Source organism: Cenococcum geophilum (genome assembly GCF_001692895.1).
Source record: "Cenococcum geophilum 1.58 unplaced genomic scaffold K441scaffold_6, whole genome shotgun sequence".
NCBI classification, from domain to species: Eukaryota; Fungi; Ascomycota; class Dothideomycetes; order Gloniales; family Gloniaceae; genus Cenococcum; species Cenococcum geophilum.
Window position 1 is genome coordinate 999,867 of NW_027137564.1, and position 72,089 is coordinate 1,071,955.

General features: G+C 34.4%; 2 protein-coding genes across 2 annotated transcripts; both read left to right on the forward strand.

Moving 5' to 3' along the window:
* The first annotated feature begins 26,043 nt into the window (after positions 1-26,043).
* Positions 26,044-28,500, forward strand: K441DRAFT_653802 (MFS general substrate transporter). The gene is made up of 8 exons (XM_067647592.1): positions 26,044-26,569; positions 26,632-26,682; positions 26,743-26,888; positions 26,949-27,058; positions 27,105-27,253; positions 27,307-27,448; positions 27,500-27,802; positions 27,851-28,500. Exons 1-8 carry the CDS (start codon positions 26,261-26,263, stop codon positions 28,123-28,125), a joined length of 1,485 nt encoding a protein of 494 aa, XP_067508076.1. The 5' UTR covers positions 26,044-26,260; the 3' UTR covers positions 28,126-28,500.
* Positions 28,501-29,829: 1,329 nt separating this feature from the next.
* Positions 29,830-30,887, forward strand: K441DRAFT_603599 (HET-domain-containing protein; the record flags this gene model as incomplete). The annotated part of the gene is made up of 2 exons (XM_067645312.1): positions 29,830-30,330; positions 30,391-30,887. Coding segments are annotated over 2 exons (996 nt in total), but the record flags the coding sequence as incomplete, so codon positions are not given.
* Between the last annotated feature and the right edge of the window lie 41,202 nt (positions 30,888-72,089).

The window sequence follows — 72,089 nt, forward strand, 5'->3', positions numbered from 1 at the left end:
CAATACTAAAAATATATCAATTCCTTCTAAATAAAGCTTATAATTATCCTGTCTAGTTATTGTTTCCTTTATGCGTAGTATAGGTAAGGGCCTTTAGTATAAACGTTGTGGTTAACGACTTCTTCACAACATAGGAATTTATCTCGGCATCCTCCTACTATACCCACTTTGTGTACTTTTTTGCAGCCTCTTTAGCCTTCTTAGAAGCCCCTACAACCTCGTAGTTATTTAGAAAGCTTTAAGCCTTCTAAAATAGTGCTTAATTAGGTGTAAATCTAGACTATATAGCGAATAAGGTGCGAATTTAATGTTTAAATTACCTGCCTTCTGTTCTAACTTGGCACGAGCTGCCTAGCGTAGGCGTACGTTGTTCTTAATAAGGAATACCTTAGAATGCGGGTTGGTATTACAAACCATATTATTGGTCACACGGGGTAACTCACCAATAACGACTACTCGAGTAGGGTTACAGTGATATTGGTTAATAAAGCTTGTTAATTGGAATGAGAAAGGGCAAGGAGCCTAAGACTCCTCGCCACGCTAATGCCGCGGCGTCACGTGACGACCGCTTGCCTTATTCCCAATACTAGCAACTCTTCTTTTATAGTTGCCATCTATATATAAATACTGCTTAACTAGCATAACAAATATTAATCCTTTTTACTTACTATTACTATTGTAATATAAGTCTCGCTGTTCTAAAATTTGCCTCTTAGCATATGGTGCTTTCTTGCTTAAAGTTATAGGTGGATATCGTGTTAGGGCCGCTAAGGCGCTAGTTATAAGCAAGCTAATAGCAATTTTCTATATTAGGTATAGAAAATCCTAATTAGCTAGTTAAAATTAGGGTCTATAAAATATTATACTCTTACTCCCTTTTAACCTAACCCTTAACTTATATATATAGAGTATTTATATCAGGTGAAACCTAAGTAGATAGTTATATAGCCGCAAGGTATGGGCGACCCTAGGGCAACCTAGGGGTGACTCGCCCGTAAGGCACGTGCTCTACACATACCTAGGGAAAACCCTTCCTACCTCGCACACAGACTCCTCCTTTTCCCTTAAGGATTCGTCTCTGTCTATATAATATACCCATTATTCTATCATTAGACTCCCTATCTATATCCTTACCTTACATTCAAATCCTTACCAATCCCCTTAAGAGGATAGCCGGTTTAATTTTTCTATAATGCCTCTAAAAAGAAAACCAACGCCTATACCTGACGGTAATACGCTAGCGATGCGACCGCAGAACGCCTTAGGATCTAGTGTAGACGAAACCGCTAGAAGCACACTAGCAGCATCTAAGCTATTTTCCGAATCTTAAAACGATTAGATATTTACGAACGCTAGAGACTAGTTTAACCTATACACCTGGGCTTAATAGGAGCTTAGTAAGGTTACTAGCGTCCCACCTAATACCGCTGATATAAAGGAGCTAGATAAGCTAGCTAAGAAAATAGCCAACTTACGGAGTATTATTAATTCGATAAAGCCCTCCCGTTGCCTCTTTAGCGAAGAGTATAAGTTATGTGGCGAACGTATACGCCGAATAAATCTCGACGCCCTAGTTAAGAAGTCATTACCTAATATTAGCGGTACTACTTAATAGCATTTTAACTGGTGGATTGCCATAGTTAAGAACTAATTTAAGGTTAATAATGCTAACTACGACTATAAGCGACGCACGCGCTAGGCCATTAAAGGTCTTATAAAAAAGAAGATAATTACCTAACTAGTTTATTGCTAGTTAGGCACCAAGGACAAGGGTTCTTTACTATAGGACGAATTTAAGACTATGGTCTAAGACTAGATCAGGAACCCTATAGTAAAATGCTTTAATAACGCTATAACGTACTATATAGCTGTTATAAAGGAGAACTAGAGGTTTAACGTCTTCCTAGCCCGTATACGTAGCTTAGAGGACCTCTTCTTATATACCCCTTTTGTTAATCCTAAACAACAGGTAGACTTCTAGTTCTTATATCTCCTAGCCTACCTATAAGTAGAGCTCTTCCGCCAGAACTTCGCCTAATAGGTAAGAACCGCTAAAGACCTCTTTAACGAAATCCGCTGTGTAGAGCAATTACTTAATACTATAAAGCTCGCGGAAGATCGCGTAAGTAGTAGTGGTAAATTATCGTGTATAAAGCGCGGTCGCAGCATAGGCTCTATAGACTTAGGCTTAGGGAATAGAACCTAAAAAGGGCGACGCTTTTCTAAGCAAACTCCTAGGGAGACCACCTAAAAGCCGGATGGCTTAGGGGACCCCCTGGACGCCGGTGCTACGCAGGCGAGTTAAAGGACCGCAGGTAGCTACTATAAGGAACACTGGAAGCAGGCTAATAAAGAGAAGTTAGCTTAGGCTTTGGAAAACCTAAAGCCCTAGTAGCGCATCTCTCTTAACTGCAACTAGGGCCTAATATAGAGGGAGAGAAAAAACGCATTATGGTACACGTCGCGATAGATACGCCCTAGGGCGAAGTCCGCCTACGTGCTTTATACGACAATAGGTACCAAATTAACCTTATTAATTAAGATGTCGTCCGTAGATTTAACCTGCCTATACGCTATATACTACGTTTACGTAAACCTATTATACGTTTCCTTAATAGCAACCAGATGACAATCTGGGATGCTTATAATTTAACGGTTACCACTAGCGACTCCTAGGGTACTTCTTGCACTATTGGCCCGCAGACCTTTTAGGGCGGCTTATTTAATAATTATGATATAGTTCTTAGATAGGATTAGCTTGCGGAAGTAGATCTATTAATTAGCTTCCATTCTAAACAGTTTATCTAGGGTACTTTGGACCCCAGACGCCTCTAGATAGTCACCCTTAACGCTCTCCTGGTAGATATTAAGGCTGGTAAAACAGTCTATTTGCTATAGCTAGAAGACTCCTTCTTTACGCCGGTTGTGAACACAATAAAGGACCTATTGTTACTGGCAGCGAGTACCTATATAGACCCTCCGGACGTAGAGACACCGGTTATAAACATAGTAGAGGACCTACTGTTACTGGCAGCAAGTACCCATAGAGACCCTCCAGTGCTAGCACAGATTACCTATACGTAAGGGGGAGGTAATCAAAACCCCGAAACTATTAAGTATACTACAGTAGAGCTATATACACTCTCTATATAAGCATACCTATAAAACGCATATTAGCTGCACCCTTCTCTTTACTGGCTCCCGGAAGCACACTACCACATAATAGTTGCTTTAACCTCCGTGGCCCCTAGCCTACCAGATATATATAAGAAGGAAATTAATATCTTCTCTAATAAGCTAGCAAGTATGCTACCGTAGAACTCTAAGTATAACTATGCGATTAACTTAGAAAAAGGCAAAACGCTACCGTAAATGCCCCTCTACAACCTCTTATAGAAAGAGTTATAGATCTTACGAGAGTACCTAGACAGTGCTCTTAAAAAGGGCTAAATTAGGCCCAGCAAGTCGCCTACTAGAGCGCCTATCCTCTTTATACCGAAAGCAGACGGTATAATACGGCTATGCGTTAACTATAGACGCCTAAACAAGATCACGATCAAAAATCGGTACCCCCTACCGCTAGTCAGCGAGCTCTTTAATAGGCTTAGCTATGCGAAGATATTTATAAAGCTAGATCTTTGTAATACGTACCATAGGATTTATATTAAAAAGGGAGACGAATGGAAGACTATATTTAAGACACGCTACGGTTACTTTAAGTACCTAGTAATGCCCTTTAGTCTTACTAACGCCCCTATAACTTTCCAGAGCTATATTTATAAAGCTCTAGAAACCCTAGTGGATACTATCTACGTAGTTTACCTAGATAATATTCTTATCTACTTAAATAACGAGGATAAGCACGTTGAGCACGTTAAGTAGGTACTGCGACAGCTCCGCGCTTGGGGCCTATACGCTAAACTATTAAAATGCATCTTTTATACTAAGAACGTTGAGTTCCTAGGCTTTATTATTACCCCTAGGGGTATTATAATGGACCCTAACCGCGTAAAAGCTATTAAGGAATGGCCTAAGCCTAAGTCCTATAGAGATATCTAGGTCTTCCTTAGCTTTACCAACTTTTATAGGCGATTTATCTAGAACTACTTAGATACCGTATACCCCCTACACGCATATCTTGTATGGGCATATCGCGACCCGACGTCAGATGGGGAGAAGAAGAAGAAGCATAAGTTAAAAGGGCCTACTAAATGGTATCAACCCTGGTCCTGGCCTGATAACGCATAGTAGGCGTTCCGTAAGCTACGCGCTGCGTTTACATAGGCTCCTCTACTTCGCCACTTTAACCCTAATCTACCCCTAATGGTAATTACTGACGCTTCCGACTATGCCTATAGCGGTATACTTCTGCAGCCTTTGGGGTAGGGAAATTAACTCCACTAGCACCTAATTGCTTATTGCAGTTAGAAGCTTACTAGCTTAAAAGTATAGTATAATACGTATAATAAAGAACTACTCGCTATAGTATAATGTTTTAAGACGTGGCGCCATTACCTTAAATACGCCGCGTATATAACGCGCGTGCTCTGCAATTATAATAATCTTAGGTACTTTATAACTACTAAGAGCTTATTTACTTATTAGGCCTAGTACGCCAAGGAACTAGCTAAGTTTAATTTTAAGATTAAATATAAGCTAGGTAAGACAAATCCTACTAACGCACTATCCCGGCGCCCAGATTATGCTAAAGGCTTTAAAGATAGTAGTAAAAGGACAATCCTTAATACTATACTGCCTACATTACAGCAAAAGTTGCGGGTTATGGGCCTTATAGGCGGCCCTAGTGCTACTATACCAAACCAGCGAGTAGCATGCGTGTAGTATGCGAGTGACCCTCGTAAACTTGGCGCTAGCGGACTAAAGCGTCCTGCCATTCTCTTTAAGACCACCTCAACCAGCCTAATGGCGCTTAACCTTAGGGAAGACCCCTTAGCCTAGGCTATGGTCCCCTGCGACGACCCGGTAAGTCACCTACGCATTATATATTACTTCGCTAGCACCAACTTTACGTAAAGTCTTGTGCTACGGCAAGAGGTAGTAATAGCTGCCTTAGCTAAAACGGCGTTCATGGAATACCCCCCTAAGTCACTAGTTAATTTTATTTATAGAGTATAAAAAAGGGACGCCTTTATACGCTCTATATATAATTAGTTAACCTAGAAACGAGTTCCCGCCGGTAATAAGGACTATACCCTTAATAATTAAGGACTCTTAAGGTAAAATAATAAGGTTTAGGTGCCGAATTATACACTACTGCGACAGGAGATCCTTAAGCGAAATCATGACGATCTTATGGGCGGCTACTATGGTTTTAACCGTACCTTTAAGGTAATCGCGCGGAAGTACGCTTGGAATGGCCTTACCTAGGACCTCCGTAAATACCTGGATAATTATAATACCTACTAACGCTCTAAATCGCGCCGCTATAAACCCTATAGTAAGCTGCAGCCTCTCTAGGCCCCTACCCGAGCCTAGCGGCATTATTTACTTAACTTTATTACGGATCTCCTAGAGTCTAAGACTCCTAATAGCGTAGAGTATAACTCCATCCTTATCCTTATAGACCGTTTTATAAAGCTAGTACGCTACTATTTAGTGCGTAAGATAATTAATGCTACGTAACTCGCAGAACTCTTATTTAGAGTCTTTGTATAAATAGGGCTTCTAGATAATATCGTCTTTAATAAAGGTAGTGTATTTATAAGCAAGTACTAAAGCACCATATACTACCATCTCCGCGTTTAACGTAAACTTAGCACTATATTCTACCTGTAAATAGATAGTTAGACGGAGCGTTAGAACCAAGAGCTTAAGGTATACCTACGTATATTTACGAACTAGGAATAGTCTAATTAGGCCTCCCTACTTAAAGAAGTAGCCTTTGCCTATAACTCTAAGGTTTATGCTATAACAAAGCGTTCCCCTATTAAGCTCGCCTATGGCTAGCTACTAAACGTCCCAGACGGAGTCCTGGACAGCGTCTAAGACGCCTAGTAAAGTAGGGAGGGGTCCGAGTTGACGAATGTCTAACTCGTAGAGACGTATTTACAACGCCTACGCCTTATACGTAAGGCAGCGGCGGCGTTAATAATATACGCCTAAAAGCTTTAGGTAAAATACTACAATCGTTACTATCTGGCCAAGCATTTCGCCGTTAGTAAACAAGTCCTGCTCTCCTCTAAGAACATTTACACGAAACGCCCTTATAAAAAGCTTAACCATAAGTTTATAGGACCGTTTTAGATCCTAAAGCGCGTAAGGCAGCAAGCATATAAGCTAGAGCTCCTACCTACTATAGCATAGCTCCACCTAGTCTTTTATATCTCCCTACTAGAGCCTTACAGGTCACGCCCTGGGTTTTAACCCCTAGCAGTGGAAGAGCTTAAGGAAGGCAGCTAGGAAGTAGAAGCAATTGTCGCCTACTAGGATCGTGCTGGACAACCGCAGTACCTTATTAAATGGCTAGGATGGCTAAATAAGTATAATAAATGGAAATACGAGACAGAACTTAAGAATTGTTAATAACTGCTAGATGAGTACCGCAAGCGGGACACCCTAGCCTTACAGCCGAAGCGTAGGCGAAAAGTAAGCGCCGCTATTAAAACATAATCTGTATTAAAGCGGAGCAGAGGATGTCCTAAGGGATTAAAGAATAAGCAACGATTGCTATAAGAACTACAGCCTTAATTTAAAAAGCACTCTTTTTAGACCTAGTCCGTCACTTTATACTAGCTAAGCAGATTGTTTATATATTAGAGAATAGGCCTATTTATAACTAGGGTCCATTTAACTGGGGTCTACGACCTGCTAGTGACCCGCTAGTAGTAACCTATACTAATAACTTATACTATTCCATGTATATACTACGCAGACAACGCATAAGGCTAAAAATATAGGTTAGCGGCGGGTTTAACGGGTATATAGCCTTACCGTCCTAATCTAGCTGTATGTAAATAACCTATAACCTACCCGCGAAGTATATATAGCGCTATGCCGGTATAGCGTAAGGCTAAAGCAGGGTCAGCGGCGGATTTAATAGGTATATAGCCTTACCGTCTATAAATCTGGCTGTATGCGAATAACCTATAACTAACCTGCGAGGTACTAGCGACCTACCTACGCAAGCGAGCTTTTAAAATATTTCTGGTCTACCAAATTTAGGTAATGGTATTAAGCTCCACTAGCTCTACCTGTTAAATGGACTAATTAGGATTTTTTATACTAGGTATATAAAATCGCTATTAGCTTAGTTAAATGCGGGGAGTCTTAACAAGGTAAATCTGACCAATTAGACAACTTTAACCGCCGGTCAAAGTTCCTTAACATCTTCGCGCCGCGCATGTATACTACCCGTCTCTCTATGCGCAAAATTAAGACGCTCTTTCCCCTCCAAATTTTTTCCTTACTAAGGTTTTTTATGGGGTTTTATTAAGGCTTAAGCATATAAAGGATTGGGGACGACCCTTTTTAAAGGGGGGGGCATTATCAGGTAAAACCTAAGTAGATAGTTATATAGCCGTAAGGTACGGGCGACCCTAGGGCAACCTAGGGGTGACTCGCCCGTGAGGCACGTGCTCTATACGTGCCTAGGGAAAACCCTTCCTACCTCGCACACAGACTCCTCCTTTTCCCTTAAGGATTCGTCTCTGTCTATACAATATACCTATTATTCTATCATTAGACTCCCTATCCATATCCTTACCTTATAATTTATATTAATAAACATTTCTAGAGCCTTATTTAGGTTTGCCTTTATTATTACATCTATTAGGTTATCTTAAATATTAATCTATTAAATCTTAAAGAGTTTTTACTATGTGTAGGATTAATAAAGTACTATAATATTAATTATAAGGCGCTTCTTCTTTATAGTACTAAGCTTAACTAAATACTTATAGAGGGAATATAAGTCGGTATATACGATTATAGGGATAATAGGAAGTTTGAGTTAATCTATAATTATCTTTAGGGTAGTTCTAATTGCAATTACTATATTAACTCCGCTAACCATTTTATATATCTCTAACGCTAGAACGCTTTAAGTAACGCGCTTATTTTTAGTTAAGCTCTAATAAATAAGATTGCTGTAGATTATAAAGTTATTCTCTCTAGTAGATTTATTTGCGATAATAATCTTATATCTTAGCTAGGAGCTAAAATCTTTATTATTTATAAACGATCTATTAATAAATATAAAGAGCTTAGCGGTGGGAAGATTAATAGGCATATAGTATAGTCCCCGGTTAAGATGGTTTATTTACAAAAAAAAACGTTTATTTAAGGTAAGAACGTTATCCTTAGTTAATTCCTAGTGTTAGGTGGCAATAGAGAGATTAAATAAAGCCTTAGGTTAATAGATAAAAGTAATATAAGCTTCGCGAGCGCGTTACTCTACATATCCTTACTTTGGAGAATTAATATTAATAATATTAATCTTCTTGCCTTAACCCTTCTGGCGTAAAGCAATAGAATCCTTATTTAGGGAGAGGATATATCTATTAAAGAGTAATAGTGTTATTAAATTAAGCTTTTCCTTTAGCTTTACTATAAGATTTGCCTTTACTAGTTTATCTTCTTTAAGAGCTAAGAATCGGTTGTTTCCTAAAATAATTATATTATTAGTTTATATGCTAATAATTCTAAATAGAGTTCCTATAGTTATAATAAGGAAGTATAGATTAAATATAAAAGTAGTTATTAAAAGCTTCTCTTTATAGTGCTTGCTATAGGTAGTCCACTAATAAGTTCCTACCTCTGCGATTCTATATAATGGCTTAAGCATAACTATAATTATATCTTTGGGATATTAGTAGCAAATTTACTTTAGAAGGTATACTAGTATTAAGCGCTAAAGGGGCGTCTCTAATTAAGTGTAGGCTTAAGTAATATCTTATAAATAAACCGCTATTTTATTCTTTATTAAGGAGGGAGCTAGCGCAATAATAACTCGCTAACTAGCTTATTAAATCGTAGGAGATTACGTAAGAATTACCTCCTTACTATTATTATTATAACCTTAGATAATAAGCCTTAATTTCTTAAATAGGGCGTTAGTAGCTTTACCCTTAATCTTATTAACCATTCTTGACTTAAAGATATAAACTCTATTAAACTTAATAGGGTTATACTTCTTAAATTTAAAGACTCCTCTTATAATAAGACTATCGATCTCCTACTTATTAGATACTTAAAAAGGAGCTCCTAGAGTTATAATATAACCTTCCTTTTAGAGCTATTTTATAAGTTTAAAGTTAGCTTTTTCCTTAGCTATTATAAAGGCTATTAATAGCTTAACTATATTCTTAATAGCGGCAATAAATTACTCTTTAAAATTAATAAGATATTGGTAATTTTATAATCCCTTTAGGCAACCTCTACCGCGTTATAGTTGTGGCGTATCTACTACAATTATATTAAAGTTATGGTCGCCTTCTAGAGCATATTAATTATAGTTCTCCTTTAGGGCATTTTCTATAGCATTCTGTAAAGGCTTAGAACTATTATTTTTATAATAAGGCTTAATAATAGTTAAACGGAATTAAGTGGGTCCGTAAGGTATCTAAATAGTATAAGTTTAACTATTAATTATAATGAGTTAATATAGGCCTAACTACCCTCCCTTTTTACGCTATACGCGTACCTTAGACTAGAGTAGTAGATTAAGCGTAGTTAAGGTATTTAGGCTATTTCTTATTCCTAGTACGTCGTTAACCTAGCGTATAGCGTAGAGACGTTATACCTCCTTCGTTGCCTTATAAATAGCCTTAGCTTATTATATAATAGAGGAAAATAGTAAAGAATTATTAGTTATTTAAGGGTAGGCGCTAAAGACTAGTAATATAGGTATAAGTCTATTTAGGCTAGCAGAATTATTAATAGCTTTAATAGCTATTTATAAGGTAAGTTCTTTACTAGCATCCTTTAGTTTTAAAGAGATAATCTTATATACGCGGNNTAATAGCGCNTAATATNNNTNTANTTTTTTAATACTATTATATGCCTTAATAGGGACTTCCTTAACCTTAATTGCCATTGCCTTTATCTATTATTAAAACTTTATAGATAAGAAGTTCTTTCCTATATTATAGACAATTTGGTTAGGGGGTCCTAAGTAGATATTAATCTAGTATAATTAAAGGGTATCCTATGCGTTCTTAGCTAATATATCCTTTAAAAAACATGCGGCTTAGAAAAAGGTTAAGAAGTTAATAACTTAGAGTACTGGCTTGCCGCTAAAATATATAACGTTAATAATAATATAGAAGTTAAAGTTATAGTTATCTTTAAGGGTAAACTTAAATCGGCTAGGGAACTTTTAGTTTATTTAGCAGTAATAGTAGTACTTTATAAGATACTTAATTGCCTTAACCTTAACTTTATAGCCTACTTACTAAAGAACCCTAAGCAATTAGTAAACGGATAGGTGGCTAAAGTAATGGTGTAGTTAACGTAACTCTAACTTAGTTAAATGGCTTTAAGTAATACTCTTTTCTAGTTAATAAAGGAGTAACTAGGGGTAACCCTACTTACGTATAACGGGTACCTAATTATCTCCTTAAACAAGTACATTCTTAAGGTTATTAAGCTTAACGCCTAATTTATTTATATCTTTAATGCAAAATAGAAACGGGGTATTTATAGGAATAATATAGAAAGTAATGCACCCTAAGGGGGTTTGGACCCTAATTGTGCTAAAATAGATTACAGTACCCTTACTAAAACGAATTATATATTAGCCTGCCGTTAAATAGTTAATCTAAATAGAGCTATTAAGCTGCTAAAGGGCTTAAACTTAAGATTCTCCTACTATAAATACTCCTATAGCTCTAGTGTCTGGTATAATACTATAGAAGACGTTTACCGAGTATTTATTATTAAAGGAGAACGTAAAACTCTCCTTTAGCTTATTAAAGATATCTAACTTTATAATAGAGTGGAGCGTAGATTAGTTATTAAGAATAGCGACAGTTTATATACTATTTACCTTACCATACTTAGTAAAGTATTAGTTAAGAGAGTAATCCTTAATTTTTATATCTATAAGGAGCTGTTTAGCCTTATTAACCTCACCCTTAAGATCTTTTACGCCTTTATATTAAACTAAAAAGCTTTAGAAGTAGGCCGTAGTAACCTTATAATTTCTAACATTTCTTATACTTTGGTAAAACTTATTATATACCTCCTTTTACTTATTAAGAGAATGCCTAGTTAACTAGTAATTTAGTTTCTTATAAATATAGTACTTCTTTTAGCGATTACTTCGAAATAAACCTCTATAAGGGCCTCTACCTTTACCTTATAGTTGTTAATTATACCCTCTACCGTATTATCTACCCTGGCTACTATATATTTGATTAGTCTAGTTATAATTATATTAGTTAGGCGGGTTAATTAAAGTAGGTTAAAGTTAGGCGTTTAAATTGCTATACTTCTTAAAAGCGTAGAACGGTGCTAATAGAAGATCTTAATTAAGTATATACTCCTTTATAAGTATTTACAGGATTAAAAAAAATAAGGTTATATTCTTTAACGCCTTAGTATACGCTAATAACTTAATTATATAGGCTAAAATCCTCTTAATATAATTCGGATAAACCACGCTAAATCGTCTAAAGTTAATTAAAAAGCTTTTAAAGATAATTAAGCTGAGGGATACCTAGGTTTATAGTAATAATCCTTAAAAAGATAGTCTTTCTCTATTCTAATATATACTGCTACTTATTCTCTTTTATTTTAAAGTGGCATCTTAACTTATATATTATGCGGTTAAAATTATATCCTTTTCCTACTAAACGGTTATAATAAAAGGTATTAGCTTAGCCCTTAAGCATAACGGAATAGGCGTTATAGTATTAATTAGACTCTATTCCTATTTTCTAGTAATAGTTATAAAAGATACGTAGTTTTAAATTAAGGATATTATATAGTTCCCTACTAAACTTCTTCTCCTAATCTAAATAGAGCTTTGTAAGCTCTATAAGTAATTTTAAACTACCTCTAATTTAAGATTAAAATAGAGGAGGTAGAAGTTGTATTATAGGCTATAGTAGAGATATAGGTCTAATTAGTAGAATTTAAAGGTTATTAAATCGCGGAGTAATAGAATCCTATACCTACTTTCATTAGGGTATAATATCCAACGTTAAAGCTATAGGTTAAATTAGATATAGAGGAGTTAAGGGCAGAGGTAGATTTGTCTTTAGAGGTATATTACTTAGATTCTATTATAAGTTAAGCTTCCTTATAGTGCGTAGTTAGTGCTTAATCTCTTATAGAGTCCATTTATGCTCTTCTTTTACGTTAATAATATACTCCTAAATGTTATCTCTAATAACTCCCCTATCTATAGGGATAAATACTCTATACTCCTAAAGGAAGTTACAGAAGTCATATATAATATCTTTATTTATAGGAATCTATATTTCCTTTATCTATCTAATAAAGTCCTCCTTTATATAGTACTATAGCATAGTATTATTATATTTGCTATCTTTATAGTATACTATACGGTGTAATAGGAATCCGTTTAGGTCCTATTACTTAGCAGTTATAGGGTTAATATCTCTATTCTATATCTCTAGGTTAATATCATCCTTATACTTCTTTAGGTAGGTTAACGCTATAGTAGGTATAAAATTAACAGGGTGTCGTACGTTAAAGGTAGGTAGGATTTTCGGTTTTGTAGGATCTTGTAGGTTTGCTATTAAGAGGTAAGCAATTTAAGATATTATTCGACGTGTTTTAGACATCGTTTAACGCGTTTTAGACGTTAACTTAGGACCTTAGGTTTAGTGACACTTCTGACCTAAAGTACGACTAAATCTTCGTAAACGCGATTGTTCTGCGTAATGGACGCAACTTAGTATCTCCTAGTACTTAGTAACACTTCTATTACTAGTTTTCTATAAGTCTAAGGTAGTATAGTATTACTAGGATCTATTCTATATAAGCGTATATAGCACCCCTATATAAGACTGTCTCTTCTATTCAAAAACCCAGCCGCCCCATAGTTAACCATATATTTAACCACTAATTAGTGTTAGTTATATAGAGTGACTCACCAATAACAACTACTCGAGTAGGGTTACAGTGATGTTAGTTAATAAAGCTTATTAATTGGAATAAGAAAGGGCGAGGAGCCTAAGACTCCTCGCCACGCTAATGCCGCGGCGTCACGTGACGACCGCTTGCCTTATTCCCGACACATATAATAATATGGGTAGATTTATGCCTTAAGTATATAGTTAACATACTAGTTAGCATCTATGCCCTTTCTAGCCCCCTTAGTAAATGGTTTATACTTCTAATAACTCTCTAAGTTAAACAGCCGTTTAAGGCCCTTATTATCTCTAATTCTAGGTATTCTAATTTAAATCACTTATTCTATAGCTTTATATTATCGTTAAGGCCGCGGAGTTTCTTTTACTTAGGGGTACCCTCTTCTAAAGCTCTCTTCCTTTGCCCCTACTTCTTAAGAAGGTCCTTTATTCTTCTTCACTAAGTCTAATTTAGAAGCTACTTATTACTCTTTTGTCTCCTTAACCTAAATTACTATAGGCCTCTTATGTCTTGTGTTTAAGGATATAATAGCGTATAGTATAAGCTTAAACTATATAGGGGGGTCCTAAATTAAGTACTCGTTTATATTAACTCTAATAGGCCTTATAATCTTTTAAATAGCCCCTAAGCCCCCTTTATAGGCCTTGCTTACTTTATTTGCCATTACCTAATATATAGGGTATTGCTTTTAGAGTTGCCAAATAATCTAAATATAGTATATAATTCGGTTCCTTTTGTTCTTAGGCCTTAAAAAGGGCTTCTTTAGACGCTTTCCTCTTATAAGCTTATAGTCGTGCACTAGGTCTCTGTAATTGTGGGCTATTTTCTTATATTAGCGCCTTTCTAGGTGGTGAATTCTATATGCTGCAGTAGCCCCTAATCTAGCGTCTTGGAGTCTATATGTATTAAAGCGCATTATATTAGCCCTAATATTTGCAGATGTTTTAGAGCCATTTTAAACCTTTAGGGGGCGCCCTAGCCTATCTAATTTAGTGCTAAGAGTATCTAAAAGGTCGTTAAAATCGGTGTTTCTAGCATTATTATATGCCTTAAGGTAGATTTTATTGCAAGTATTAGCTGCAACCCCCAATTTAGCCTTAAGTTAAATTAGTAAAGGTCCTAAGCGTAATTATAGCTGATTTTAATTAAATTGGAAGGTCGTCAGACCCGCTAAGGCGCCCTCCGCGCGTATGTTATAGCATTTTATAGTGTTTGTTTATAAAATCTCACAAGAAATCAAATTAATGTTCGTCACGTAATTGCTCACTGCCCATCTCCTATTGGCTAAATCAGCTCTACACGGTCCTTCCCTAAAGTGGCAGAAAATCAAGATTCTAATTATGTAGTAAGCCCCGCCCTTTATAGTTATAATAATTAGAAAATAAGGATTTAATAAAAGATATTAAAAATAATAAAGGTTACTAAATTAAAGACGGGAATGCTATACCTCTAATAAATAACTTAAAGATAAGAGATATCTTTAAGGATAAAGATAAAGAAGGGGGGTAGTATTACGGACCTTATATTAGTAATAGTATAACTACTAAAAAGAAATATAAATAGGTTAGTTAAAATAGTATAAAAGATACTAAAACTAATTAAGCTATAAAATAAGGGGTAGCTAAGTTATATAACGTATTCCACCACCGAGCCGGCCACCCCACCAAGCCGGCCACTTTTTTCCCCACCAAAAATCGTGAAAATCGCAATACAATATCTCAATAACCACTTAATAATAATTTTTAAAAATTTTATCTTTAAGCTTGTATATATACTCTACTTTATTTGCTTTAATTTCAGATAAATCTATTAAGTAGTTTTAAAGATATATAGTTTTTGATCGTAAATTTTACTCTAATCTTAATATCTTTATAACTACTTAATAGATTTATCTAAAATTAAAGCAAATGAAATAGAGTATATATGCAAGCTCAAATATAAATTTTTAGGAATTATTATTAAGTGGTTGTTGAGATATTGTATTGCGATTTTCACGATTTTTGGTGGGAAAAAAAGTGGCCGGCTCGGTGGGGTGGCCGGCTCGGTGGTGGAATACGTTAGCTAGTTATATTATAAGTTTAAAATAAAAATATAAAAATATATAGGAACGTATGGAATATATTAATATACTAACGTACTAATATACCTAGTATATTTCCTAGGCGTAGTATTATATATTTAAAAGACTATAGTCCCTATCTAGATAGTTCTCTTCTTTATAATAAATCTTAAAATATAATTAGAGTTAATCTATTAAGCAACCTACTCTACTAGTATATTTATGTTATTAGCTTCTTATTTACCTATATACCTCGCCTATTAATAAGCCTATTATAGTATTTCCTATAAGGCTTTATTATAAGAAACTTAGTAATACCCTTATATATATTATATATACTTTATAGAGCTACGCAACTCTAAATATTATAATTCCTAAGACTAGTTTTTTAGTAGCCTTTATAATCCTTTAGATAAATTATAGCCGCTTTTTACTTATATATTAAGTGTAACGGAACCTTATAGCAAGAACTACGGTGGGCTCGTTATTGGGCTAGGTGTGTAGGAAATGTAAGTACAAAAGTCAACAATGTAATAACAACTGGTGGAGTGGTTGCCTAATAGATTAACTCTAATTGTATTCTGAGAATTACTATAAGGAAGGAACTATCTAGGTAGGGACTAAGGTCCTTTAAATATATAACCGTACTCCTATAAAATCCCTCTTATACATAATATACGTCTTATATATAAGGTATATAAGTTCCTCTCGTTCCTCTTATTTAATACATAGCATATTATATAACCTTGGTTACTATTCCTTGTTATATAGTTCTATTGGCTCCATCCTAGACCGTACTTATATTAACTAACTAGCTTCTTCCATCCCTTCTCTAAGTAGTTATAATATTATACTTAAAGCGTCCATAACACTATCTCCCTCCTTTTTATCTTCGTTCTTAAAGATCCGAAATATCTTTAAGTCGTTTACTAGAGGTATAATATCCGTCTAATTAATTTAGTTAATATTATTGCTCATTATACCTAAAGCAATTTCTTCTTTACACGCCTAACATCGTACTCGCACTATTGCTGCAATACTATCTCTTAGTAAGATTATACTATCTCTGTGTTCTCGCTGCTTAAAAGAGGGGTTAGTTTATATTGCGTTGGCGAACCTATCTTTGCGATAACTGTCCTCTTATTTAGAGTGCACTAAAGCGAATATTTATTTGTCCTGTGATATTTGCTTTACTTCTAATGCTAAATATACGCGACCTATTACTCTTAATAGTCGTCTAGTTCCCTAATTAATTTATCTTAGGGTTTTATGTTTAATCTGCTGCTATACGGCTAGATAGTAAACTGTCTTAAGCCCTTACTAAGTTAGAATGTTCTTATAATGCGGAACAGAAAGCCCTAAATACTTAGATTACGGCGTTTACTCATTTACTTCGTCTTAAGAAGGTTTATAAGAAGGTTTATTCTAAGGAGTAGAAACTTATAGAATAAGGTTTATAGGAACTTAGTAATAAAAAAACGGATTCTCCTCTAATAGAGAAAGAAATAGATCTAAGTAGTTTGGCAACTGCTCTTCCTAGGTCCCCCTTAGGTAACTTATTTTTTAGCGATCCTTCTTTATTAATGCTGCCTGACCTAATTTCTTCTAATACTCCTATACCTTTTCTATAGCGTTCTTTAAATTTTCTAGTGGCTCCTAGGTAGTCTTAGTATAGCTTATTTACTTAACCTCGTACCATATTTTATTATTAACGTCCTTATAGCTAACAATCTTTAAAACTTGCTATTTGTCCTCTTCTTATCCTCTATACGTGTCTGCCTTATAGACTAGTGGCTTAATATTCCCGTATGCTAGCTCTAGCATTGCGATGTGCTATATAGGATAGATCTTTATCTTAGCTAGTAGGTTTAATTTAAACGTAACCTATAAAATCTTCTATATAATTTTAAAAGGTCCTAGTCTAACGTAGTCTAACTTCTTACTTAGTCGTTAACTCTTAAAATTTTTATATAGTAGCTATACTTTATCTCCCTCCTTAAGATCTGGTCCCTTAGATCTCTTAGCATTATAGTACCTTTTTATTCTCTCTTATACTTTCTTTACTAATTCTATAAGGTCTATATAAAGATTTATTAACATCTTTATTCTTTCTTTAGCTATACTACTCGTTTTCTTTACTTACTATGGTAATAGCAATATTCTTAGTTTATATTTATAATTTGCCTTAAATAGTAATATGCCTATTTCTTCTTAAGGTATTGCATTATATGCAAACTATATAACTAGTAATAGCAATACCTAATTATTCTGTGTATAATTAATATAATGCCTTAGATACTACTTTAGTGTCTAATTTAATCTTTCCGTTTAACCGTCTGTCTGCGGATAATATATAGTAGAAGTTACTGCTTAAACTCCTTATTCCGCTAAAAATACCTCCTAAAATACTGCTACGAATCTTAGATCCCTGTCCGATATAATTTTACTTAGTACTCTATGTCTTGCGAATACTTCTTTAATATAGATTCTAGCGATATCTTCTGCTAAGATTTCTTCTGTACATGCTATAAAGTATCCCCACTTTATAAGCTTGTCTATTATTACTAAAATTACGTTATAATCTTGTCCGGTAATAGGATTTCTTAACTTTAGCAACTTAATAATAAAGTCCTATAATATAACCTCCTATAGTCTCTCCGGTGTTTTAATAGGTTATAGCCCTCTATACAGCTTATGCCTTATTAGTTTATTCCTTTAGTAATCTAGACACTCTCTAGTAACCCTTTTAGCTATCCTCTAGATCCTGTTAATAATCTATTCTTCCTAGAGTCTTAACACTAAGCCCGTAGCTTTATTATGTCCCTAAGTTAGTCCCTTATAGAAGTCTTTTACGAATTACTCTGCTATGCTTTTTAGGATATACTTTGCTTTTTAGTTTTTATATATATCCATCTATAGATCTTCTAGTTATGCTTTTAGAATCCTTTATACCTAAAAGCTTTCTAGTGTCTTATAGACTTTCTCTAGTTTATCGTTTTCCTAAGTTACTATAATTTTTAGATAATTATACCTAATTAATCTGTCTATATCTTTTCGCAGTAAAGCCCCTAATGGCTTTTCGTCGTTCTATAGTTTAGCCTTATAACTTAGAGTATCTACTTATATATTGTCTATACCTCTGGTATACTAAATCTTAAAATAGTATTCTGTAAGCATCTCTGCCCATCTAACCTATCTTTAGTTAAGTTCCTTTATTATTAGGAATCCTATTAGGTTCTTATAATCCGTCTTAACTATAAATAGTTTCTNTATNCCTTANANNAANNCTCTNTATTCCNTTANTNNTNTAACTATACCTAANAACTNCTTNTTATAGATGTTATAGTTTAACTCTAGTAGTGTTATCTTCCAACTATAGTATGCCACTAGGTACCATCCGTCTTAATGCCTTTGCATAAAGTATACCCCTAGTGCGTAGTCTAATATATCCGTCTCTATAACCGTCTCTAGTCCTAGTTAATAGATCTTAAGAACTGGCTCTTGGGTAAATAACTCTTTAACTTTCCTAAAGAGTTCCCTTTGTTCCTCTCCCCATACCTATAGTTCTTCTTTCTTTGTTAATCGCGTAAATGGTTTAATATCCTTTAACTATTGCGTTATAAACCTTCTGTAGTAATTACAAAACCCTAAAAACAATCTTAACTGCGTAACGTTCTTTAGTTCTTGCTAATTTACTATAGCCTCGATCTTCTTTAAATCTATACTAAGTTAGCTTAGTTTAATAATAAATCTAACGAAATCGGTCTTCCTAGTAAAAAACTTGCATTTCTTGATTGCTACTAGCATTTATTCTTCTTATAGTCTCTTTAAGACCTATTTAACGTGTTCTCCGTGTTCTTCCTTAGTTATTAAGTAGATAATGGTATTATTAAGGTATGCTATAATAAACTCATCCAAGTACTCTCCTAATACGTTATTAATACGCTTCTAGAACATTACTAGTGCATTTATAAGCCCGAATTATATAACTAATAGTTTATATAGTCCTTCCTTTAACCTAAAGGCTGCCTTCTATTTATTACCTTCCTTAATTCTAATCTAATGGTACGCCTATCTTAGATCTATCTTCGTAAAGATTTACGCGTTGCCTATCCTGTCTTAGATTTCGCTAATTAAGGGTAAAGGATACCTATCCTTTCTGGTAATGCTGTTTAACTATCTATAGTTAATATACAGCCTTAGTTTGCTATTCTTTTTTAGTACGAATAGTACTAAATAACCCGCTAATAACTGCGATGGTCTAATATATCCCTTTTATAAAATTTCCTAGATAAACTCTTTTAGTGCTTTACCTTCTTCTTTAGTAAGCTTATAGATTAGAAAAAACCTTAGACTTATTTCTAGTTCTAATTCTATCTTATAGTCCTATGCTATATACTCTAATAGCTTCTTACTCTCTAGTGACCATAGTTTCTTACTATACTTATAGTATCTCTTTAGTACGTGGCTTAGCCCTTTCTCTATTTCTTTATAGGTTGCCCCTACTTAGTACTATACTAACTTGGCCTGTTATCGCATCTTGCGGCGTTAAGTATCCCTAATATTAACCTAACCTATAATCTAATCGATCCTTAGATTATACTCCTATAACTAAGGCATTTTTAATACTACCTTATCTTGTCCTAATGGTAGGATATTAAAAGACATCTTGATTTATCTTCCTTTAATAGTTAGCTAAATAGGTCCTGTTTTAAGATTAATAATCCCTCCTCCGTAGGCTATTAGATCTCCTAAAATTATAACTAATAGGTAAGGTTACTCCTTCTGTCTATAAGGTAGTCCTATTTTTTTAACTACTACTAGTAAGATATGGTTTCTTATTACTCCACTATCTATTAGCGCTTTAAACTGTTAATCTTGCCAATTAACTTATAAATTTAGGTGTTATCCTTAAATTCCTTTAAGGGTCTAAGGCTTTACTACTAGCTCCCTCTAGTTCTATAGGCCTCTACTTTTCCTAACTATTAGCTGCTTAATTCTNNTNNACTTAGCTTNCTCTTTAGCCAATACCTAGTTCGCTTTTTATCTTTAATATACCATAAACATATATTCTCTAGGTATTCCCACCACTATCGTCCATCTAAGCATTTTTCCGTAAGGAATCTTCCTGGTTAAAGTATTAAATCTCCTTCCTCTTAGACTTCTGCTGGATACCATCTATATATATATTTGGCATTCCTATACTATTGCTTATCCGTTATCCAGTATATCCTTATAGGGTATTTCTAATTCTTTTCTTTTAGATTCTTATGCATTTCGCATATATCGTCTACGCATGCAATTTATAATAATGTGTGGTGTACTAGGTGCTTTAGGTTAACTCTTAGCTCGTCTTTATCCTTAAGTTTAAACCTTTATCGTGCTAATCTAAACGTTATGACTTTATTCGCAGGTACTAAGATATATCTCTCGCTTCTTTAGTCCTCTAAACGTTCCTCTAGATCCTTTAACATTATAATTAAGGCTCCTTTAATATGCGTTATAGCCTTTTCTATAATCGGGTGGTCCTGGATAACTTATTTATCTAACTATATATAGAAATCTTCCTACTCGTCGTTGTGCCTCTGCCTATACCACTTTTAGTATAGCTGCTAGAGTATATACGGCTTGTCCATAAGGAAGTATCTTCTTATTATTACGTTGTGACAGCCCTTTATATGTCGTTCTTTAAACCTAGTAGGAATTTCTAAATCCTCTTCATCTTCCAGTTCGGTAAGCCACTTAGCTCTTAGTATGCCTACCCTAAGTCTATTAGTAATTCTTTGTACTAGTGCTCTATCCTTTATACGTCCTAATGTGCTAGATCTCTTATCTAGTTTCTATTCTTGCTATACGATGATTCTTTGCCTAAATTCTTCTATGGTTTTTTTTAGTTTGCGTCTTACGCTCTAATCCTTGAAGTTCTCTTACTTCTTAATCTTAATATCAACTTTTTAATCTTTAGTCTAAACACTGTGTTCTACTGGTAAGTCTTCTAGGTCTATGTATTCGTCTCCTAGTCTAATTGCTATTTATACCGTAGATTCTCTAATCTATAAGGAAGCTCCTTGCTTCTTATCTGTGGGTGTTCTAATTTACACTCCAAATTCTTAACCCCTTAGATTTTTTAATCCTAAGCTTGCTTCTAACTTAAGCTTAGCTTCAGCCTTAGTTTAACTAGGCTTGCTTAGTATTCTTATCTCGTCTTAAGAATCTTAAATCTTACTTATTTTATCTTAAGAGTCTTATGCCTATAGGAAACTTTGTCCTAAGCTTATTCGTATATTACTAAACTAAGCTGTTGCTCTGCTCTATTAGTTATCGTCCGTTATAGGTCCTTAAGCTTGCCTTATCTTATCTTAAGAATCTTAGTTGTCTCTTATCTTATCTTAAGAATCTTAAGCCTATAGCCTTTTGCCTTTATTAAGCGCTAAAGTGGTTCGCTGTCCTACTTCTCTTACGTCTTACAAAGCGATAGACATTGTGTCTAGTAGGGTCTTAATCCCTACTAATATTCCCTATTTTATAGTAGAATCATTCTCTACCTCTATTATAATATCTCCGATAGCTACGTATTCCCAGTAAACCGCTCTTGTTGCCTTATCGTTACGGAATATTTCGCCTATGTTAAATTTATTGTCCTTAATGTCTGATCTGCGAACTGGTTTGTTAGTTCCTCTGTATTCTATAGGTGCTAGCTCCTATAGCTAATAGCTTACGCCATACTTAGCGTCCTTATGAATTTGGTATGCGTTGTTATAACAAAATATAAAACTTTTAATTGAACATTCTTTTATTCCTCATAGTATATTATCGTCCCTCTGTACGTATATATTATCTGCTAGTCTCGTGCTTTTTACTATATAGTGACTCTGCCTACTTCTATAGTCTCTAATATAATAACCCTATTTTCCGCAATTTATGTAAGCTCCTTCTTTAAACCATTTTTCTTGCTATGGAGTCCGCCTAAATATCTTCTACTGTTAAAATCCCTAATTTGGCCTCTACTCCTTAGACCTTTAATTACTTAATCCTTGTCCTTTAGGTTTCTATAGTTTCTTACTCTATCTTTTATAGGCTTCTCTAGTACCACTTAGGTCTATTAGCTCTGCGCTATACTATAGTTTCTAACTTGGCTTTAGTCGTTGCGTACTCTGCGCCTTATACGACTATAGAACTCTGTCCTAACCTCTCTTAGTCTATTTCCTTTGGTAGATCTAATTATTAATCTTAATTACTTGATCTATTAGCTCCCTTAGGGTATCTATATCTTCTATTAGGATAATTACGTCCTAGACTTTAGCCTTAAGTCCCTGTTTATACTATACTATAAGCGCCCTATTATTCCACTTAACTTATATTGCTAACGTCTGGAACTATATTATATACTTAATTGCTAAGGTTTATTACATAATGTTTTAGAGTTTTTTTTCCGCCGTGGTTACTGCCTCCAGGTCTCTAAATATTTGTATAAGTCGCTCTACAAATCCATTCTAGCTTAAGAATATAAACCGTACCTCTTAGTTTGTAGTTATTATTCCGTTTGCCTAGATTTCTATAAGGTAAGGCTTAAACTACTTAAGTACTCTTCCTGTTAAGAACAATCCTACATATGCTATTTGATCCATAGGTATTGCCAGCTTAGCTCCCTCTTACGTGACTTTAAAATGCATTTATATAAGAAATCCTTTAAGCTTTGATCTCTCTTCTAAGTATCTTTTGATTAATAGTAACTTAACCTTTACTGCGCCTATCCCATTAATCCTATTTTCCAACATTATATTATTTTCTGTTAACTAATCAACTATCTTTTATAGCTGTCCGACCGTTACAGGTTGCTATAAGTTAGTGTCTGCCATACTGGTGTCGTTACCTAACCTTAAAGTAGTTGCTGCCATTAATAGCGTTATAGTGGCTACTTTTAGTGGCATGTTATTCGACTTTCTATATTAATACCGTAACTAGGTAGTAATTGTGTAACAGAACCTTATAGCAAGAACTACAGTGGGCTCGTTATTGGGCTAGGTGTGTAGGAAATGCAAGTATAAAAGTTAACAATGTAATAACAACTAGTGGAGTGGTTGCCCAATAGATTAACTCTAATTATATTCTGAGAATTATTATAAGGAAGGAACTATCTAGGTAGGGACTAAGGTCCTTTAAATACACAACCGTACTCCTATAAAATCCCTCTTATACATAATATACGTCTTATATATAAGGTACGTAAGTTCCTTTCATTCCTCTCGTTTAATACGTAGCATATCATGTAACCTTAGTTACTATTCCTTGTTATATAGTTCTACCGGCTCCATCCTAGACCGTGCTTGTATTAACCAACTAGCTTCTTCCGTCTCTTCTCCAAGTAGTTATAACATCGTACTTAAAGCGTCCGTAACATTAAGGGGTACTTTAATTACTTTAACTAGGTAGTTTTAGTTGAGAATCTTATACTTAGGAGTTTCTTCTTAGGTAATGGCTTGGTCCTTTACCTATTAGTTAGGAAGTATAACCTCTAAGTCGCCACTATATTAGATCTTTACTACTACTATTTTTAGTATATATACTCTAATTAATAAAGGATCTATTTTAGTCTATATACTACCTCTAGTATTTAGACCCTAACTATAGACCTTATAGGTATTACGCTAGGTAGGTGCTAAAGGGGCGCTAGTTAGGCGCTAGCGGTAATATTAGCCTATAAGTGCTTTATTATATACGTTATTAATATTCCCTATAATTTTATAGTATCCTTAATGCGCCTAAGCCTATCCTTTACGGCGTTTTAGTTCCTATTATATTTTATATAAAGTTCCTAAGTAATTTATCCTACCTATTAAGCCGCATACGCTACCTCTATATATAGGTATTTATCCTCTCCCTTCTCTAAATCTTCCTTAATGTCTTTTAGAATATCTATAAGTTTCTGCCATTTCTAGTCGTTGTCCTTTAGGTATTATAGTTGGGTCGCCCCCTATTAGGTTTTTTATAATATCGCGTTTTTCTATAAGAGTATATATATTAGATCCCGCCGCGCTTACGACAAGTTCGCAAGCACTCTTTGTCTTTTTGGCCGTATAGCGACGTAGAGGCGGGATACGTTACATTTTCTATATATTGGTCCATCTTTAAGTTTATTACGACCCTTTTATATTACGTAGGCTTTCTAGCTATACTACGTGTATTAGTTCTAGGGTATATTATGCCGTAGATTTAATTAGAAGTGGTTATTTCTTTATTAAGTAAGTGTAAGGCATATTGCCTAGGTGTATAGTAGGGAGCGAGCAAGCCGAGTATAAGTCACAAGGAGAGTCGATAGAAGAGGACGATATGGTAAAGAGTATAGCAATAGCCTCGTACAGAGAGAGAGAGAGAGAGAGAGAGAGAGAGAGAAACCAATAAGGAGGATAGGAGGGCTGTAGGCCCAAGGGAGCTTATAAGGAGGTGCTGAAGGCTAGCCTTGGCAGCCGCTAAAAGAACTATTATAGTGAGTAATAGGCGTGTTCTGTTGCTATAGCGGCTTTTTCTTCTTTCTTATACTAGCTTAGCTAATTTAACAAGGTCTATATAAAGGTTTATTAGTATCTTTATCCTTTATTTAGCTATACTACTTATTTTCCTTACTTAGCGTGGTAATAATAATTTTTTTAAACTTATATCCGTAATTCGCCTTAAATAGTAAAGTTACTATTCCTTCTTATAGTGTTATATTATACGTAAACTATATAACTAGTAGTAATAATACCCAACTATTCTATATATAATTAATATAATATCTTAAATACTATTTTAATATTTAATTTAGTCTTTTTATCTAGCTATCTGTCTATAAATTGTATATAGTAGAAGTTACTACCCGCACTCCTTATTCTACTAAAAATACCTTCTAAAATACCGCTATAAATCTTAAATCTCTATCTAATATAATTTTGCTTAATACTTTGTATCTTATAAATACTTCTTTAATATAGATTCTAGCTATATCTTCCGCTAAGATTTCTTCTATATATACTACAAAGTAGCCCTACTTAGTTAATTTGTCTACTATTACCAGAATTACATTATATTCTTACCCAGTAATAGGATTTTTTAATTTTAGTAAGTTTATAATAAAGTCCTATAATATAACCTCCTATCCCTTACACTAATAGTGTGTTCGGAGTTATAGCCTGTGTATAGTAACACCAAAATCGACAAGAGCTTATGGCTTTAAGTTGGTATTTCTAGCTTACGTACGGGCTATAGCTCTAAACACATATCGGTATAAGGGATAGTCTCTTTAGTATTTTAATATTTAGGATTGTAAAGACTATATACTATAGGTATATGCCTCTGGTATATAACCGATAACTATTTAAGGGGTGTTTAGGGATTGTCTTAAGGGCAACCTAGGGTGACCGCAATAATATCTCTTATAACTATAATATATATATTATAATATAAAATTACTTAAAGAGTCTATTATATTAATATTTTTATTTATAACTTATGTATTTGAGTTATAGTATATAAAAGAAGATAAAAATAAAGAAAATCTAATTTTTAAAATAATAAGTTACCACTAAAACGACGCCCATAAGCTCTTGGACTCTTGGTGGAGAATTCGTTGGTTTATAAGGAGCAGTATGCCCGCCCGTGCGCGTAGTGCACGTACCAACGGTCCACCGAAGGGTCTGATTTATGAGATAACTTGTATGAACCCTCGTCTCATGGGTTGGAAGCACACCAAACTTTATTCCAACGATCTATCACTTCACAAATAGGGCAGTCTGGCTTCTTTATCTGTGCTCCTTTACCGCCTTCAGAACTAGAAGTAATATGCGATCCTTCGCAAATGAGAATTCTCGCCCTACCTGCCAATCTCGGCTAGTAGGAGTTCCCAAAACTAATTATCAGGCACCAGACATCCGCGTCTTCATACAACCACAACATTTACCTCAGCATCTTTCTTCGACCATTTAAACTCTATTATCTCCTCTATTACCTTACCCAACAGTTCGGCCCTGGGATGTCCACTTGATCAGAAGCCTCGTTGCTATTTGACAAACTGCGAGTTCAAACGCCGCGCTCATTATTGATAGCTTAGTGTCTCTATATTTTCATCCAATTGCAAAAATCGCAATGCGTTCCATTCATCCTTCAGAAAGCGACGGCGATTCCGCCATCAAGGCTACCGATGAGACAACTCCGCTCCTTGCTGTGGCTGCTGAAGAGCCGAGCGCAGAACCGATTGACGAGCCTATCCATAAGACTAATTCCCAAGACGATGAAGGCGAGAAGCCATTACCAGTGGGCCAAATTTTTCTGCTTTGCTTTGCTAGGTTTATTGAGCCTATTGCATTCTTCTCTATTTTTCCCTACATTAATGAAATGATTCATAAAACTGGAAATATTCCCGAGGCCGATGTCGGTTTTTACAGTGGCTTAATCGTAAGCAATGCTTTGAGTCCTAAAGGTAAACTGGGAGATGAGTTGCTAATGTGAATTTGTAGGAGAGTTTGTTTTCTTTCACACAAATGTGTGTGATGCTCGGCTGGGGACGGGTATGGTGTCACCCCAGCATTTTCCAACAGTTTCTAGATCTTTGATAACGTTATGTAAAGGCTTCAGATCGCTTCGGAAGGAAACCTGTATTAGTGTTCTCCATACTCGGTGTCACGATCTCCACAGCGCTCTTTGGGCTCAGCCAGGCAATTTGGCAGATGATCCTCTTCAGATGTTTTGCGGGGGTCTTCGCAGGAACGATTGTGTAAGCGATATATCTTAAGAATTACAACTAGCCAGACTCTATGACTCAAAAGATAAACAGCACTATTCGAACAATGATTACAGAGCACAGTACGCGGAAGACTCAGGCGAGAGCGTTCAGCTACTTTGCTTTCGTTGGAAACATTGGCATCTTCGTTGGGCCTTTCATTGGTATATCTCTCTATTTCAAGATGATTACAATCCTTACATCTCTTAGGTGGCGCACTCTCCAATCCGGCTAAGCAATATCCATCAGTCTTTGGAAATATTCAATTTTTCAAAGATTATCCTTACGCTCTCCCTGCATTCGTTACTAGTGCTATTGGTGCAACTGGGACTATTACCAGCGCCATTTTCGTTAAAGAGGGACGTAATATCCATGCTAGTATTTGATAACAAAGGCTGACGGCGGGTTGCAGACTCTTGAACGAAAGGACAGGAATGATAGGACATCGAAACCGCCACCCATGTCAGTGTGGGAAATCGCCGCATACCCTGGTGTAGGCATAGTGCTATGGCTCTACAGTCACGTCATGCTTGTGGCTTTTGCCTACACTGCCAGTGTGTCTCTCTCTACTGAATTCTTTACCGAAACTAACCTTATATCCCCAGTCGTCCCTGTTTTCTTATTTGAACCCATAAAGCTGGGAGGTATTCATCTCTCGCCTCCCCAGATCTCCGTTGTCCTTGGTGCCGGTGGATTCTTTCAAGCACTATGGCTCCTCATTGCGTTTCCTCGTCTCCAACACAGATTTGGTACCGTTGGGGTCTTGCGTGCGTGCTCTATTGTTTGGCCTTTCTTCTTCACTGCTTGTCCGCTCTGCAATATGTTTCTACGACACCACTTGAGAGTGCCATTCTGGATTGTTGGGTCAGTGGCACTAGTGGTAGGAAGTGGCGTTGCTATGGCTTTCAGTAAGTAATCCTGTCTCTACCCCAGTACTTCCCGCTTATAAAGTATAGCTGGAGTTCAACTTGCTCTCAATGATATCTCACCCTCACATGAAACTCTCGGAACGCTTAATGCATTAGCCCTCACCCTCGTTAGCGGCATTAGAGCGGTAACGCCGGCGTCAGCTACGAGTATCTTCGCAACTGGTATTCGAACACAGATTCTCGACGGATATCTCGCTTGGTTGGTGTTAATACTACTCGCTCTTGCTTTTCCCGTCGCAGTGAGCTGGCTGCCTACCAAAGCAGAGGGTAAGCTAAAGAAGCAAGAAACAGATGAGGCGTAGACGGGTATCTTCCGATATCATGGTGCTATAGATATGGGTTATGGCACTAGGCGGAATAGAGGCCATTTTAATGAGGAATCCCTCTCGAACGCTCGCGGTCACGTACTACTCTACAAAAGCATATCATTTCCGGAATCATGTTCCTTATGCCCATTATATATTCTGGCGGAGCCGTATATGCATGCCAACCAAATGATGGTCAACTACTAGCATAGCTTTTCCAATATCTCGAATAGATGTGGCCTGCAACATCAAGGGCACGTGACATCTGGTAGCTTTCTATCCTCTGGAGCTCACCCTATATAAAACTCGCCTATTTGGAAACTCTTACTCATCGCCCACATCAAATTCTCCTTCTCGCAGCTCAGATACATCCCTCAAATCATGGTCTTCATCCTTGCGGAGGAGAGTTGGGCAACTAATTAGAATAAAATAATGATTCTTATGGGAGTTGACATCTTCTAAGGCCTGTACAATGCCTCAGTTGTTAAACGCCAATTTGCACTAAAAGACAGGTCCTTATGGTGGTGCTAATTAGGACAATATATAACCTCAAATTCCAGCCGACGACAGTGTCTAAAAACAGAGTGGCTATCGAGCAAGGAGCAGATTTCATAAGAATTCCCCTGCTCCCATTTCCCGTTATGATCCTCCCCATCTCTTCTTTTACTAATGAGCAATTTACTCTGTCTTCTAACCTCGGTATCGTCAGATCTAAAATACTAAAGTGCATTTGTTCTATCTTGTACCTCGATTTTTGTTGACCTGAAAATTAGGTCGAGAAACTCGTGTAAAGATTGATCTATGAAGAAACAGAGACTATATATACATGGTAGATAACTACGTCATAAAAGAGGGGTAATAGGCAACTGAGACACCTGTCTCAGGTCAACAATTTTCGAGCAATGTTTCGACCCTCAAGCGACGGAGCTTTGTAAAAGCCAGGGAGCCTGGAAGAGGTCAAGTAGCTGATTCGATCTGTTGCCGAGTGGCGCTGCAAATCGCAGCCTATGATGACAACTGGGCAGGAATCACCTTTAAACCTATCCCTTGCACCGATAATTATGTGTTCAGAGCTGTGGCCCATGCGCAAGCCAGGAACAACTTGAAGCCGTGAACTCTTGTCGATTTTGGTGTTGCTGTGCACGGGCCACAACTCCGAACACACTATCGGTGCAAGGGATACGTCCTCAACTGCTTAAGCATCTTTACGAATATATTCCTGGATACCGAGGAATCGACTCCAATGCCACCACCCGAATCTCTTTGTCGTGAGCTGGACGAGATCCATAAAAAGTCTCAACCTCACAGCATCTCATTTCTCTTGTGTGATGTCCAGCATTCAGCGCAGTCAGACTGCATGTTGTGCTGTATTGTCTATGACTCCATAATGGCGCACATAGACAAGATTAAGGGCTCTTGGTCTCCTGAAGGTGTTGAGATTCTAGTACAGATAGGCGCCCCTGGATTAAGGGTTGGATTGACCGCGGAAAAGCCGCTGCGGTACGGGCCATCCTTTTACTTATTTACTTCTCAGGGTGAGTCTGCACAGGTTTTCTGATGGCCTGTAAATCTAACATGATTTTACTGCTGTATATTTCTGTTCTTTGAGCGCTAATTCATATATTATATGTTATAGAAGATACGCAAAAACCGCACTCCATCCCTGTGAGTAGAATAATTTCAGGAAACACAGGCTCCGACATGAGTTTTGAACGAGCAATCGAGTGGCTAAAAATATGTTGTAATAACCACGGCTCTCTCTGTGGCGGGCTTAAAAATGACCGTCAACTTCCAAATCGTGTTCTTGACCTTGGGTTACCTGGAAGAAGCAGTGATGTGTTCGTTTACGAAACATCCAATGAAATAGGCTGTTATGCATGCCTTTCTCATTGCTGGGGAAAATCACGACCACTAAAGACCACTTCGGAAACCTTGGTGCAGCATAAGCAAGGCATTCTGTGGGATATCATTCCCAAAACATTCCAAGACGCTATCACGTTCTCACGTCGTATGGGCATTCGCTATCTTTGGATTGACTGCTTGTGCATTATACAAGATGATGAGGAAGACTGGAGGAAAGAGTCAGCACTCATGGCTGATATATATCAAAACGCAGTAGTTACAATCGCAGCTTCTGCAGCTGCTGGATCCAGCGATGGTTTATTTCGTCAAACTGACAAAGAGTATTTACCCCGAAAACTTGTATGCTTGCGTGATAGAGCAGATCATGAAGGAATCTACGTTCGGACACCTCTGCAACAGAGGAAAAGTGACCTCCCACTGCTCCTCCGCGGCTGGGTTTTTCAGGAACGGCTCCTTAGCACTCGTGTGCTGCATTTCACGCAATCAGAATTGATGTGGGAATGTATGGAGAATACCACTTGTGAATGCACCGGTGGGACTGACTCCGATTGGTTCCGTTCAATCAAATTTCATATGTACCACAGAGCTCTTTTAGAGAACCTTCCATCTCGTCACATAGCCAATATTTGGCGTGAGATAGTCCAAGACTATACTCAAATGAATCTTACTTATGAAAGGGATATATACCCGGCTATATCTGGAGTCGCGAAGATTATGTCAAGTATTGTCAAGTCAAGGTATATAGCCGGACTCTGGCAGTCTAATCTCATCGAGGATCTGTTATGGTCAACGTCTCGCCCTGAAAGAGTACATCGACCTGATACTTGGCGCGCACCGACGTTCTCCTGGGCATCCGTTACTAGTAGTGGCAGAGGCATACAATACCGGCTTATGGGCCCTATGACCAAGATGCTTGGATTGGTTTCTGAACTAGAGAACCTGAACAAAGAAAGAGTCTACGCTAAATTTATAAGAGGAGATTGTACTTTGGTCGGACATGATCATACGGGAGAGCTGCTGGCTGGCTACATTGTATTGGAAGGTCCACTCATACGAGGAGTTGTAAAGGAGACTAGGGACTTATATGACCCATACGACATATATGTCCCTGGACAATCGAAGTTATACTACTGGGATCCATGTAACTGTGTCTTTCCAGACTACAACTGGAGTACTGAAGGCGACAGCCAAGTGAAGCCAGGCTCAACAGTTTATTGTCTGAAACTGTTATCAATCAAGGCTCATTCTTGGCAACGTCAATATCTCATGTGTCTAATATTAAGACGTGTCAATGACGTTGATAAGTCTTACGAGCGTATTGGTCTACTGCAGTACAGGGAAGGCTTAGAACCTGATATAGAAACTTGGTTTGAAACAGCGGACGTGGAAGATAATGCTGTTGTTAAGATTATTTAGGCGGTCACATACAAGAATTAAACTGTTTCAGCCCCCCTCCAGAAATTCAGCATCGTACGAGCCTGCTGGTTCTCGGATTTAGCAGAGCCAACGCGGAGACATCGCGGGCAGTGAAAAGTTTTCACATGGGATGGTAAGATCTAGAAAGCTACTACTAACGATTCCCCCTTACGTCTTTAATAGGCCCTAGGGGGTAGGGGGGGCGTATATAGCAAATAATAGTCTACAAAAGACAGTGTATATAGAGGACGGTTAAGATATAGGAAACTACTAATATACAGTAATTAACATAGGGCCTAGCTAGGGCGTAGTAAACCCCGGTGATATAACTGGTTTGGATTAGATACGAAAATAAGGCGAAAACCAATCTAGATTTCGAATTAAAGCTTTAAATCAGTTATATAACCGGTTTAACCAATTAGAACTAGATATAATATATATATTTAGGGGCGATCTAGTGTATAGAAAGGTAGGAAGCTAAAAGGAAGCTATGACGTTGTTAAGAAAATATAGAGAGCCTATAGAGCCTCCGCAAAGTTAGTAAAAAATACTAGTAGTATTAATTGTTATACATACTATCGCGAGCCTTGGTATAGTGTTAAGTCTTAATTAATCCTTAATTAGTGTATATTTTACCTTAGCGTTACTTTAATTATTATATTTATCTAAGCTCTTAATTACTCCCTTAAATACTTCCTTAGCTACCTTCTCTTTCTCCTCTCCCTACTGTTCATTAATATTAGAATTATTACCTTTATTAAAGGCTCCAGCCTCTAGGCGCCTAGACTATAGCTAAAGGCATTTATTTGCTTTAATAATATTAGCTTTAAGGCGATTATAAGAGTTAGTAATTAGATGCTTTGCGGAACTAAATATACGTTTATATTTAGCGTTTATTAACGGTATAGCTAATATATTAAGGGCGAATCCAGCGAGATCTAGTTATAAAAGATAAGGGCTAGATATTATAGACCTTATATTAATAGTAGTGCAACTACTAAGAAGAGACATAAATATGTTAGTTAAGATAGTATAGAAGATATTAACAGCGTGGTTTTTATTTTCAATATTGGCTAATCAGATTGATCAATATTGGCACTAATCAATATTGGCGAGTAATGGCGAGTATTGGCGATATTTATAATATTTGCAGATCTTCTTGGCACCCCTTTAAAATATTTTAACCTTAATATCGTACGGATAAATTATTAAATATTATAGCTTCTAAAGTAAACTTATTACTTTTTATACCTATATTAGACTCCCTTAATATAGAGGAGTTATTAAACTGCTAGTAAAAGAAGACTCTTAACCTATAGATACTAGTTAGTAGGGATTTGCTTCGCAAATCCTATACCTCTATCGTACTGCGGGGGCTGCTTTATAGTAGGGGGTAAGCTTTAGGTAGAGCCTTGTGTAGAGCTTTAGTAGAGCTTCGTGTAGAGGTTCGCGCAGAGCCTTATGCAGAACTACGTGCGGCGTGTAGACGTATAGATATATAGATATCTAGACGTACAGACCTTCGTACAGGCGTTTATATAGGTAATTAATTAATAAATTAATTAATTGTAGAGCCGTTTATATAGACGATTATAGAGTCTTCCTGGTATATTAGTACTGCGTGTTAGTAGAGCTTAGAGTAGAGTGTTGTGTAGAGCTTTGAGCAGAGCCTTGCGTAGAGCTTTTAAGTAGAGCTTAAGTAGAGCTCCGTGTAGAGCCTTAGTAGAGCTTTAAGTAGAGCTTTAAGCAGAGCTTTAAGCAGAGCTTTAAGCAGAGCTTTAAGTGGAGCTTTAATAGGGATTTAAGTAGAGCCTTGTGCAGAGCTTTGAGCAGAGCTTTGATAGAGCTTTAAGTAGAGCTTTAATAGAGCTTTAAGTAGAGTTTTAATAGAGCTTCGAGCAGAGCTTCGAGTAGAGCTTTATATAGGCGTTCGTGCAGCCGTTTGTATAGACATTTGTAGAGACATTTGTAGAGACATTCGTATAGACGATTGTATGGGCAATTATATGGACGTTTAATTAATCGATCATATCCCTTCGCCTGGTAAAATGTGTCCTACGGTTATTGATAAGAGCCGACCAATAGGATCTGTAGTATCAAGGCTCCGTGATCAAATCTGCAAGGCTGTAGAAGTCATCAATTTCAGTATACAATTGCTATATACACTTAATCTTTGGAGTTAAGTCGCCCGTCCTTCCTACAGAACGGTATACGGCAAACAGAACAGCCGTATAGAGTTCTTGGAGCTCTACGAGGTCTCTTCCAATCCTTACTATTACGAGGTTTGCGAGTTGTATTTGGTGAGAGATCTAAGAGAGGCTTCCCGCGTCCTCTATATTATATTTAAGTCTTCTTACCAGCTTTAATATAAGCAGAGCAGAACTTCTGCTTATGCCTCGTAAACAGCCTCATAAGCTTATAATCCTCTATAGGGTACCATAAAATATTACTTGTAGAGTGTTGCAATGGCCTCTCCCGAGTATACACTCGCTGGCAAGTTAACTGCTTAAAGAGAGCCTGCCAGAGGTCCTTCTAGAACTGCTTATGCGTATTATAATAAGCATCAGATAAACGGTATAAGGAGAGTAAAAAGTAATTAACGAGTATAATATTAAGTAGGAAGTGCTATAGAGGCTTCTAAGTCTTTATATAAAGCCTCTAAGTATTATAATAGGATTGTCTTTGGTCTGTAAGATCTACGCCCAATATATAGTGATTATAGTTGTCTATAAAGGTAGGAATTGGCAACTCTTTAATAATGGCGTTGCCGAATACCTTACGAGTTTATTTAGTAGAGCTAGCAGTAAGGGTAGGGCGTCTGTGAGTGGTGGTAATAGATTTCCGACCTATAGTAAATATATAACGTTAGTTAAAAATAGAATTAAGAGGCAAGCCGTATATCTTACTGTTGTTAACTATGCTTATAAAAAGAACGATTTAGGCGTCCTTTTAAGCAAACTCTATTACCTTTAAGTCCTTTAAGGCTGCTCCGTAGAGTACGCCCTATAGTATTTAGGCTGTATGGTAGAGCTTAAGGTAAGAGAGTCTCTTATTAATTTGCTTAGTGGGTACCTTTCTTTTAGTGCCTTTACCGTTAATTAAGATATCGCCTTTAGCGTTACCTAATTCCTTACGCTTAGTTTTAGTGGTTTAAATAGTACTTATATCTCTAATTCCTAATTAGCGAAGCCTAGTAAGAAGCCTAATACTTATAAATAGATTATTAAGCTAAACTATATGCCTCCCTAGAGGATAGAGAGGCTTATATATATCTGTATTACGCTAAATAAGTAGATTAAGTACAACTGCCTACGTTTTTAAAAAGCCTTCCTTCTTAGTAAATGTAGTATTAAGATCTACTGGGCCCTTCTTATTGCCTTTAGCGTGCTATAACTAATTAAGGACGTAGCCCTTGTTAGCTAACACCCAAATCTTAAAGCCTTTGGGCGTTAGTTTTAATGGAATATTAATAACTTTAGATGCGTGTCCTATAAAGCGTTATATCGTCTTATTAACCGTAAGGTAAGTTCCTAGTGTATAAAGATTGCGACAGCTTAATTAAAGGTATTTAGAAAGGTTAGTAATTCTATTAAATATAGTATAAGGAGTAGGATTTTCCTTTAGCTAAAGAGCTGTACACCTAAAGTAGCGATTAAGTTGCTAAAATCTTACTAGGCCTATATAGTTTTTAGCTATATAGCCTGCGCCAGCTGGTTCTAAATTCCCCCAGTAGTCCTTAATAGAAGATTCTATGGTGATGCTTATATGAATTAGCACACTAAGGTAGGCGTACAATTCCTATTAATCTATTGGTTTCTACCTATGTGTAAACTTAGCGTCTTTCTCTACAGGATAAAGCTCTGTATATTTATTTGTCTACTTTGCAAGCTTATCTATAATCTTATTAGTAAAGAATAGCTTAAATATAGCTAAGGGGTCATATAGATTAAGGTTGGGAGGAAGATTTGGGGTGCCATAGTCGTTAAAATTCGCGATATGCAAGGGCTCAAAGCAGGGCAACGGCCACGGCTGTAGGGGTGGTTTTTTTGCTTTCCGAGTCGGTGGAACAAAGTCTATATCATTAGAAGTACGATTGGAAGGCATGGTCGAGTAATGTATATTAATTGAATCTATGTAGGTAATACGCGTACTTTTGATTCTGGTATTTAGAGTTGCGGAGGATAGGCCGGATAGCCCTCTCGGATAATAGACCTATTAGCTGATAGTATCCGGAGACTATCCGGATAGTCTCCGGATAGTCTTAATAAAATCCCCTTAATATACTTATACTTGCGATATAACCCCTAATATTAAATAAATAAAATTTCTATTAATATAGATTTATAGAGCTTATAAAGCGCTTTAAAATGGTACTACTTTTATCTAAATATCCTAAGGATAAGTAATATTATTATTATTCATTGCTTAACGTCCGATTCGGATCCCTATTAGGCCCACGCGGACTACTCCTTATATATATGTGGGGAGAAAACTCTATTTAAGAAAACCCCGTAATCCATCTCCCTGCCTTTTGGGACTCGCCTATAAGGCGCCTGTAAGGCGCCTACGAGTTACCTATAGTGCTCTACTACCTTACTTTTTAACCTCCTTAGGAACCACTGCTGCCGTAACAAGCCTATGGACGCGCTAGTATCGTAAACTTTACTCTACCACTGTAGAGTTATTAGGGGGCGCCCGTTACTTACCCCCCCCGCCCTTTATTACTATTTCCCTTACAACCCGGAACTGGTTTAGTATATTTTAGCTAATAAGCCACTAGGTAACCGCCTTAAGGCCTTTTTATATTAAGAGTAGTGTGTTATAGTTCTCTATGCTAGCTACTAAGAGTATTACTTCTTAGTTAGTGCGTAAGGGGCATAACAGTATTACGTGTTTTAGTGTCTGTCTTAGCCAGCTATATTCGCATCTTAGGCTATCTACTAGGACACCCACCCAGTAGAGCCAGTCTTTTAGTCCTATTATTCCTGTTCTTAAGAGTATTGCTATTATATTTTCTGCCTTCGTTAGGCCTTCTTAGAGCCCTAGAGTGTTTACCCCCTATAGCGTTAACTATACTACGGCTTAGGTTCCTCTTGCCTTAGTCAGCCTCTATACCTTTAACTCCTATATACCTCCTCAACGTTGGTCCAGCCAGTATTATATTGCGGTAGATGGTTTCCTAGCGTTCTTTTATGCTCTACTTTAGCTCCTTTCTCTCTCTTACTATTATCTTTACTGGCCTCTTACGCGTCTTCTTTTCTCCTCTATATAGGCCTAGGCCCTAAAGCAGCACCATTCTTCTTCTGCTTTCTTTACCTGTTTCTCTAATATGTCTTCCCTACTTTAGGGTTGTTAGTTTGTTCTCCTATAGGGCGCCCTAGGGTCCCTCCATAGTTTATTTAGGCGTGTCTTAATATACTTTATAACATTAGAGTTGCGTTTATTTTGCGCCCTTTATATTGCAGCGGCTTTAATATATAGTTGTAGGGGGGGAATATTGGCTTCCTTTTTAAGCAGTGCTGTAGCCGTTTGCTTATATCCACCTGTTATACTCCGGAGGGATAAGTAATATTATATAGATATAAAGCTTATAAGAGCTCTACGGAATAAGGCTTAGGGGGAGCCGCGTACGGAGCTCTGCACAAAGCTCTATACAAAGCTTTTATATAGAGCCTCCGTAGTAGAGCCGTTATACGCAGAACCGTTATATATAAAGCCGTTATACAGAGCCTCTATATATAGAGCTTTGTGTAAAGCTTTATATAGAGCTTTATATAGAGCCTTAGTAAATACCTTTAGCCTTCCTACTAAATAAATATCTTCTTTCTACCCTTTTATTTATACTTTTCTTTATATAAAATACTATAAAATAAAATAAAAATAGGAAAAAAGAGAGGAGACCTAGTAGTTTAGATTTAGTAACTTTTTTCTACTCCTCATTATCCTCTAGTTCTATAATCCAACCCTCACCCTCTAATACTCCCGCTGCCGCCACTATAGGCTAAGAATTTATATCGTATGACGAATATTAAGCTCCATAATCCCGCTACTTATAATTTCCATAGTACCTACTATAGAACCCTAGGAGACTCCGATATTTAGTAAAGGGGTAAAGGCCCACTAAATGACGTAAAGTCGCTATACAAGCCTTGCAAGGCTAGTATTAATTAGCTCTTTACCTTATATAAGTAATATAGATTACTTATAGTTATATTTAGAGACCTATAGCTTTAAATTAGAATTGCATTTATATATAAGGGCCTCCCTATCCGTACCTACCTCTCTAATATACCCCCTACCTAAGCCTCTATATTAATTCCCAGTAAAGCTTCTACCCTCTCCTACTTATTCTAAGAGTAGTTAGTTATATAGGTATATTATACAAAGAGGAGAGTTTACTTATAGTATAGTAATATTACTAGAGAATCTGTTATATAGCAGGACGGGAAGTATACTAGATAATTATATTTCCCAATTCTTAATAAAGAACGACGTTAGTAGGATTTAAACTTATAATCTATTAAGTTTAAAGTTAGTATATATTTACCTACGCCACCTATATACCTTTAGTGGTTACCTTTTACCTAAAATTATTTTATTTATATGCCCCCTTTTCCCCCTTTAGTGTTATATAATATACCCCTTATATACTTTCCCTTATACGACTATAAAAGAATACTTAGAATCTTATAAGCTGCCTAGTCCTTTACACACTCCAATACCTTAAGTATTTATAAAGTAGTTCTTATACAATCCCATAAAATACGGCGTTAAAAACCTAAAATTACTCTCTTTAGCTTATCGCTTATTCTAGGTATTAAGAGAACTTTAATTGCAAGCTATAAGAGTCGTGGAAATCTTATATACTAAAGAGGCTAATTCTACTATTAAATAGCTATTATACGGCTATTAAGCAAAATTGGATTCTTATTAATATAGTTATTAAACTTATCTAGACTCTATAGATAAGTATATTTTAAATAATACTAAAGACGAGCCTTATAGAAGGCAGAGAGATTTTCTTTAGACTCTAAAGGCGACTTTTAAGCTTTCTTGGTTATATACGATATAGTTAAACCTAAAAGTATTACTTTCTTACGAAATCTCTCCTAAAGCTTTTATACGCTAAAGAGCTTCTTTTCTCCTTTAACGGTAATATAATTATTCTAATCTTTTAAGAAAGCCGTATAACACTTTAGGTTAAGAATTCGTGCCGCTAGATTATAGGAAGAATTATCTAGCTTCTTAGCGTACTTTATAAGCTTTTCCTTAGCACGTTAAAGTTAAGGAGTTATAAACTTATCCTTAGCCTTAGTAGCTATTACCTATAGGAAATAATTAGCTAAAGAAATATTAAGAGTATTATATAATTTACTAATGCGGTCTATATTATATCCTTAAGGATATTAACTAATTTTAGAACCGTCTCTAGTATTATATAATCTCCTTAAAGAAATAGAGTTACTTTATAGAAAGATTAAAGGAAATCATAAATCGTATAAAGATGTATCCATTTACTTATTAAGAGGATATTATCTTTTAAGTTATTTTTATAGTGCTCTATATAGAGTTAAAGCCTAGCCTTTACCTTATTCTCTAAAGCTATATATAGTATAAGACACCAGCTATTCTATCTTATATAATTATCTAAAAAAACTATTTTACTAGCATGTTTAATAAACTATATTATACGGTTAGCTAAGCTATGGATATAAATAATATAGTTATAAAGCTTTCCCATCGGCCCCATAATATTTTAAATATTTTTACCTCTTTTACGCTTTTCGTCTAATGCTAGCTCTAATTCTTTATCCTTCTTTTTCTTTCTTTTAACTAGCGGTAGTGCTTATTATACGACTTTTTCTTCTTCTTCCTCTTTTTCTTTATCCTGTTCCTTATTCTCTTTATTATATAAGTTTATAAACTTCTTATCCTTTTTTAAACTAAATAGAAAGGCCTAAATAATAAGATTAATAATATGCCCCTAACAGCGAATTCTTTAATATATTGCGATCTAGTTAATTTTATACTTAAGGCTAAGCTATTAGCTAATTGTATAATAGAGAACATTGTTTAATCCAGCATTATCGCTAATAAGAGCTCCAATCTTTATTTTAATGCTATACTTAATAAAAACCGGACGAAGCGCCTCCTATTAATTTATATTACTCTAGCTAGATACCATATAAAGGGCAATTAAGGGGTTCCGGTATTTATCCTGGATATTAATAAAGCTAGCACAGATTCTGAGAAGAAGGGAATAACTTAGAGAGGTCTAGATATCCACGGCAAGGTAAATATTTGTTTTTGTAGATTAAAGTACTTTTTATATAATATCTTAACTCTTAGTAAAGTATTTAAGAACCTAGGCTATAATTATTAAATAGTGTATAGGGATAATTAAGGGTGCTTCTTAATTTAATGCTTTTACGAAAGTATAAAACTCTAGTCATTCCATATATAAGAAGGGAAGCCGTTGTATAATAATCAGATCTAGAAGTGCTTGCTTTATAGTATTTTAATATACTATACGCTTTAGAACCTTACCCTTAAGACCTTAAACTTCTCCTTTTACTAAAAGCTTTTAATATAGTTCTAAAAGAGATCTTTCCCCCTAATCTTTTACTGTCGCACACTCCTAATTCTCTACTAAATTCTATTTAATATTATATTTTTTAAAATAGCCTTATAATTTAACGGTTAAGGAATAGTATCCTTTTAGGTCTTAAGGAGGACAGTATTTATAAAAGTAGCGTTTATTTATATAAGCCTTTTCTTCCTTTATTACCATATGAGTATATTTATAAATTAAGGAGACTTATCTTAAGATCTATATCGTATAAGTAGTTAAAATTAAACCAGTATTAGCTTTAGTCTTAACGCCGCTTAAAAGGGCAGAAAGTGTGTCGACTTTAGAGGAATTATTATTATTAAAGTTTTCGGGGTGAATTTTACTAGTACTAGCCATATTTATAGCGTTGTATAATAGGGAGTAAAGGTTTAGTTTTATAGTTAAAATTTTGCGGATATCTAGATATTATCTAGATATTATCCAATATCCGGGCTATCCTTAGATAGGATTATTATCCACCTGACCAGATAGGATAATCTATCCTCCGCAACCCTGCTAGTGTTTTGGTGTTCTGCGCACGGTCCAATTTTAGTAGAACGCTACTAGGGGAAGGGATAGGCGTTTGTACGGCCAATTGTAGAGTCTTCCTGGTATATTAGTGCTGCGTATTAGTAGAGCTTTAAGTAGAGCTTTAAGTAGAGCTTTAAGTAGAGCTCCGAGTAGAGCTTTAAGTAAAGCTTTGAGTAAAGCTTCGTGCAGAGCTTTTATAGAGCTTCGTGCATAGCTCCGTGCACAGCTTACCCCTAAGCTTGTCTACAAAGGTCCTTATAAAGGTCCTTATAAAGCTCTCTACCTCCATATAGACGTAGAGCTTATAGCTGTATTAGGGCCCGTATAACAACGTATAGAGGGCTATAGAGTAGATGTATAGCATACGAAGAGGGTTATTTATAAAGTTATAAAGCGATATTTACAATCTATATAGCGGTAAATTATTACTATATAAATAGGGCATAAAATGTTAAAGTTAGTAGCTGTTAGTTAAAGTCTTAGATCTTATTTTACGCGTATAGTTGTAAAAAATCTAACTACCCTTCTACTGCGCTACTATAAAGCTATTATATAACTAGCCACTTATAAATAACATAGATTGCAGAATAAAGACGCTATATTAGAGATATAGGGCTTTAATTACGTATAGTTATAGTATAGTTAGGGGTAGTTAATATTTAATTTTGGTAAGAGAGCGCGTGCTAAAACATTTATTGCCAATATTTAATATTGACACTGTAAATATTGACAAATGCCAATATTTTATTGGCTAGAATTTCACTTATTAAAAACCACGCTAGATACTAGAACCAATCGAGCTATAGGATAGAAGGTGGCTAAGTTATATAGCCTATTATATTATAAGTTTAAAACGTAGAAATATATATAACGTCTTAATATACTAATATACTTAGTATATTTCTTAGAAGTTAGGTTATATATTTAAAGAACTATAATCCCTACCTAAATAGTTCTTTTCTTTATAGTAAATCTTAAAATATAATTTAAGTTAATCTATTAGGCAACCTACTTTACTAGTTATATTTATATTATCAACTATTTTATATCTATATACCTAGCCCTTTAATAAGTCTACTGTGGTATTTTCTATAAGGCTTTATTATACTAAAAAATAGGCTAAAGAATTAGTAACTTTCTTTAAATCGCTTTTAATATAAGTTTAATAAGCATTTAATTTACTATAAGGAATAACTAGGTTTAATCTACTTATAATTTTTTAGGCTTTTAAAGTTTTACCTTATATAAAGCTAATTAGGGTAGGTAGTATAGCAGTTATAAAAGTATTATACTTATCCTTATACTCTTTTAGCCAGAGCTCCTCTATAAGGCTTATACGCTATAATTAATTAGATTTTTAAGATTACTAGTAAGTCAATACTTTTTATTATTATTATAATTAAATCGCTAATAAAACTAGGTAACTACTATTTATATACCCCTTAAATAATATATGTATACCCTATATCTTATTTAGTTTAGACGCTTCCTTATTAATTTAGAGTACTATATACGTTTGACTTATTTACGCCTATATTACAAAAATCAAAGTGCGCGTTATATAAGTTCTACTATAATAAAGCCTTATAGGAAATACTACGGTAGTAAAGGGCTAAGTATATAGATTAAGGAATAGTTAATAACGTAAATATAACTAGTAGAGTAGGTTACCTAATAAATTAACTCTAATTATAATCTAAAATTTACTATAAAGAAGAGAACTATCTAGGTAAGGACTATAGTTCTATAAATATATAATATTACGCCTAAGAAATATACTAAGTACGTTAATACGTTAATACATCCTTTTTATTTCTATATTTTAAACTTATAATATAACTAGCTATATAACTTAGCTACCCATTATTTTATAGCTTAATTAGGTCTTATGCCTTTTATATTATTTTAACTAATATATATATATATCTCTTTTTAGTAGTTCTACTACTGTTAATATAAGGACCGTAATACTATCTCCTTTCTTTTTATCTTTATCTTTAAATTTTTCTTATATTTCTAAGTCGTTTATTAAAGATATAGTATTTCTATCTTTAATTTAATAACATTTATTATTTCTAATACTTCTTATTAGATTCTTTATATTTAACCGTTATAATTAACTAGTAACTATAATTCTTTTATTTAGTAATGTTATACTATTTTATTCTCGTTATATAGAGAAGAAGTTAGTATATATTATAAATACGGCTTCGTCTAGTCGCTAACCTTTTTCTTACGCTAAGTATATATAAACAAATATATAATTGTTCTATAATATTTAATCTATCTCTAACGCTAAATATATATATTTTATTATTCTTTATAACTGTCTAGTTCCTTATTTAATTTATTTTAGGGGTTTAGATCTAGTATATTGCTAAAAATTTAGAAGACCAACTCTCCTTAGCCTATAGTAACTTAAATTGTTTATATAATAAGTAGGAGCAAGCTCTTACTAAGCTTTAATGCCTTTATATTAAGAAGTCTTAAAATTTTACCGCCTAGCTAACTGCTTATACTTAACTATCTCGCCTTAAAAAGTTCGTAAGAAGGTGCGCTTAAAGAAGTTATATTTTACTAAGTAAGGTTTAGCAAAACTTAAGGCTAAAAAGGCTAAAAAGGATTTTAATTAAAAAGAGGTGGAAATAGCTAGTATGCTAGCAGTAGATCCCTTAGATATTTTGGCTTATTTATTACCTTTAACTAATCCTTTTATCTTTAGCTCCTTTTTAGTATTACTTAACCCATTTTCTTCTAATACTCCTATACCTTTTCTATAGCGTTTTTAAAGTTTTATAATACCTCTTAGGTAGTCTTATTATAGCCTATCTACTTAACTTTATACTATATTTTGTTGTTAATGTTCTTATAACTAATAATCTTTAAAACTTACTATTTATCTTCTTCTTATCCTCTATATATATCTGCTTTATAAACTAGTGGCTTAATATTTCCATATACTAGCCTTAGTATAATAATATACTATATAGGATAGATCTTTATCTTCGCTAGTAAGTTAAGTCTATATATAACTTCTAAAATCTTTTTTATAATTTTAAATAGTCCTAGTCTAACATAGTCTAATTTCTTACTTAGTTATTAACTCTTAAAATTTTTATATAGTAGCTATACTTTATCCCCCTCTTTAAGATTTGGTCCCTTAGATCTCTTAATATTATAGTACTTTTTTATTCTTACCTATATTAGTTTTACTAATTTAATAAGGTTTATATAAAGATTTATTAGTATTTTTACCCTTTCTTTAGCTATACTACTTATCTTCTTCGCTTATTATAGGCAAAATTTTTATTTGCTTATATCTGTAATTCGCCTTAAATAGTAATATCTTTATTTCTTTTTATGGTATCGCATTATATATAAACTATATAACTAATCATAATAATACCTAATTATTCTATTTATAATTAATATAATGCCTTAGATACTATTCTAGCGTCTAATTTAAAATTTCTATTTAACCGTCTATCTATAGATAATACGCTATTAATATTACTACGCGAACCCCTTATTCCGCTAAAAAATACCTTTTAAAATACTACTATAAATCTTAGGTCTCTATCTAATATAATTTTCATTAGTGCTCCGTGCCTTATAAATACTTCTTTAATATAGATTCTAGCTATATCGTCTGCTATATTAGGAAAAAATTTACCAGCATCTAATTTTACTTTTCTGCCATTTTAGCATTTTCTAGCATTTAGCAGCTAAATGCGGCATTTATTACTAAGCACTAGTATTTAGCTGCTAAATGCCGCATTTATAATTAAGTATTAGCATTTAGCTGCTAAATACGGCATTTATTACTAAGTACTAGCATTTAGCCGCTAAATGCTGCATTTATAATTAAGTATTAGCATTTAGCTGCCAAATGCTAGAAAATACTAAAATAGTAAAAAGGTAAAATTAGATGCTAGTAAATTTTTTCCTAATATAGAGGCTCCGTATAAAGTTCTATATAAAGTTCTGCACAAAGTTCCGCACGAAGTTCTATATAAAGCTCTACGTAAAGCTCTATATAAAGCTCTACACAAAGTTTTACACAAAGCTCTATACGAAGCTCTGCACGAAGTTCTATATAAAGCTCTATACGAAGCTCTGCACAAAGCTCTATATAAAGCTCTATATAAAACTCTATATAAAGCTTTATATAAAGCTCTTATATAAAGCTCTATATAAGGCTCTACATAAGGCTCTATATAAAGCTCTGCGTATAAAGGCTCTGTATAAGGCTCTACGCAAAGCTCTGCGTACGGAGGCTCTATACAAAGCTCTGCGTATAAAGGCTTTATATAAAGCTCCGTATTAGGTCCCCGCTGTATTTCTAATAGCCTCTACATATACCTCTGCCAAGTATACCCCTATATAGCCACCTTATTTTTTTTTACCTATCTTTCCTTTCTTACGTCCTCCCTACCTAGGAAGTCCTAGGTACTAAAACGGCAGCTAGTAGAGGACTGTCGCTAGAACTAGACGACCGTCGCTAGAACTAGATAACTATCGCTAGAATTAGATAACCGTCGCCAGAACCAAACAACCATCGTTTAAACAACCAGCCGGCAAACGCCGCAAACAATTTAATCAATTAATCGATTGAATTAAGCCAGAGCTTTAATATTAGCCCGTCGCCAAATCAAATTAAAGCCTCCTAGGGAGGCACCCTAGACGACTACCGTTTAAATATACAGCTAGCGAACGGCCGTAGAGAACAATTCAAATTAATACAATTAATTAATTAAGTAGAGCCTTTAATCGGGCCAGCCCTTCCCCTAAATTATAGATAGGTAGGTTAGTAGGTAGGCAAGTAAAAGAGAACCGTCGCTATATTATATTAAATTATCTAAAATAATATAATTCATTTTACACCAACTGCGTAAAAAGAGTAATACTTATTTATTGCTTAAAGTGAGCAAGATATATAGAATGCGTAAGGAGTGCATTATATACAAAATGTATAAGAAGGGCATTATATACAGAATGCGCGAGAAGAGCATTATATATTAATTGCGTATTAAGTATAAAATGCAATTAGCTGCACTATATTGTTAAATACGGTAGTATACTGTACCGCATTATTAAATACGGTAGTATACTGCACTGCATTATTAAATACGGCAGTATGCCGCACCTTAGTTAATACTATACGCTACACGTTATAGTGCGCGGAATGCGCATTTGGCCGCCAAATGCTGCTAAATGCTGTAAAAATGCTAGTAAATTTTTTCCTAACGTAAGATTTCTTCTATATACGTTATAAAGTAGCCTTATTTAGTTAACTTATTTACTATTACTAGGATTATATTATGCTCCTATTTAGTAATAGGATCCTCTAATTTTAGTAACTTAATAATAAAGTCCTATAATATAACCTCTTATAATCTCTATAGTATCTTAATATATTATAGCTCTCTATACGGCTTATACTTTATTTGTTTATTTCTTTAGTAATTTAAATATTTCTTTATAGTCTATCTTACTAATCCCTAAATTCTATTAATAATATACTCTTCCTAAAGTCGTAACATTAAGCCTATAGCTCTATAATACCCCTATATTAACCCCTTATAAAATTCTCTTATAAATTATGCTATAACTATCCTTAGAATATAGGTCGCTTCTTTATTCTTATATTATTCTAAGTCTAGATCTTTAAGTTATACTTTTTAAATTCTTTATATTTAATCACTTTCTAGTAATTTATAAACCTATATTTTCTTAGGTTGCTGTAATTTTTAAATAATTATACCTAATTAATCTCTTTTTATCTTTTTATAATAAAGCCCTTAATGGCTTTCCGTTATTTTTATAGTTTAGCTTTTTTACTTAGCGCGTTAACTTATATATTTTCTATATCTTTAGTATACTAAATCTTAAAATAGTTTTTTTCTTTTTTTATATAAATATTTTAGCCTATCTAACTTATCTTTAGTTAAGTTCTTTTATTATTAGGAACCCTATTAGGTTCTTATAATCTATTTTAACTATAAATAGTTTTTCTATACCTTATAAAAATGCTTTTTATTTTTTAAGTACTATAACTATACCTAATAACTTCTTATTATAGATGTTATAGTTTAACTTTAGTAGTATTATCTTCTAACTATAATATGCTATTAGATGCTATATATTTCTATACTTCTATAGTAACAATACTTTTAGTATAAAGTTTAATATATTTGTCTTTATAACTATATCTAATTCTAGTTAGTAAATCTTAAGGATTAGTTCCTAGGTAAATAGCTTTTTATTTTTTTAATAGTTTTCTTTACTTATCTCTCTATACCTATGGTTTCTCTTTTTTTATAAACCTTATAAATAGTTTAATATTCTTTAACTATTATACTATAAACCTTTTATAGTAGTTATAAAACTCTAAAAATAACCTCAACTATATTATATTCTTTAGTTCTTATTAACTTACTATGGCTTTAATTTTCTTTAGGTCTATACTAATATAACTTAGTTTAATAAAATCTGTTTTTTATATAAAGAACTCGCATTTTTTAATTACTACTAGTATTTATTTTTCTTATAACGTGGTTTACCACCAAGCTGGCCACACTACCGAGCTGGCCACTTTAAACCCCAACCAAAATCTAGAAAATTCACACTTTAATATCTTAACAACCACTTAATAATAAATTCTAATAATTAAGATTTAGACTTTTATATACACTTTACAGCTTCTATTAAAGTTGTATAATAATTAGTTTAGTAGTTTTTAAAATATAGCATTTTAGCTTTATTTTGGCCCCCAAATTATAATATCTTAAAAACTATAAAACTAATTACTATATAACTTTAATAGAAGCTATAGAGTGTATATAAAAGTCTAAATCTTAATTATTAGAATTTATTATTAAGTGGTTGTTAAGATATTAAAGTGTGAATTTTCTAAATTTTGGTGGGGTTTTAAAGTGGCCAGCTCGGTAGTGAACCACGTTAGTCTCTTTAAGACCTGTTTAATATATTCTCCGGATTCTTCCTTAGTTATTAAGTAGATAATAATATTATTAAGGTATACTATAATAAACTTATTAAAGTATTCTTTAAATCCGCTATTAATCCGCTTCTAAAATATTGCTAGTATATTTATAAGCCTAAATTATATAACTAATAGTTTATATAATCCTTTTTTTAACCTAATGGCCACTGTTTATATTAACTTAATAATATAAGTGAGTTATATCCCGGGGCACGAAATACGTATAGTATTATATGCTCTTTAGGATGGTGGTGACTGTTGATTCTATTAAGGTAGACTACGTGGTCTATATACTGACGCGCCTCCCCCTAATTAGTTAGCACCTAAGTAGTTGGTGCACCAAACGCGTAATTACGCGTTTGGTGTACCACGTGCTGTAATTATATACTAGCGGTACTTGGAAATGACTTAATTGTATCTAACCTCTGTAATCGCTTTAATGGAGCCGTAAAATACAAAAGAAATATATAGGAAATCCCTCCCGAGGTGCTTTCTGGGCTGCCTTCCAAACGGTGCTCTAAGCTAGTCGTAAGTCCTACTTACGGTCCGTAAAGTAGACCGTACGGCCTTTTAACGGGCCGTAAATGAACCGTAAGTACTCCGTTAGTCTCGTTCCACCTATTTTATAACCCTTAGGTTGAGCTTGTTTATATTAACTAGGGTTTTAAGAGCTTGGCATGGCTTTACCTTAGTTATAGCGTCTATTAGGTTGTCTTTAGTGCTGATCTATTTGACCTTCGTAATCTTACGTCGTTTGTAGGCCTAATATAAGTATATTAGGTCGACTATAAGCCTTTTCTCCTATATTGTACCTAGTTTGACTAGGTAGTTATAGAGGGACTTTAAATTGGTGTATAAAACTAGGGGTAGCTGCTCTAATTATAGGATCTTCTAGATTGTTGATTTGATTGCGGCTGCTATATTAAAGCTATAGGCTAGTGTATATAGTTTAGAAGCTAGTACGCTGCGGGTTACTTATTTATATTTAATTAAAGACTAATATAGTATATTTGCGTCCTAATTACGGTCCGTAAGTATAATTACGAAGCTAATTTGTGATAATAGGTCCCTATTATTGGTAAAGGAGGCGTCCGTAAATACTATTACGCTAAGGGAATTTAGGTCTAGTGGTATAAAAGTAAGTCCTTTTGTTGCATTGTTAATTTGCCACTAAATACGCTTATTTAGCTGCTTAATATCTTCCTTTTGCGGATCTATTACCTGGGCCGTAAAGGATAAGTTATAGGCAGATTTAGGTTAACAGACTATGGTAATATAGGCGCCTCTTACACGCTATGTGATGTATTAGTCCTTTATATTTACGGTCTTACAGGTCTTTTTATGGGAACTAGTAAGGTCCGTAGGCTTTGCTGTAATAAGCCTTAGGTTTTAAGTTTGGCGTTCCTAAGTTAACTGGATTAGGTTGCCCTTTTATATAATTAAGCCTCTATTAAACTTAACTGGGGTCTACTTAGTTAACTACTTTTGTAGCTTTACTAGGAACTTGGCCTTTTATAATTTATTCTCTTTAGTATCCATAAAAGTCCAGTCCGCTATAAAGAGGGTATTATCCGTTTAGAGTCTAATAATACTAAGGCCGTTTAATAGTGTATATAGAAGGTAGGGGTTATAGGTTAACTGTTCCGTTTTAAGTTTACGGACGTAATGCTAGTAGTATATCTTAAACCAGTGGTTTTTAGCTTCTAGCACTCTGTAAAGGGGTTTTATAACCTATAAAATTGTTTCTAGTTATAAGTTAAGCTTAAGGGGTAGTTATATAAAGATATCCCTACTTAGGTAGGTATTGGATTATACATAGGCTTATAAGATGTCCTATAAGTAGAGGGCTATAGGCTTAGTTTGCTATAGTCTAGGTATAAGTGTAAGTATAATCTGTTAACTAACTTGTTAAATTATAGGTGATTGCGTAAGGATTAAGCCCTTTCCCTAGTCGTTATAGGCTTATACAACGAGCCTTAACTTCTTAAAGGCTTTATTAGTACTAGGGTGCTTAATCTCGTTAATAAAGCGTAAGTTAAATATATGGACGCCTTGCGGAACGTCTTTCTCTATTATAACCGCAAAGACGCCCTTCTTAAGTAGTCCGTTAATCTCTTTACGTTATAAGTTTATAAAAGGGGTTTTCTATACTAGAACTAATATATTTATAGGCGGAGATTGCTTTGCGGATGTGCCTGTGGAGGTTAGGTGGTTCTTTATTACGGGGTTCTCTATTATAGGGTGCTTTTAGGGGCATCCTTGGCCACGCTTTATAGTAGGTTTAGTAGGTTTGTGGGGGACTTCTGGAGTAGGTAGGGGTGTTTCTAGTTTATCTGGTTCGGCGGGTGCTTTTAGTTTATCTAGTTTAATAGTATAGGTATTTTCGGACCGAAAATAGGGTTTTATGGACGTGCTTCTAAAGTTGGTTAGTCCGCTAGGGAGTTGTATATAATATATTTCGTCTTCTATAGCTAGTAAACGGTAAGGTCTAGTCTAATTGCTACTCTTACACTATATGAGGACTTTAGAATTAAGCGGGAGGTTATAAACTAAAGTTGTGTTAGGTCCGTTGCGGTAATATAAAGCGCTGTTAATGGCTTGTTTGGCCTGTAATTTGACTATTTCAGCTATTACCTTCCGTATTATAGCTGCTCGTTTTGTAATAGATGGGGTAGTAGGGCCTAGGTTACTTATCCTTAGGTAGGCTCTATAAACTAAGAGGGTGGGTACTAGTCCATTAGGGCTAGTGGTGTTATTAATGGCTTTTACGGCTATCTATAAAGCCAGTTCCTTTTAGATGTCCTTATACTTGTCCGTAATAATCTAGTAAGCTCTCTATAGGGCTAGGTAAGCTTACTTAATAAGCCTAATAGACTAGTGCGCCTTAACTAGAACGGCTTTTATTGAAATAGCTATGGCCGTAGCATATTATTGGAATTTCTTACTAATAAAGTTCTTACTAATGTTGTAGATAATATACTTAGGAGGTCCAAGGTATGTATTAATCTAGCAGGTCCGTAAAATGTCCTAAGTATGTTTTATAGATATATTTTGCAACTAACGGGCGGCTTAATAGTGGGTTGCCTTGTTAATTATATATAATACTAGACTGCCGTTAATGTATATAATGTCCACGTATACTAAGTGGTTAAAGTTAAGGTCCTTATAAAGGGTAAACTTAAATCTACTTAGGGAACGTCTGTATTTCTGGCAAAAAAAGCAGTATTTAGTTAGGTGGTTAATTGCCTTTCTATTAACGTCGTTGTGTCTAGAGCGTTTAAGGACTCTATATAGCTTTTCGGCTAANAGGTNGCNNAANCGGCNGTNNAGNNGGTNGATNTTNGTACTNGTAAGGTAGNANGGGTTATAGTTAAAAGATTNCTAAATNTAGGTCTNTAAAGTCTCTCCCTATATAAGGAACGGGTGTCTAAATCGTCGTACAATTGGCAGGGTGATATACTTGCTTTTTAGGGCAGTTGCGGGGCCAATTACGGTGTCCGTAACATTATTATAGTAAACTTGTAACTTATTTATGTCCGCAAGATAGAGTAGAAAAGGGGTGTCCGCTTTTACTACGTGGAAGTTAACTAGGCTAATTGGGGTCTTAACTGCCACTAATCTAATTGATGTAGTTGAGCCGATGCCGAATTGGACGTTTACGGCCCTAGTTTATATAGTATTAATGTCCGTATTATTATTTGTGGTGGTCTTATATATAAGGTATTGTCCGTAACCTATAGTAGATTTCTTAGAGGCACCTGTATTAATTATAACGCCGTAGAATTCTTTGGGGGTATAGCGTTTAGTGGTGATATATGTAAATGGGTCCTATTCGCGGTCTATGACATTTATAACGGGTCTAATGGGTATGTTTATGGGCTGGTTTTCGGGTGTAATTAAGTGTACAAAGGAGCGGTTAGCTAATACGGTCGTAATATTAAAGGCTTAGCTATCCGTAAAAGGTCTAAAAGTAGTTAGGAACGTCTCTAAGGTCTCCTGTTCCTAAGTATTTGAGTTAAAGTTAATTATAAGGGCTTCTATTGACTTATTAGGAGGCTCTTTTACTTCCTCTCCTTTGTATTTTAAAATGAACTAGTTAATACGGTTATTAAGTCTCTTTTTGGACTTGGTATGTTCTTTCTAGGTATGCCTTATAGACTAATATCCTTCCTTACCGTATATAAAGTACTTTTGGCTAGTTTATCTGCGGGGGTATACTTTTGTATGGGAGTTGCTATAGGGGTTACAGGTAGAACCTGGTCGATGTAGGTGCTGCTAGCGGTAGCGGTGGTCCGTAAAGTAGGCGTCTAAGTTAGTTTGCGGGTTTTGTAGGTCTGTAATAAAGGCTTAGGTACTATCTAGCGGGTTTAAGACTTTATACGTTATAATGGAGGACCGTAAATTGTTAATAAGACTAGCTATGGTGTCTGCGGGCTTATAATAGGCGTATTTATAGGGTTCTACTTCTTGGTAAGCTATAATAAGCTTGTTATATAGGAAGTCGTCCGTTTAAAGCTTAATGTTAAGGCCGTGCTGTAGGTGCCAGAGGTCTTTAATAAGAATTTACAGGCACTCTATAGTTAACTTTTCGGTATTTTTATTGATTATAGTCCGTAACTTGATCGTATTCTATTAGGTAAGGATATTACGCCTATATTCTAGCCCTTTAAAGTAGTTACGTATAGCTTTATATAGCTTATTAAAGGAGACACTAAGGGGGTTACTTTTAAGGTTAGTGTAGTAGTGGTTAAGGGCTAGGCCGCGCAGTATAGTGGAATAGGCTTGGCTGAATTCCTGTTTAGGAATATTAGCCTTTTAACAGAGGTCCGTAAAGATAGTAAGTTTAAAGTTAAAGTTATCGTTTTTACCGCTATACTTAGATTTGTTGGTATAGAGCTTAGCTAAGTTGGCTAGTTCCTTGCTATAGGTTTTTACTTAAGTGGGTTGCGGATCTGTGACTTAGGCGGTTTGTGGATCTATGGCTTAGGCGATGGGAGGGTTTTAGTTCGTATTTTGGTTTATGGGGGTATTATGGTCCGTAATTTGGGTTACGGGGGTATTGCGGTCCGTAACTTAAGTACTAGGTATGCTTTGGCCTGTAAGATTAATTCTAAAATTACTTAAGTTTATAGGACGAATTTGGTTAAGTAGGTTAGGTATAAGGCTAGTGATGCTATTAAGTTTAGGAGAAGTAAAGAGTTTATTAGTAACTTTAACCTAGTCTAGGATTTCCTCTTTAGTCTATTCCGTTTGGTCTTTCTTCTATATTGTGTTATATAAGGACTATATAACAGTAACTCGTTTATCCTTTTTAACCTATATACCTTAGTAACGTAAAAGGGTTTGTAGGTTACGGATAGTAGTAGGGTTATAAGTCTTAAGAATATCTTCTGTAAAGTCCGCAAAGTCTTCTTTATATTGCTCCTACAGGTTATTATTTATAAGCTTAAAATATCCGTATTTAAGGATTTTGTACTTAATATAGTTGTTAATGTTAGCTATAGACGTAAGGTCGACTCCTTGTCTCCATTTCTCTTAACCTTTATTAATCTGCTTGCTTATGTCTGCTATACTATATAGTATAGTATATAGCGGGTGGTAGTAGCTTGTAATGGGTGGAGGAGGTCTTATAACGGTCCGTAAAATTAATTAAAGGGTCCGTAATAGTTTGAGAGGTCTTATAATGGTCTGTAACGGCGATTAACAGGTCCGTAATAGTTTGTAGGGGGGTAGGGGGTTTCCGTAAAAGGTCCGGAGGGGTTTAAGGTTTAAGGGGTTAAGGATAGGGGGTTCCGTAAGGGTTTGTATTCGCGTTTATAAACTTTTAGTAAACTGTATTAAGACTTAAATAAGTATATAGAGTTGGTGATAGTTCCGTAATCCCCGGCTTCTGACCTTTTAGTAGGTCGTACTAGGAGTTTAAACGGGTGGTCGCTGTCGTGTATCGCTCGGGGGGAGGTGTTGAGTGATTGCTGATCTGTGCGCGCTCACTAATTAGTGTTTGTATTAACTTAATAATATAAGTAAGTTATATCCTAGGGCACGAAATATATATAGTATCGTATGCTCTTTGGGATGGTGGTGACTGTCGATTCTATTAAGGTAGACTACGTGGTCTATATACTGACGCGCCTCCCCCTAATTAGTTAGCACCTAAGTGGTTGGTGCACCAAACGCGTAACCACGCGTTTGGTGTACCACGTGCTATAATCATACAGCCACCTTTTATTTATTACCTTCCTTAGTCCTAATCTAATAGTATGCCTACCTTAGATTTATCTTTATAAAGATTTACGTATTATATCGGGAAAATATTCACAGGATAAGATTTAAGTAGACTGTCACGGCACTGACCTGACACGTTGTTATGATTTAGTGTTGTCATGACACGAGCACGGACCTGACCCCTGAGCGACGTGTATATATACCACCTCACCTCCTACATAGATCCTCACACGATATCGTTTGTCAATGATATACAGTCACCTCGTACATCGTACCTTGACAGTCCGCACGTACTGTGACATAGACTTTATTTAGCGCGTTTCGCGTAATTAATATGCAAATTGACTAACTCGACACGCAATTAACCAACTTAACACATTTAAAAGTTAAATAATACGCAGTTAACCTACTTAATATATTTAAAAGTTAAATAATACGCAGTTAACCTACTTAACAACTTTAAAAGCTAACTGTATATTCTTTAATATGTAATTAAGGTAAAATTATATACTAATTACGTAATCTTATATAATCTTATATAGTCTTATTACTTAGAGGCTTTGTATAAGGCTCTATATAAGGCTCTATATAAAGCTTTATACGAAGCTCTACGTATAGAGGCTCTATATAAGGCTTTACGCGAAGCTTTATATATAAAGGCTCTATATAAAGCTCTGCATTAGGTCCCCGCTATATTCCCAATAGCCTCTATATATATCTCTACCTATATAGCCGCCTTATTTTTTACCCTTTCTTCCTTCCTTACATCCTCCCTACCTAGGGAGGCACTAAAACGGCAGCTAGTAGAGGACCGTTGCTAGAACTAGATAACTATCGCTAGAACTAAACAATTGTTACCAGAACTAGACGATAACAACTAGCCAGCAAACACTATAAACGATTTAATCGATTAATTGAATTAAGGTAGTATAGACAGGTAGGTAAATACGGATAGGTAAGTAGATATAAATAGGTAAGTAGATACAAATAGGCAAGCAGATGCAGATAGGTAGGCAGATGCTAATAGGTAGGTAGATATAGATAGGTAGGTAAATATAGATAGGTAGGCGATATAGACGGGTAGGCGATGTAGATAGGTAAGTAGATGTAGACAGATTTATATCTACTACTCTTAGCAGCTGCTTTTTAGCTATATATATAGATTTTATAAAGAAGTGTATATAATTTGCCTTACTAGCCTTATAAATGGCCTTAAAATAACCTTTATTTCTTATTTATTATCTAAAATATACTATTAGTATAAAAGAGGTAGATGCAATTATAGTTGCTAAATGCGTAGGTTGCACGCAGGCTGCGTGTAGGCTGCGCGTCAAAAACACACGATATAGGCTAGTCGGTCGAGTTGCCAAATGCCCTTAACTGCGCGCCAATTGCGTCAACCACCAACTATTAAGGCCATTGAAAGGGTACTATATTTTGCCGATATACCTATCCTATTTTAGATTTTGTTAATTAAAGGTAAAGAATATCTATTCTTTTAAGTAATACTATTTAACTATTTATAGCTAATATATAGCCTAAGCTTTTATTTTATTTTATATAAATAGTATTAAATAACCTACTAATAACTAGAATGGTCTAATATATCCCTTTTTATAGACTTTTTTTTAGATAAACTCTTTAAGCGCTTTTAACTCTTCTTTAGATTAGAATTTTTTTAGACTTATTTTTAGTTTTAATTCTATCTTATAGTCCTATACTATATACTTTAATAGCTTTTTACTTTCTAGGCTCTATAGCTCTTTACTATACTTATAGTATCTTTTTAGTATATAGCTTAACCCTATTTTAGTTTCCTTATATATCGCTCTAATTTAGTCCTATATTATCTTAGTTACTATACGCCTTTTATATTATTAAGTATCCCTAATCTTAACTTAACCTATAGCCTAATTAATCTTTAGATTATATTTCTAATACTGCCTTATCTCGTCTTAATAGTTGGATATTAAAAGACATCTTAATTAGTCTTCCTTTAATGGTTATTTAAATTGGTTTTATTTTAAGGTTAATAATACCTCCTTTATAGGCTATTAGATCTCCTAAAATTATTACTAATAAATAAGGATACTTTTATTTATTTATATAGCAGTTCTATACTTCTTACTACTATTAGTAAGATATAGTTCCTTATTACTTTACTATCTATTAGCGCTTTATACTATTAATCTTACTAACTAACTTATAAATTAAGGTATTATCTTTAAATTTCTTTAAAGGTTTAAGGCTTTACTATTGGCTCCCTTTAGGTTTATAGGCCTTTGCTTTTTCTAACCATTAGTTACTAAATTACTATATACTTAGCTTACTTTTTAGCTAATACCTAATTTGCTTTTTATTCTTAATATACTATAAATATATTTTCTCTAAGTATTTCTACTACTATTATCCATATAAGTATTTTTCCGTAAGAAATCTTTTTAATTAAAGTATTAAGTTATCTAACTCCTAATCTTCTACTAAATACTAGTTGTATATATACTTAGTATTTCTATACTATTACTTATTTAGCGCCTAATATATCCTTATTAGGTACTTCTATTTTTTAGGTTCTTATATATATTATATATATTATTTATATATATAATCTATAATAATATATAATACGCTAGGTGCTTTACGTTAACTCTTAGCTTATTTTTACTCTTAAGTTTAAACCTCTATTTATAAGGTGAGGATATAAATAGGGAGTCCAATAATTGAACAATAGGTATATTGTATAGACAGAGACGAATCCTTAAGGGAAAAGGAGGAGTCTATATGCGAGGTAGGAAGGGTTTTCCCTAGGCATATATAGAGCACGTGCCTTACGGGCGAGTTACCCCTAGGTTACCCCAGGGTCGCCTATACCTTGCGGCTATATAATTATCTACTTAGGTTTTACCTAATAATGCCCCCCCCTTTAAAAAGGGTTGTCCCTAATCCTTTATATACTTAAGCCTTAATAAAACCCCATAAAAAACCTTAGTAAGGAAAAAATTTGGAGGGAAAAGAGCGTTTTAATTTTGTATATAGAGAGACGGGTAGTATATATACGCGGCGCGAAGATATTAAGAAACTTCAACCGGCGGTTAAAGTTGTTTAATTAGTTAGATTTGCCTTACTAAGACTCCTCCGTATTTAACTAAGCTAATAGCAATTTTATATACCCGGTATGAAAAATCCTAATTAGTTTATTTAATAGGTAGAGCTAGTAGAGCTTAATACCGTTGCCTAAATTTAGTAGACTAGAAATATTCTAAAAGCTTACTTATATAGGCAGGTCGCTAGTACCTTGCGGGTCGGTTATAGGTTATTTATATATAGCTAGATTTATAGATGGTAAGGCTATATGCCTATTAAATCTGCCGCTAACCCTGCTTTAGCCTTACGCTATACCGGCGTAGCGCTGTGTATACTTTGTAGGTAGGTTATAGGTACTTATATACAGCCAGGTTTAGGACGGCAAGGCTATATGCCCGTTAAATCCACTGCTAACCTATGCTTTAGCCTTACGCGTTATCTATATAGCATATACGTGGAATAGTGTAAGTTATTAGTATAGGTTACCACCAGCGGGTTACTAGCAGGTCGTGGACCCTAGTTAAATAGACCCCAGTTATAAGCGGGCCTATTCTCTAATATATAAACAATTTGTTTAGCTAGTATAGAGTAATAAACTAGGTTTAGGAAGGGTGCTTTTTAAATTAAGCTTTATTGCCGGCGTATACTATAGCCTTACCTATAAGTCGCCTATAAGTTACTAGCATTACTAGGTTATGTTAGAGTGTGGCTTATATAGGATATTAATAAATTAAAACTTTACCCTGTATATACGCCGTAGTTCTTATAGCAATTATTGCTTGTTCTTTAATCCCTTAGGATATCCTCTACTCCGCTTTAATGTAGGTTATATTTTAATAGCGGCGCTTACTTTTCGCCTACGCTTTAGCTATAAGGCTAGAGTATCCCGCTTACGGTACTCGTCTAGCAGTTATTAATAATTCTTAAGTTCTGTCTTATATTTCCATTTATTATACTTATTTAGCCATCCTAGCTATTTAATAAGGTACTACGGTTGTCTAGTACAATCCTAGTAGGTAATAATTACTTCTACTTCCTAGCTGCCTTTCTTAAGCTCTTTTATTACTAGGGTTAAAACCTAGAGTATAACCTATAAGGCTCTAGTAGGGAGATATAGAAGACTAGGTGGAGCCGTGCTATAGTAGGTGGAAGCTCTAGCTTATATGCTTGCTGCCCTGCGCGCTCTAGGATCTAAAACGGTCCTATAAACTTATAGTTAAGCTTTTTATAGGGACGTTTCGTATAGATATTCTTAGAGGAGAGTAGGACTTATTTACTAACGGCGAAGTACTTGGCTAGGTGGTAACGATTATAGTATTTTACTTAAAGCTTTTAGGCGTACGTTATTAACGCCGCCGCTACCTTATGTATAAGGCGTAGGCGTTGTAGATATATCCCTATAAGTTAGATATCCATTAACCCAGACCCCCCCCTACCTTTCTAGGCGTCTTAGACGCTATCTAGGACTCTATCTAGGACGTTTAGTAGCTAGCTATAAGCAAGCTTAATAGGGGAACGCTTTATTATAGCGTAGACCTTAGAGTTATAGGTAAAGGCTACTTCTTTAAGTAGGGAGGCCTAATTAGACTACTCCTAGTTCGTAAATATATATAGGTATACCTTAAGCTCCTAGTTTTAACGCTCCGTCTAATTATCTATCTATAGGTAGAATATAGTGCTAAGTTTATATTAAACGCGGAGATAGTAGTATATAGTGCTTTAGTATTCGCTTATAAATATACTACCCCTATTAGAGACAATATTATTTAGAGGCCCTATTTATATAAAGACTCTAAATAAGAGTTCTGCGAGTTGTATAGTATTAATTATCTTACGCACTAGATAGTAGCGTACTAGCTTTATAAAACGGTCTATAAGGATAAGGACGGAGTTATACTCTACGCTACTAGGAGTCTTAGACTCTAGGAGATCTATAATAAAGTTAAGTAAATAATGCTATTAGGCTCAGGTAGGGACCTAAAGAGGCTATAGCTCACTATAGGGTTTATAGCGGCGCGATTTAAAGTGTTAGTAAGTATTATAATTATCTAGGTATTTGCGGAGGTCTTAGGTAAGGCCGTTCTAAGTATACTTTCGCGCGATTACCTTAAAGGTATAGTTAAAACTATAGTAGCCGCCTATAGGATTGTCATAATTCTGCTTAAGGATCTCCTATTATAGTAATATATAATTCGGTACCTAGACCTTATTATTTTACCTTAGGAGTCCTTAATTATTAAGGGTATAGTCCTTATTACTAGTAGGAACTTATTCCTAAGTTAACTAATTATATATAGAGCGTGTAAAGGCGTCCCTTTTTTATACTCTATAAATAAAATTAACTAGTAACTTAGGGGGTTATTCCATAAACGCCGTTTTAGCTAAAGTAGCTACTACTACTTCTTGCTATAGTACGAGACTCTATATAAAGTTAGTGCTAGTAAAGTAACGTATAATGCGTAGGTAACTTACTAGGTTATTATAGGGGACCGTAGCCTAGGCTAAGGGGTCTTCCCTAGGGTTAAGCGCTATTAGGTTAGTTAAAATAGTCTTAAAGAGAATAGTAGGACGCTCTAGTCCGCCGGCGCTAAGTTTACGAGGGTTACTCGTATACTGCACGCATGCTACTCGCTAGTTTAGTATAGTAGCACTAGGGCCGCCTATAAGGCCTATAACCCGCAACTTTTGCTATAATAGAGGCAATATAGCATTAAGAATTATCCTCTTACTGCTATCTTTAAAGCCTTTAGTATAATCTGGGCGCTAGGATAGTATATTAGCGGGATTTACTTTACCTAGCTTATATTTAATCTTAAAATTAAACTTAGCTAGTTTTTTAGCGTACTAGGCCTAGCGAGTAGATAAGCTTTTAGTAGTTATAAAGTACCTAAAATTATTATAATTGTAGAGCACGCGCGTTACATACGCGGCGTATTTAAGGTAGTGGCGCCACGTTTTAAAGTATTGCACTATAGCGAGTAGTTCTTTATTATATCTATTATACTATATTTCTAGGCTAGTAAGCTTCTAACTATAATAAGCGATTAGGTGCTAGTAGAGTTAATCTCCTTACCCTAAAGGCTATAAAAGTATACCGCTATAGGTATAGTCGGAAGCGTTAGTAATTACTATTAGGGGTAGATTAGGGTTAAAGTGGCAAAGTAGAGGAGCTTATATAAACGTAGCGCGTAGCTTATAAAACGCCTACTATATGTTATTAGGCTAGGACCAAGGTTAATACCATTTAGTAGGCCCTTTTAACTTACGCTTTTTCTTCTTCTCCCTATCTAACGTTAGGTTGCGATATGTCTATATAAGATATATATATAGGGGGTATATAGTATCTAAGTAGTTCCAGATAAATTACCTATAGAAGTTAGTAAAGTTAAGGAAGACCTAGATGTCCCTATAGGACTTAGGTTTAGGCCATTCCTTAATAGCTTTTACGCGGTTAGGGTCTATTATAATACCCCTAGGGGTAATAATAAAGCCTAGAAACTTAACGTTCTTAGTATAAAAGATATATTTTAATAGTTTGGCGTATAGGCCCTAAGCGCGGAGCTATCACAGTACCTACTTAACGTGCTCGACGTGCTTATCCTTATTATTTAAGTAGATAAAAATATTATCTAGGTAAACTACGTAGATAGTATCTACTAGGGTTCCTAAAGCTTTATAAATATAGCTCTAAAAAGTTATAGGGGTGTTAGTAGGATTAAAGGGCATTACTAGGTACTTAAAGTAACTATAGCGTATCTTAAATACGGTCTTCTATTTATCTCCCTTTTTAATATAAATCCTATAGTACGTATTACAAAAATCTAGCTTTATAAATATCTTTATATAGCTAAGCCTATTAAAGAGCTCGCCGACTAGCGGTAGGGGGTACTAATTCTTAATCGTAATCTTGTTTAGGCGTCTATAGTTAATATATAGCCGTATTATACTATCTGCTTTTAGTATAAAGAGGATAGGTACTCTAGTAGGCGATTTACTAGGCCTAATCTAGCCCTTTTTAAGAGCACTGTCTAAGTACTCTTATAAGATCTATAACTCTTTCTATAAGAGGTTATAAAGGGGTATTTATAGTAGCGTTTTACCTTCTTCTAAGTTAATTGCGTGGTTATACTTAGAGTTCTACAGTAGTATACTTGCTAGCTTATTAAAGAAGATATTAATTTCCTCCTTATATATATTTAGTAGGCCAGGGGCCATAGAGGTTAAAGCGACTATTATGTAGTAGTATGCTTCTAGGAGCTAGTAAAGAGAAGGGTGTAGCCAATATACGTTTTATAGGTATGCTTATATAGAGAGTGTATATAGCTCTGCTGTAGTATACTTAATAGTTTTAGGGTTTTAATTACCTCCCCCTTGCGTATAGGTAATCTACGCTAGCACTAGAGGGTCTCTATAGGTACTCGCTACTAGTAATAGTAGGTCCTCTACTATATTTATAACTGGTATCTTTACGTCTAGAGGGTCTATATAGGTACTCACTACTAGTAATAATAGGTTCTCTATTGTGTTTATAACCGGTATAAAGAAGGAGTCTTCTAGCTATAGCGAATAGACTATTTTGCTAGCCTTAATATCTATTAGGAAAGCGTTAAGGGTAACTATCTAGAGGTGTTTAGGGTCTAAAGTACCCTAGATAAACTATCTAGAACGGAAGCTAATTAGTAAATCTGCTTCCGCGAGCCAATCCTATCTAAGAACTATATTATAACTATTAAATAAGCCACCCTAAAAGGTCTGCGGGCTAATAGTGCAAGAGGTACCCTAGGAGTCGCTAGTAGTAACTATTAGATTATAAGCATCCTAGATTATTATCTGGTTACTATTAAGGAAACATGCAATAGGTTTACGTAAATATAACGCGTAGCGTATAGGTAGGTTAAACCTATAAACGACATCTTAATTAATAAGGTTAATTTAGCACCTATTATTATATAAAGTATATAGGCGGACTTTGCCCTAGGGCGTATCTATTATAACATATACCATAATACGTTTCTTCTCTCCCTCTATATTAGGCCCTAGTTGCAGTTAAGAGAAATACGCTATTAGGGCTTTAGGTTTTCCAAAGCCTAAGCTAACTTCTCTTTATTAGCCTACTTTTAGTATTCCTTATAGTGGCCGCTTACGGTCCTTTAACTCGCCTATATAGTACTAGCGTTTAGGGGGTCCCCTAAGCCATCTAGCTTTTAGGTAGTCTCCCTAGGAGTTTACTTAGAAAAGCGTTACCCTTTTTAGGTTTTGTTTCCTAAGCCTAACTCTATAAAGCCTGTGCTGCGACCGCGCTTTATACTTAATAATTTGCTACTACTACTTACGCGATCTTTTGCAAGCTTTATGGTATTAAGTAATTACTCTATATAGCGGATTTCGTTAAAGAGGTCTTTAGCGGTTTTTACCCGTTAGGTAAAGTTCTGGCGGAAGAGCTCTACTTATAGGTAGGCTAGGAGATATAAGAACTAAAAGTCTACCTATTGTTTAGAATTAATAAAAGGGGTATATAAGAAGAGGTCCTCTAAGCTATGCATATAGGCTAGAAAGACGTTAAACCTCTAGTTCTCCTTTATAATAGCCGTATAGTACATTATAGCGTTATTAAAGCGTCTTACTATGGGGTTCCTAATCTGGTCTTAGACTATAGTCTTAAATTCGTCCTATAGTAAAGGACCCTTATTCTTAGTGCCTAACCGGCAATAAACTAGGTAGGTAATTATCTTCTCTTTTATAAGACCTTTAATGGCCTAGCGCGTGCGTCACTTATAGTTATAGTTAACGTTATTAACCTTAAATTGGTTCTTAACTGCGGCGATTTACTAGTTAAAATGCTGTTAAGTAGTACCGCTAATATTGGGTAGTAACTTCTTAACTAGGACGTTGAGATTTATTTAGCGTATGCGTTCGCTATATAACTTATACTCTTTACTAAAAAGGCAATAGAAGGGCTTTATTAAATTAATAATGCTCTATAAGTTGGCTATTTTCTTAGCTAGCTCATCTAGCTTCTTTATATTAGCAGTATTAGGTAGGACGCTAGTAACCTTACTAAGCTCCTATTAAGCCTAGGTATATAAGTTAAACTAGTCTTTAGCGTTTATAAATATCTAATTATTTTAAGATTTAGGAAATGGCTTAAATATTACTAGTGTACTTCTAGCGGTTTTGTCTACACTAGATCCTAAGGCGTTTTGCAGTCGTATTGCTAGCGTATTACCGTTAGGTATAGGCGTTAGTTTTCTTTTTAGAGGCATTATAGAAAAATTAAACCGGCTATCCTCCTAAGGGGATTGGTAAGGATTTAAATATAAGGTAAGGATGTAGATAGGGAGTTTAATAATAGAACAATAGGTATATTATATAGACAGAGACGAATCCTTAAGGGAAAAGGAGGAGTCTGTGTGCGAGGTAGGAAGGGTTTTCTCTAGATATATATAGAGCACGTGCCTTACGGGCGAGTCACCCCTAGGTTACCTTAGGGTCGCCCATACCTTGCAGCTATATAACTATTTACTTAGGTTTTACCTAATACTATTTAGCTAATCTAAATATTAGTTTTTTATTCGTAGGTACTAAAATCTATCTTTTTTATCTTTAGTCTTCTATTCTTTCCTTTAGGTTTCTAGATATTATAATTAATACTCCTTTAACATAACTTATACATTTCTTTATAATTACTTAGTCTTAAATAACTCTTTTATTTAGCTATAGGTAAAAGTCTTTCTATTTATTATTATATCGCTACCTATACTACTTTTAGTATAGTTCTATAAGCGTATATAATCTATCTATAAGAAAAAATCTTATTATTACTGTGTTATAACCGCCTTTTATATACCATTCTCTAAATTTATTTAAATCTCCTAGGTTTTTTTCTTACTCTAGTTTTTTAAGCTTTTTTACTTTTAGCGTGCCTACTCTAAGCCTATTAGTAACCTTTTTTAAGGCTATTTTTAGTTTACCTAGTATCTTTAATCCGTGGCAACCTCTTTATTCTCACTATACTTTAATTTAATTCTTAAATACTTTCTAGTCTTCTCCTAGTTTATATTAGCTTATTAAATTCTCTAAAATCTTTAAATTTTAAAACTTTAGTATTGCTTATTTAACTCTAAGACTAAACACTTAATTTACTTAATATAGGTGCTTCTAACCCTAAGCTTGCTTCTTTCTTAAGCTTTAATTTAGTCTTAGTCTAACTAGGCTTTTATAGCGTTCTTATTTCTTCCTAAAAAATTTAGTACCCTAGGAATCTTTATCCTCTACTTATTTACTTACTTTTAAACCAAGCTACTACTCTACTCTATTTGTTTTTTATTATTATAGGTTCTTACACATATCTTATCTTATTTTAAAAATCTTAAGCATCTTTTATCTCTCCTTAAGAATCTTAAGCCTTTAGCCATTTATCTTTATTTAGTACTGAAGTAGTTTACTACCCTACTTCTCTTATATCTTATAAAGTAATAGATATTATATCTAATAGAGTCTTAATCCCTATTGCTAATCTATCCTTTATAGTAGATTTAACTTCTATCTCTATTATTATATCCTTAAGGTTTATATACTCTTAGTAAGCTATCTTTATTGTCTTATTATCGCTACCAATAGCCTAATTATTTTAATTCTTAGATTCTATTACTAAATAGAACTAGTACGTAAGAACTTTCTTCGTTAACTACTAGCTTACTATACCGCCTTAGTCTTAATCTAGTTTATAAAGTTAATTTTATTCTTTATCTAACTCTCTTATACCTTAAAGTCCTTTTAACTCTAGCTCTTATAGCTAATAGCTTATACTATTCTTAGCGTCTTTATAAACTTAGTATGCGTTATTATAATAAAACGCGAAACTCTTAATTAAATACTCCTTTATTCTTTATAATGCATTATTATCCCCTTATATATATATACCTTCTGCTAGTCTTATTTACTATATAGTTACTCTAACTACTTCTATAATCTTTAGCGAAATAACCCTATTTTCTATAATTTATATAAACTCCTTCTTTATACTACTTTTCTTACTATAGAGTCTCTGCTATATTCTCCCTAACTTTTTACTTTAGTATAACCGGTTATTAACCTTAATAGCTTACTTTGTAAGTTCTCTTATATTGGTTAAATCGTCTATTAGTATTATAATAGTTTAAACTTTAGCCTTTAGACCTTATCTATATTATATTATTAACGCGCCTTGGTTTTAATTAGTCTATACTACTAGTATTTAGAACTACATTATATAGTCTATTACTAATCCCTTCTATATAAGCTAATATAGCTTTTTTTTAGCCGTTGCTATTAATTATAGATCTCTATATATTTATATAAGTCTCTTAGCGAATCTCTCCTAGCTTAAGAATATATACCACGCTCCTAAGTTAATAGTAGCCAACTTATTAGCCTATATCTCCGTAAAATAAGGCTTAAACTACTTTAGTACCTAACCTGTTAAAAATAACCCTACATACGCTACCTAGTCCGCTACCTATTCTAACTTACTTCTTTATACTAGATCTTTAATTTTATCTATATAAGGAATCCTTTTAGCTTATACTTTTCTCTCTCTTTATATCTTATAATTGTTAAAGTAGTGCCTAATTCTTAATATTATTTTACTCCATAACACTTATAAGCTAGTTTATTGTAACTACTGCTAAGTTGTTGTTATATATACTAGTATCTCCTCCTAATTCTAAAGTAGTTGCGACTATAGATAGTGTTATAGTTACTTACTTAAGTAGTATATTACTTAACTTCCTTTACTGTAACCTTGGTAGTAAATATATAATAAAACCTTGTAGGAAATATTACGGTAGACTTATTAAAGGGCTAGGTATATAGGTTAAGAAATAGTTAATAATACAAATATAACTAGTAGAGTAAGTTACCTAATAAATTAACTTTAATTATATTCTAAAATTTATTATAAAAAAGAGAACTATCTAAGTAGGGACTATAGTCCTTTAAATATATAATACTGCGCCTAAGAAATATACTAAGTATATTAGTATATTAGTATATTAGTACATTAATACGTCCTTCTTATTTCTATATTCCAAACTTATAACGTAACTAGCTACCCCTTATTCTATAGCTTAATTGGTTCTAATGCCTCCTATACTATCTTAACTAACCTATATATATCTTTTTTTAGTAGTTTCACTACTGCCGATATAAGGTGTGTAATATCTATAACTATAACACTATAATTAATACTTAATTTTAGTTATAGTAGAAGTAGCTTAACTAACTATTTACGCTTAGCTAACCTGTTTTAAAAATGTATAAAAAAGGTCTATTTAAAGGAGTTCTATTTTATAGAGTAAGGTTTAGCTAAACTTAAGGCTAAGGAGGCTAAAAAGGGTTCTAATTAAGAAGAGGCAGAAATAGCTAGTATACTAGTTGTATATCCCTTTAGTCCTATAGCTTCTTTTTAATACTACTTAACTTATTTTCTTCTAATACTTTATTACCTTTTTTACAGCATTCTTTAGGTTCTATAATTATTACAGCACTAGTAGAAAGTGGCAGAACTTAGTTGGCAGAACTTGGTAGAACTTCGCACCAGCAAGTTACCACAAATTGCCGCATATTGCGGTTACGTAACGCGAAGATCTTATAAAACATCGAGTGGCGCTGCCCTTCTTCTCCTTTCCTTTTCCTAGCTTTAGATTCTCGTTTATAGACAATCTAATTATATAGGCTTGCGTCCCTCTTACTATACTTATATCTTAATTAACTAAGTCGCTAACATTATCTAAAGCTTATTCTACTCTCTTTTCCTAAAAAGGAACTTAAATATATCTATAAGACTATAAATAGGATAAGAACATAGAATAAGACCCTAAGGATATTACTAGGACTATAAGGACAGGACCTAAAGGAAAAGAATAGAACCCTAAGGAAAGGACCTATAAGACACGCATAGACTAGAACCCCCTAAAGAAATTACCCAGAATTACTTAATACCCCTACCACCATACTATAAAACATAGTAGCAGGTAAAGCAGCTATAGGACCCTTAAATACCTTAGACAAAGAAACAATTAATATTTCAACCCCTTAGGCGAAGCTTGCGGCAGCTAATACTAAAATTAAACGACTGCGAGAGCTACCTAAAGCTAGAGATACCCCTATATTTAATAATAAGTTATTATTAGATAACTAAAGACTTACTATAGTCCTTTAGGCCCTATTTTAGCGCCTTAATGGATTTACCGAGGCCTGTATAGCACCGAAGCAGTTAGTAAAGGTCGCGGATCCCTCGCTACTTATAGATGGAATAGACCTAATATTTAATAACTGGAAGCTTTAATTACGGGATAAGCTTAAAGTTAATGCTAACTACTTTCCTACCCCCTAAGCTAAGATGGNNTANNTCTTTAGCNGTACTNGCGGAGACGCNTAAATNTATTTACGCCTATAATANACTAAANACTTAGNAAACCCCTTTATCTCTAAAGAAGAAATAATTAAATACTTATCTTCTATTTATAAAGACCCTTTTAAAGTATAAAACGCCCGCCTTAGCTATAAAAGCCTAAATATAAAACAACGAAGACCTTTTTAGCCTTTTAGACCCGCTTTTTATACCTAGCCGAATAGGCCTAGATCCCCTAGGAAGACCTACTACTAAACCTCTTCGATAAGCTTACTCTAAACCTATAACGGGCCGTATTACTAGCTTATACCATAGTATAGATATTAAAGGAACTTACGGACTATTGCCTAGCTATTAACTAAGGCCTTTATTAAATTAAGGCACGCGCTAATTGGCTAAAAACTAGAAACCTTATAAACCAGGCTATAAGTACTATAAGAACGGCCTATAGTGCCCCGGCATAATTAATAACCCCTATAATACTAGCCGCTTAGCCTATAGTTAACCTAGTAGCTAGCCGCGTAGCTACCCCTACTATGGGTTTAGTATAGGCCCTTAGCAATTAAGGAGCTTACTTCTTATACGGTTAACCTAGCTACCCTATAAGAAACTGCCTAATAAAGGCAAAGATAAATAAGATTCTATTAATTTAGGAGGATAATATAGAGTTAAAAAAAGAGGAACCTTAGGGGAAGACTCCTCCCTAGGGTTAAAAGAAATTAATATGTTATATATTAATCTAGGTCAGCTAGTTAGTAAAAGAAGCTACGCTATCCCTTATACTTTATTCTATAATAGATATTAAGTTTTAACCTTTACTTTAGCTAACTTAGGAGTAAATGCCTTTACCCTAATTAATATAAAGTACGCTATAAAACTGGCTAACTTTTTAAATACGCCTTTAGAAGAACTTCCTAAGCTAATTCCTATTTATAGGTATAACGGATAGGTAGGACTACCTATTACGACTATATTATGGATTTACCTTTATATTAACGGACGAAGGTAATATAATATCCCCTTCCTTATTACGGACCTAGGAAGCTATAATATAATTTTAAAGAGAAAATAGCTAGCCTATTTAGGCTTATAGCTAGATATATAGAGTAGACGGCTTATTTAGCCCAAAACCCTACCCCTAACTCCTTCCTTTATAAAAGAAATTAGTATTATAATAGAAAATCTTATACGGCCCTAGATTAATACTATTTACTAGGCCGATGCTATACGTAGGAACTAGGCCTTTAAGAAAGATATATAGCTTAATCCGTAACGGATCCGTATATTATGCCGCCCCTAAACTACCTATATTACGCTACCCGTATTAAAGACCTAGAAAGTTAATAATAACCTAAAAAAGCCCCCTATGGAGAGCTTAGGCCCTATATAGCTATAAAGAACAGTAAGAAACGTTAAATACTATACTAAACTAATAAATTAAAGGAATAACTTATAAAAGATAGAGTAGGAGCTAAGAAAGATTATAAACCCTAGACCGTAAAATACGGTTTAATAAACGGCTATAAGGAAACCTACGGACCCCCTACTAGTTAATATCTACTATATTAGCGCTATAGGTTTCTGCTAAAACTTAGTCTAGCCTAACGCTATTGCTTTTATAACTAGCTTATATAAAATTAACTAAATACTTAAGGAAAAAAAAGTAAGCTTAGTGGATAGGAAAGCGAGCTTATAGACAAGAAGCTAGTAGAATAGAAACTACCCTATTAATACTAAAAGTTTAAGGACGTATTCTCTAAGGTAGTATCTAATATACTTCCACTGTATTAACCGTATAACTATAAGATCGAGATTAAATTAGACAAGGAAAACGCCCTTAGCTATACCCCCCTCCGTAAACAATCTATTGCCAAGTTATAGGCCACTAAGTAGTACCTTGTTAATAACCTAGTAAAGGGGTTTATTAAGCCTAGCCAGGCCCCTTTTACCTCCCCTATTTTCTTTATAAAAAAGCTAAATAGAGGACTTTATTTCTGTATTAACTACTATAAGCTTAATAATATAACCCGTAAAGACCGTTATCCGCTGCCCCTACTTAATAAGACACTAGCCCAAATAAATAGAGCTAAGGTATTTATAAAGCTTAATATCTGTTAGGCTTTCTATTAAATTAGAATAAACCCCAGATCTATAAATCTTACTATATTTTAGACTTAATATAGATTATATAAGTATAAAGTACTTCCTTTTAGACTGACTAATAGACTGGCTACGTACTAACAATATATAAATAATATACTCTTTAACTACCTCAACGACTTCTGCACGGCCTACCTAGATAATATTATAATTTACTCTAAGAATACGTTAGAATATAAGGAGCACATCTATAAGGTCCTATAACGACTCTATAAAGCTAGCCTCTAAGCTAATATTAAGAAGTTAGAATTTAGTATAAAGCGTATAAAGTACTTAGGGTTTATTATTAATATAGACGGAATTAAGGCTAACCCGGAAAGAACGGCTGTAATTAATTAGTAGGAACTACTACGGACTATAAAAGGGATAAAGTTATTTTTAGGCTTTTATAACTTCTACTAACGTTTTATTAAGAACTATAGCAAAATTATTTAGCCCCTTAGCCGCCTTACTATAAAGAACCAGCCCTTTTACTTTAATACCGTATGTAAGCAGGCTTTTAATAAGCTTAAAAAACAACTGGTCTCCGCTCCCTTACTTACCTACTTTAACCTAAAACGGCCCTTAATGCTAAAAATAGATGCCTTAGATAGTATTATTGCTGGCGTTTATTCCTAGAAGCAAACGGATGGAGAATAGTACCCTATTACTTACTACTTAAAGACTATAATAGATGCTAAGCTAAACTACCTAATCCACGCTAAAGAAATATTGGCTATTATCTCTAGCTTTTAGCACTAGCGAGTATAGCTAAAAGGGACCCCTAAGCCTATTTAGGTAGTTTCGGATTATAAGGCCCTAGAATACTTTATAATAACTAAGGCCCTTATAGCCTAGTAAGTACGCTAGGTAGACATTCTATTTTAGTTTAACTTCCTAATTATATATAGGCTAGGCGCCACTAACCGTACGGACGCTCTTATAAGATATAAACAGGACCTAAATAACTAGATGGCCGTAAAGATCTTATTATAGTCCTAGACGCTACTATAACCAGAATACCTTAACCCTTAGATATAGGAAGAACTAAGTACTAAATCTTTAAGCGCTAAGATATGTCCTATAATAATATCGTTAAGGTATACTATAATAAACTTATTAAGGTATTCTCCTAATATACTATTAATTCGTTTCTAGAATATTACTAGTGCGTTTATAAGCCTAAATTGTATAACTAATAGTTTATATAGTCCTTCCTTTAACCTAAAGGCTGCCTTTTATTTATTGCCTTCCTTAATTCTAATCTAATGGTATGCCTATCTTAGATCTATCTTTATAAAGATTTGCGCATTACCTATTTAATCCTAAATCTTGCTAATTAAGGGTAAAGGATACCTATTTTTTTTTAAGTAATGCTATTTAACTGCCTATAGTTAATACATAACCTAAGTTTTCTGTTCTTCATTGGTATAAATAATACTGGATATCCTGCTAATAATTATAATAGTCTAATATATCCCTTTTATAAGTTCTCCTAGACAAACTCTTTAAGTACTCTTAACTTTTCTTAAGTAAGCTTATAGGTTAGAAAGAACCTTAAACTTATTCCTGGTTCTAACTCTACCTTATAGTTCTATACTATATAATCTGCCAGCTTTTTACTTTTTAGGCTCTATAGCTTTTTGCTATACTTATAAGATCTCTTTAGTATATAACTTAAGCCTTACTTAGTCTCTTTATATATCGCTCTAACTTAGTTTACTATTACGTCTTACGGCGTTAAGTATCCCTAATATCGACCTAACCTATAATCCAATCGATCTTTAGATTGTATTTCTATAACTAAGGTATACCTAATACTGCCTTATTTTGTCCTAATAGTAGGATATTAAAAGATATCTCAATTTATCTCCCTTTAATGGTTATTTAAATAGGTCCTATTTTAATATTAATAATCCCTCCTCTATAGGTTATTAGATCTCCTAAAATTATAACTAAAAGGTAAGGTTGTTCCTTCTGTCTGTAAGGTAATCCTATTCTTTTAACTACTATTAGTAAGATATAGTTTCTTATTACTCTACTATCTATTAGTGCTTTAAACTACTAATCTTACTATTTAACTTATAAATTTAGGTATTGTCCTTAAATTCCTTTAAGGGTCTAAGGCTCTACTACTAGTTCCCTCTAGTCCTATAGGCCTCTACTTTTCCTAACTATTAGCTGCTTAATCCTTATATACTTGGCTTATTCTTTAGCTAATACCTAGTTCGCTTTTTATCCTCTATATACTATAACACGTATTCTTTAGATATTTCTACTACTGTTATCTATCTAAGCATTTTTCTATAAGGAATCTTCTTAGTTAAAGTATAAAGTCTTCTAACTTCTAAACTTCTACTAGATGCCATCTATATATATACTTAGTATTTCTATATTATTGCTTATCTAGCGCCTAATATATTCTTATAGGGTACTTCTAATTCTTCTTTTTCGGATTTTTGTATCTATTGTATATATTATCTATATATGCAATCTATAATAGCGTATAATATACTAGGTACTTTAGGTTAACTCTTAACTTATTTTTATCCTTAAGTTTAAACCTTTACCTTATTAATTTAAATATTGCGACTTTGTTTATAGGTACTAAGATTTGCCTCTTACTTCTCTAGTCCTCTAATTATTCCTCTAAATCCTTTAATATTATAATTAAGGCTCCTTTAATATGACTTATA

Excerpts from the sequence above, each read along its gene's own strand:
- K441DRAFT_653802 (XM_067647592.1), top strand. The coding sequence starts at position 26,261 with ATGCGTTCCATTCATCCTTCAGAAAGCGACGGCGATTCCGCCATCAAG. Across the intron at positions 27,059-27,104 it reads CTTCGTTGGGCCTTTCATTG|GTGGCGCACTCTCCAATCCG; the intron begins GTATATCTCTCT and ends TACATCTCTTAG. Across the intron at positions 27,254-27,306 it reads GCGCCATTTTCGTTAAAGAG|ACTCTTGAACGAAAGGACAG; the intron begins GGACGTAATATC and ends GGCGGGTTGCAG.